Here is a 50,826-nt window from a genome sequence, read left to right on the forward strand (position 1 = left end):
TTAAAAAGTAGTTTTTTCTGTAATTGAGTCTTAGGTTTTTTAATATTAGCCACCATTATAGACAACTAATGTACTTAGAAGCAAAAATAAAACATTTATATACTTAGATTAAAGTTTAAAAATGGGTGTTTAAAAAAAACTTGCTGGGGAGGATTAGGATCGCATGTCTGCCCTCTATGCCATCTTGCCACGCCCCAAACTCCTCGAAGTTATGTGTTTAATGTGAGGAGGGAGAAGGGGAGAAATTTAGAGAAGATATGTAGGGCAACATTTTTTTTTACACAGAGTGCCAGGAACAGGCTGCTGGGGAAAATGGTGGAAACAGATACAATAGTAGAATTTAACTGCCTTTTCTGGAGATAGCAGCTCAGGAGGATAGTGCGGTCAAGCATGGATATGGACATGTACCTCAATTCCCTTTAATCCTTCACACTTCTAAGTATCCTACCATATATAACATCTTCCTTTGTTTAGTTTAGCCTCCTCAAAAATATAACCTCACACTTCTCCAGACTGAATGTGATGTTTATTGCCATATATAATGTAAAGATGCACCAAAATTCTTATTTGCTGCAATGTTTGACTTTTCTGACTAGCTGTCGAATCTTCTTTCAACCTGCAGCACTCTTTCTCGTGATCAACTTGGTTCCCGATATTTTTACTCCCTGCAAACGGTTGAATCAAGGCACCAAATGGCCAGGAATGAGTTGAACAGAACCCCACTTCAATCACCCATTGAGTCACTACAAAATCCATCAGTCAACACATTGTTTCCTGCCACTGAGCCCTTTCAGGTTTGATTTCACAGATAGTTCTAAAATTAGATGGAGCTTTATACTAAATGTCTGATTGTGTGCACAAATTCACTTTGACAATCTTGTTCACAATTAACATTTCTAATTCTGTAATTTATTCTCTAATAGTGAGCCAGGTTTTACATTTTTCAGTTTTGTTATCTGTGCCTCCTTTTACACAAAATCTTGCTTGTGTATTTTAAGGCAGAGATTGACAGGTATTTGATTAGTCAAGGCATCAAGGGTAATGGGGAAAAAGATGGGGGAGTGGGGCTGAGAGGAAGGATGGATCAGCTCATGATTAGAATGGTGGAGCAGATCGATGGGCCTACTTCTGCTCTTAGATCTTGTGATAACAGCAGAGTATGAGGCAATCAAGTCTGTCAAATTCATGACAGTTCCCACGGGAGAAATCCTATTAAACTCTCTCTCTCTCTCTCTCTCTCTCTCTCCCTCTTTCCTTACTACCCTGTAACATCCCTTTTCAAACATGCCCATCAACTCCTCTTCGATCCTTTGTAGTCAATAACCAGCACGAAGGCATAATTTACTGTAGCAAATTAACCTCTGTTGGCCAATGTGAATTTCCCCTCAGTGGAGGTTTAATGGTATTTTGGGATTTGGGAGGAAACCTACACATTTACAGAGAGAACATACAGTCCATACTGATAGCAGATGAGGTCAGAATAAAACCTGGGTCTCTGGAGCAATGAGGCAACAGCATTTACTGCTGCAGCTCCATGTATCACAAACACAAAGTAACATTATATTCCTGTAAATTCATGATAAGATGCTTTATAAATTTGACCTTTACTTGTTTCCAATGAATCCATGGGTTCTGAGACTGAAGGAACAATGGTAGTTCCTCACAGCTGTTAATTGAACCTACTTCCTTTAGAGACCGAGAAAATTATTTTTTAACACGAAGGGCTGGAAGCAGCAGGGGCAACTTTGTATTCAGCAAATGAAAGCACCAACTTTGAAATGAGTCTGGAAATAAGAAAAGTACATTGTGCCTAACTGAGACTTCACTCTGAGTATTAGAACATAAAACATCACAGCACAGTACAGACCCTTCAGTCCACTATGTAAACCTTCTCCACAACAATCTAATTTTTCCCCACCACACAGGCATGACCCTCTATTTTTCTTACATCTATGTACTTATCTTAGAGGTTTTTTTTTAAATGTCTTTATTGTACTTGCCTTCCACCACCAACTCTGTCCAGGCACTACTACTTACCTCTGATATCTCCCCTAAATTTTCCTCCACTCAACTTAAACAGATGTCCTCTGGTATTTTCTATTGTCACCCCAGGAAAAAGGTACTGGCTATCCACCCTATCTAAGCTCTTCATAATCTTATATATCTCAATTAAGTCACCTCTCAATTCTTTGTCACAACGAGACCTTGCACATAGCATTTTGATCTCCTTTTCCAGGGAAGGATAGAGTTCCTGTAGAACAAGTGGAATAAATGTTCACCACTGATTCCTACATGATGGGTCTGTCATATGAGGTGTAGGCTAGAACTCTGTTCTTTAGAGTTTAGAGGAATGAGGGGTGGCTTCAAAAGTCTTAATGGTGGAAGAGTGAAGATGCTAATCCCAGCTGAAGATTCTAGAATATGTTCAGGATCTAAAAAAAAGGGTCACAATTTCAAAATAACTCATAGGTTTTAATTGCATTTAAAGCAAAGATCAATAGATATCAAAGCATCTGGGAATAGGTGTTGAAGTGAAAGATCGGCTATGGATTTTGTTGATTGCTCAAGGAGGTCTGATGGTTTTAGGAGCTCTCTTCCTGCTCCTTTTTCTTACTTTCTCTAACAGATGGTTTCAGTAAAAGGAATCAGGAAGTTATTAGACTGTCAGAACAACCCACCCGGCCCACAAATGTTCTTCACAAAACAAAGCCTAACCCAATCTAATGTATGAATGACTCTGATTTACATGCATTTTGAAAACACCTCATTAGCCATTCATTTGCATCAACCTGCTTCAAAGACCTGATCTTTCTCTAAGCCCTTCCAGGTGGACCTTCCGCCTTGAGGCTGGCGACAGGAGTGGATTTAAAACTGCGAACACACCTTGCATACTTAAATAATAGAAAGTGCAGTAATGATGAAATTTGGCAGGCCCTAGAATGAGCAATAATATGGTAGAAGTTATTGCAATTAATATCTTAACTAAAACACCTTTCTGGGTTGTATTACTAAGGCTATAACATTGCAGATGATCCCAGCATTGCAAGGAAAAGGGAATAGGACCGGTGATCTTAGAAATCAGTCTATGGGGCCATTTTCCACAATATGAAGCTGTGTCACCTACACACGCTTCAAGAAATGTGAGTTGAAAAAGAAATTGTTTGTCTTTTGTTTTCTATGAGGGTTAATTTTCTCATTATAGACCATAGAACATTACACCCCTTCAGCCCACGATATTGGCCTGACCTATATTTACCTCCCTGCCTCAAAGCTCTCTATTTTTCTTTCATCCATGTGTCTGTCAGAGTCCCTTAAATGCCTCTATTGTTCCAGCCTCCTCATTCACCTCTAGCAATGCATGCCAGGCCACCACAACTCTCTGTGTAAAAAAACTTATCTCTGATGTCTCCCCTAAACTCTCCTCCCTTCACTTTTTACCGATGTACTCTGGATGCTACCACCATCCTGGAAAAAAGGTCCTGGCAGTTTACCTTTTCTATGCCTCTCATAATTTTGTTGACCTCTATTAAGTCACCTCTCATCCTTCTTCACTCCAAAGAGAGAAGCCCTAGCTCTGGTAACCTTGCCTTATAAGACATATTTTCCAATCCAGGAAATATCTTTGTAAATCTTCTCTGCACCAGCTCCATATCTTTCACATTATTCCTACTAATGAGGTGACCAGAACTGAACACAATATTCTAAGTGTGGACTTACCAGAGTTTATAGAGCTGCAACATTATCTCATGGCTCTTGAACTCAGCCCCCTAACTAATGAAGCCTACCATACCATAGGCCTTCTGACTTATCCACCTGTGTGGCAGCCTTGAAAGATCTATGGATTTTTGACCCAAGGTCCCTCAGTCTTCCACACTGTTAAGTATCTTAGTATCCACGTACTCTGTCTTCAAGACTGACTTTCCAAAAAGCATCACCTCACACTTATTTGGCTCACCTTTCTGAGAAGAGACTGGTGAATTCTACAAAAGTGAATTTCTGCAATGAGAATGGTCGTAACGCACGAGTCATCTGTTTAAAAATACATGGTTGGTTCCACAATGCTTGACAGATTTTACTTGCATGTTGTTAATTTTTTTGTATCATTTTGTGAATGCTCCCTCATTCTCATGGCACTTTCCTCTGTGATAGAAAATCCAGCTGCTCATCTGAAAGTGTGTGACTCCGGATTTTATGCTCAGATTAAGCTCGACGTGCACTCTCTCTCTGAGAACAATGAAGTGCACAGCCACAGCAGCAGGTCACCAGCCAGACTGGTACTCAGGGACAGAAGGGGAAGGAGAGAGTTCTAAAAATACTATGAACATGACTTTTTCCCTGCTAATGAATACCTATATTATATGTATTAAAGGTATGTTTGAATCTGTTTGTTTGTACATGTGTGCTATTTACTCAACTTCTGTATTAACAATAAGTTGAAAAAAAAAGCTTGTGTTTTTCTATTTAGTTTTAGAGTGAGTTTTGTTGTGTATCTTACATTTTGGAGTGGTGATTTGTGAATTTTGTAACCCACATGTCTGTAACATGGAGTTCATTTGTGTGTGCTTTCCGTAATATGTTCACAGAGAGAGAAAGAGATGAAACTTCCCATTATAATCTCCAAATACAAAGCTTTCAGTTGCCACAATGCTTCCCATCTCCACAATATCCTGCCCTGTCATTCTGCCCACATTTAGAGAAGCAGATCCATGCATTTATTTCATGACTGTGTTGATCTGGTATACAGTGAACAGCTGTTATGACCTTAATGCATCACATTTATCACTTAGATCTGTATCAAGATCATCAATGACTAAGTCAGAGAGAGTGAGAAATCGAGAAGATAGGAAGACAATGATAGAAATAGAGGAAGAAAAGAAGGAATGAGAAGGGAGGAAAGAAAGAATGGAGGGAAGAAGAAATAGGGAGGGATGGAGAAATGAAAGCAAGAAGGGAAAAAAATGTCATCCTCTAACTCCACCCAAGTTTCAACTTGTCCTGTTCACACCCACTCTTGTTTACCATCCATTTCTCCACTTGGACGTGAAAATGTAAACTGTTGATCTTACATAACCTGCTTTAGCTGCCAATTGCCAAAAGCAGTGACGATGTCCAACTTCTTCTTCTCGGTCTGTTCAAACATTTTAAAGGAATTGTGAAATATTTTGGCTTGAAAATTGAAGTATTAATGGCATGTTTCAGTGATGAACTATCTGTGTTAAATAGCTTTTTTTTGTCATTGCCAATGTGAATGAATTTTGACGAACAAGAAAATTGTAATGGCATTACGAGCTGCTGGTCTCCAGGGTCGTGCAAAGCATCACATGTCAGATATCTTGTGATGTTTCTGTGTTTCAGAATAAAACAGCAACTGTTTTAAAAGTAGTATCTGAACCAATGTCCATCCCTCCAAAGCTAAATTATAATTCTATGTGCGGTTCATGTGTTATGAATAAGGTTTTGTGAAGTTACCACTTTGCCTTTTACCTGCAGGATTTGAGCTCTGAATTTAGCCAGACAAATGGAATGGGAGTTTTCTCAGTCCAGCTGTTATTAATGAGGATGCTCTCTGGTGTTGAACTCCAAAGTATAAATTGACTGTAATTTTACTATCTTCACAGAAACATGGAATAATACAGCAATGAAGGAGATCATTTTGTTTGAATTTGTTCCAGCTATTCAAAAGAGCTTTCCAATTGGTCCCATATCTCTGCTTTTTTTTCCTCCAGCCATGAAACTGTTTCTTTTCAAAATTGCATCCAATTTCTTTTACAGTTATTATTGATTCTGTTTCTATTGACTTTTTTTGTAGTGCTTTCTATATCATAGCAATTCACTGTGTAAAAAGAGTGTTTCTCAAATTCCTTCTGGTTCTTAACCCATACCACCCAATAACAAGCAGTGAAATTTCTCCCTACCTACTCTATCAAAACCTTTAATTACCCTAACCACCTTTATTATATTTCCTATTAGCCTTTCAATTACAGAGAGAAGGAGCCTAGTTTTACTATTTACTCCAAAGCTTTTCATCCAACAGTACCTTGGCATCCTCTCCCATCCGCACCCTTACATTGACATCTTCCCTGAAGTATGAACTTATAAAACTCCATGTGGAGCCTCAAAAATGTATTTTCTTTCTTTTATTCCTGTTGCCTTTATCTACAAAGCTGAGAATGCATCTTTTTCATCACTTTGAACTGTCATCTTCAGTGGCATTTAGATTCACCTCTGATTTATTCTTTCATAATCTTTTGGTATTTCATTTATATTGCCTTTCCTAATTATTCCTACCAATGAATAACAACAGTTCCTTACAATAAATGAAAAGAGAAACAGCTGACATGTCAGGTCTGAGATCCTTTCTTCACCAGTTCTGTTTTAGCATTAACTTTTTTTGGTTCCCATTGATGTTCAGTTTTTCCAACATTTTTTTTTTCAGATTTTTCCACATCTGTAGTTTTTTTAAAGTTTTAATTAGATCTCTTAAAGTACTTGAAAGTAAGATGATTGAACAGGAGAATATTTATCAATATAACTTTGTCCAAATACAAAATTTATTCAGCATACATTTCAAAAAGTAAATACCTTGAGGAGAGGCTTGCTGTGTGTGATTCATACACCAGAAATGTGAACATTTTCCTTATAAACAAAGATGTGATTTCACAGCATTGGCACTCAAGGAAAGCCTCTCCCGTGGTGACTTCACGCCACCTAGGATTTTCAACTTCCAACTCTCAATTATAATTTGTCGTTTCTCTTCTGGAGGGCACTTCTCATCACTACCATCACCCAATGACCACAAAGAAGAAGATTTTTGTTTCTTCGTCAACACAAAAGCCCTTCAATTAAATAAATAAAATTATTTTTAGATTATTTGAATACATTCACACAAATTCAAGCACTTAAATATTATTTAGCTGCATTTACTTTTCCTTTTTTTTTAATTTAGAGATACAGCATGGTAACAGGCCCTTCTGCCCCACAACCCCATGCTGCCCACATACACCAATCAACCTACAAACCTCATTTGTTCTTTGAGGGTGGGAGCACCCAGAAGAAACTCTCTCAGACAAGGGCAGAACATAGAAACTCCTTAAATACAGCGTCAGATTTGAGCCCGGGTCACAAGCGCTGTAACCGTAACAATACTAGGTCTCATGGGGTACTTATTTATATTCTTAAAATTAAAATGGGCAAATATGAGTGTATATGTTGCACATCCTCCTGGACACAAAATTCATCCACATAATAGTTAACATAAAACTACATTTAACTTAAAATATCATATTGGGAAATTTGCCCTTTGTTCCACATAAAGTAGAATCTAAATATCTTTATAATTACAGTTTTGACTTCAAACAGTGTCTCTCCCCAATCCTCATTGACACAACTTAAGATCTACAACATTATTAGAAATTAGAATTAATTGGCATTGCTAGTACAGAAATGGCAATATCCCTCTATTGCTAATGGCCTATTAATTAACATAATTATAACAATATAATTTTAAAAGCTAATTTGTTTCATTTGTAATACTACCCTGCTCCTAATTTGAGTAATTAGTTTGTGTGAGAGGAGCAACTGATTCCATTTATGTGTAGTCATTTTCCATTTCCCAGACAGCAAAGGCCTCATAGCAGATGTAATTGGCTTATTGGCTATTATTAGCACATGAACCAAGATACAGATGCTCCTCAACTCTTTCCCGAAGGTGCTGCATCAGTCCCTGCAAGCCTTCTGACTGAACTAAAAGAAGTGATTGACCAAAGAGGCTGCAAAGAATTCGCCTTAAGAGGAATTATCAACATTTATTGGAAAAATCAGTGATTACCTTACTTTAACACCCAAAGTGAAAATGCAAAGGCCATGATGAGATAGGTTTCTGAGATCAAGAAAACATCCTTAACTTTTGAGAGGTCTGTTCAAACTTTGATAATAGCGGGGAAAATGTTGTCCTTGCATCTAGCATTGGGTGTTTTCAAACTCTTCCATTTTCTGCCCAAAGGGAGAGAGGGGAAGAGATAATGATTGGGATGAAATTATGATTGCTGCTTTCCCGATGCAACGGGAGATGTGGTCTGGGCTACATTCACCACTCACTGCAATTTCCTTTGGTCTTAAGCTGAGCAGTCCCCATACCAAACCATGAGCCATCCAGGCAAGGTGTTTTCTATTTTCATCTATAAAATTTAGTAAGAATCATTGGGAACATGCTGGACATGAGATAGTCAAGACATTAGTGTTCTTTTCTTCTGTAGCACCAATATGGTTAGATCAGGATAAATTGTTGGTGATATTTATGCATAGGAACTTAAACCACTCAACCATCTCCACTGCAGCTCCACCAATACAGACAGTGTGTATTCCACCTTCCTTCCTGAACATGATCACCAACTGTCATTAGAGGGAGAGGCATTGTCCTGGATCCATACCAATAAGATCTCTACCTACTTCTTGTTTCTCCTTGGCTCTCATTGTGAATTCATTTGGAGCAGAATCAGAAAACACTGGACTTATGCAGTGCCAGAGGGAAAGAAAAACATGAGGATGTTTCTACTGTATTTTCAGCATTAAAAAACCTTCTTCCAATAGTTAATCCTACATATCACTTACATTTTATGTCCCCATTCAGGACTCAATGGTAAAAGGAACACTTTAACGATCCAATATTTCTTCACTCCCTTCAACCCCACAAAAACATACAGAAAAACGTTTTCTCCACTCTGCCATTTCAATAAGATCATGGCTGAGCTAAACTTGACCTCTGACCAACTTTCCTGACCTATCTGACACACCTCTTGTCTCCTTTGAAGTTCAAGATTGCCTTGGGGTAGAAATATTCAAGAGAGAATCAATTCTTCATCTAATGCGCACACCTTTAATGTGAAGCTAGGCAATCTAGTTCCAGATATCCCCACTTAGATGCCCCCAAAATCTTGTGTTTCAATAAGATTACCTTCCTTCTAACTCTTATAATTTTTAACCTACTCAATTTTCTCTCAACTCTCAACCCAGAAATCAACATGGTGAACTTTTTCTCCAATGCCTGCGATGCAAAGGTATCATTCTTTAAAAACTGTCTATAGCTCTCTAGATGCAATTCTCACCATCAACCTGCAAAACAGCATCAAAACTCTGCACTGTTTCATTTGGGAGGTGCTCCAGTCCTTGGCCGAAACACAGCTCTCACCACATAGAAGGCAAGTTTATGAACAGCTAAAGGCTACTCATTGGCAGTCCAGCATCAACCATTGAAGTTAAAGAGGACATGGCAAACAAAGAAGTTCTCTTGGAAAACAAAGTTTATTTGAAGTGATTTTTTTTCAACCTGTGAAAGCAGGAACATTTCTTCAAAAAGAAACTGCAGTCAATAGAGAATAGTCCCAAATAAATGTTGTTTATAAATCTCATGATAACAATGTTGTTGGGTAAAAACCAATTTCTCCACTCTGGCTGACAACAGAATGAACATTATGCCATTGTGGGCACATCTCCTCCACTCTCTTTGATCAGTGGAAGAGGCTTTAAGGAATTAGAACATAGAACACTACAGCACAGTACAGGCCTTTCAGCCCTCAATCAGCCAACCCATCAGAAAACACTGGGCTTATGCAGTGCCAGAATGAAAAAAAACATGAGGATGTTTCTACTGTATTTTCAGGACAATGCCTCTCCCTCTGGCACTGCATAAGCCCAGTATTTTCTAATACCCCTAATATTTCAGCCTCCACCGCCATTCCTGGCACGGCATTCCAGGCACCCACAACTCTCTGCGTAGAAAATGTCCCTGATGTCTCCCTAAACTTCCCTTCCTTAACTTTGTACAGATGTCGGCTGGTGTTTATTGAAAGGTTTTTTTTAATTCCTCCTTGGTCATAGGTTTCCTTTTTTTGCCTGTCTTTGGAGATTATCAATTTAGAATGGATAAAGGCAGAACCGTCCACTTGGTGAACCAGGCATCATTAATGGGGAGAGGGGGCAAGCAAGCCAGCAAATCATTTATTTGTGTTCCCATCCTGCCTTCCTTGTTTTTCTCTTGCATTTTCTGCCAGATTTCCATGAGGAAATAACCCCATTACTAAACCTTTAAAGGAGTTCAATTGGCTTTCTATTATCTTTATATTTATACAACTCACATCCCAAAGGCCTGTCTGGAGTAATTTAACTCGATCATTAACCCATTAAAAAATGCAAAACTGAATCCACATACTAAAAAGAAATCAGAGCAGATGGCCAATGGCATGGCTCAATTTCACTGAAGAAAGAATAGAGATCCATTTTCTCATTTTCTGAGATGCAAGACATTTTAGACCTTTAAGTACAAGATATATGAACCGAGTTCTGAAGCGACCTTGGGTTCTTCAGCTGTGGTAAACCCAGTTCAATATGTTCATCCATGAAAAGGGAAGTAAGGCTGTTGGCAATATAATATGCAAATTGGTGCTTAGATTATCTTCTCTCCAATGGAAGAGTAATTCTAATTAGTTTGAGCATTCCCAGTCTCCATCAGTATGTTGTCTTTAAAATATCAACAGTGCTCTGGTCTCAAGGAAAAAGGTTAATTAAGAATCTTGTATGTTTTAAAAAGCTGTAATTATCCACCCACACAAGAGGATTTCTTTCAAATATCCCAAAAGAAAGAGTGAAATACATTTGTCTTTTACATTACCACTCTGGGAGGACTGAAAGAGCACACAGGGTAGTGTGTTTAAACTTAACATCAATGTTGCCATTTGTTAACTTGGGAAGAAAGATACCTCATCTCACTCCAAATAAGTGCTTCTCGAAAATGAAAATAACACACAAGATTTATGTTTAAAATTTTTTTTTTATTTTCCACAAAACACTTCAGCAGAATAATTAACTTATCTGTGATGGTACTTGGTATTGTATTTGAATAATTTTCCAGTAAAATTGCAAAAATAAATTAACCTGGAAAATGAGTCAGAACTATATTACAATCTTTTCAGTTTTGCACAACAATTCTAAAGGAATTCAGTCCATGTGTGGAGGCAGTTTATTTGATTGGGGCTGGGCTTGGCTTGGCTTGGGGTGGGAATGAATGAGAGGAGAAAGAACATGGAACACAGAACACAGCACAGTACTGACCCTTCGGCTCTCGTTGTTGTACCTACCAAAAAAAACTAAACCCTTCCTACCTTGTAACCTTCCACTTTTCTTCCATCCATGTGCCTGTCTAAGAGTTTCTTAAATGCCCCTAATGTTTCAGCCTCCACCATCATCTTCAGCAAGGCATTCTAGGCATCCACAACTCTCTGTGTAAAAATCCTAAATTTCCCCTAAATGTTTTCCCCTTCACTTTATACCAATTTCCCTGGAAAAAGGCACTGCCCATCTACCTTAACTATGCCTCTTAGAATCTTGTAGGCATCTATTAAGTAACCTCTCATCCCTTCATGCTCCAACAAGAAAAGTCTTAACTCTGCTAACCTTGTCTCATAAGATTTATTTTCCAATCCAGGCAGCATCCTAGTAAACCTCCTTTCCTATTCATAGTTTCCACATTCTTCCTATGATCGGGTGACCAGAACTGAACATTTCAGCTAGGTCATTTATAAAAATTACAGACCAGGTATCCCAGAACACATCCGAGTGGAACTCCACTCCAAATATAGTTATGTGGCAGCTCACCACAAGGCAGGCGAACCGGCCCCACTTGTAAGCCACGCGGCAGGGCAGCCGGCCAAAATGGCACTGTCGGGGGTTTCAGCTCAGGGCTCAGAAACCCGCTCTTGGGGACCACGTGACGCCCAGGTGACGTCAGCACCCTCCAGCGCGGTTCTCAGCCAGGTCCAGGCTGGGAGTATAAGTGCAGCCCAGCAACCTGCAATAAACTAGTCTGCTCACTGAGCTCCACCCGTCTGGTTGCGTGTGTTATTGCAGGAGCAGTGTAGCTGCCGCTACAATTGGTGACCCCGACTGGTTCAAATGCCTTTGAACCCATCATGAGTGAGCCTGGGATCAGCGCTATAGCTGTGAAACTGCCTGAATTCTGGGTTCAGGAGCTGGAGACCTGGTTCGGCCACGCGGAGGCCCAGTTTCACCTCTGCCAGATTTAATCCAACACGACCAAATTCTACCACGTGGTCACTGCCCTGGACCAGGCCACCGCCAGACACGTGTTGCACCTTGTTCTGCACCCACCCGCCGAGGACAAGTACGAGACCATCAAGCAAATGCTTACCGGGTCCCTTGGACTATCCAGACACCAGCGTGGTGCTCGGGTGCTGCATCTCGACACCCTGGGGGACATGTCCCCAAAGGAACTGATAGACGAGATGCTCGTGCTCATGGGTGAGCACACCAACTGCTCACTTTTCGACCGGATCTTCCTCGAACATGTGCCCGGGGACATCCGCCCGCTGCTGTTTCAGGAGAGCTTCACTGACCCGAGGAAGGTCACCCAGAAGGCCCAAGAGCGATGGCTCGCACGATTCTCGGAAGGCTCAGTGGTCCAGCAGGTCACGAGGCACGGGCATGACCTCACCAAGTCCACCCCTAGTGCTGTGGTAGAGCACCTGGCCCCTGCAGGGGCCCCCAAGAGCATAACCAAGACCACAGCATCCACTTCAGGCCTCTGCTTCTACCACCAGCGCTGGGGAGCCAAGGCTCGGAAGTGTTGTCAGCCCTACTCGTTCCAGGGAAACGACCAGGCTGGCTGCTATTAATGGCTGTGGCGGCTGGCCAAGGACACAGCCTTCTCCCGGCTGGCCGACTTTGGCCTTACCATCAACCCGGCCATGTGCCAGTTCGGGAAAGAGTCCATGCAGTTCCTAGGCCATACCATCACGGCCGAAGGAGCCACACCCGCCGCTGCGAAGGTTGCCGCTATCAGGGAGTTCCCACGCCCAAACAGCCTCAAGGGGCTGCAGGAGTTCGTGGGTATGATCAACTTTTACAACTGCTTCATCCCGGGAGCTGCGAGCATCATGCAGCCGCTGTTCACCCTCATCGCAGCCAAGCACAAGACGCTCGCTTGGAACCCAGAAGCCTGCACCGCATTTGAGGCCACCAAGGACGACCTCGTGAAGGCCGCCATGCTCGCCCACCCGCACACGGACCTGTATATGGCACTCTCTGCTTCGTGACCTGCTGGACCACTGAGCCTTCCGAGAATCGTGCGAGCCATCGCTCTTGGGCGTCAGTGCCGTCCTGGAGCAGCAGGTGAATGGGCATTGGAAGCCACTGGCATTCTTCAGCTGCCTGCTCCGCCTGCCGGAACGCAAGTATCGTGCCTTCGACCGCGTGTTACTGGGCATATACCTGGCGGTGTGGCATTTCCGCTATTTTTTGGAGGGGAGGACTTTTACCATCTTCACCGACCACAAACCCCTCACCCGGGCGCTCGCGATGGCAAAGGATCCCTGGTCGGCCCCGCCAGCAGCATTACCTCTCCTTCGTATCAGAGTTTACCACCGACATTCGGCACAAGGCGGGGAAGGACAATATGGTTGCCGATGCACTCTCGCGACCAGCCATCTGCGCACTGATGCCCGGCCCTGTTTCATGGTTGGGTCACCCGGTTCGGCATCCCGGCTCACCTCACCAGCGATCGGGGTGCCCAGTTCACATTCGCACTCTGGGCACAGCTTGCCAAGAGGTTGGGGATACAGCTACACCACACCATGGCCTACCACCCACAGGCCAATGGACTGGTCGAACGTCTGCACCGCCACCTTAAGTCCGCGCACATGGCCCACCTCACCAGTCCTGACTGGACGGACGAATTGCCTTGGGTGCTCCTGGGCATCCGCTCCACTCCAAAGGAAGATCTGCAGTCATCATCAGCTGAGCTGGTCTACGGTGCACCGGTGGCACTACCTGGTGAACTCATCACTGCACCTCACAATCCCTAGCATTTGCCACACAAACTACTTCCTCACCTCAGGGCACACTTGGACTCCTTCAAACCCCCACCACCACCCAGACATGGTACCCGCCCGTCTCACGTTCCTGGTGAGCTGCTTTCCACGGAGTTTGTTTTCATTCGGTGGGGCCTGATCACGGCACCTCTGCAGCGACCGTACGAGGGGCCGTACAGGGTTATACAGCGTTCTGGCTCGACATTCACGCTGGACTTGGGCGCCAGGCATGAGCTGTTTACCATGGACAGGCTGAAACCAGTGCCCCTGAATCCCACCAAGCCTGTGGTCGTTGCCCAGCCCAAGAAGCGAGGCCGCCTGGCAAAAAAAGACATTGGTGCCAGTTCTGGGGGGGTGGGGGGGAGGCTGTGTGGCGGCTCACCACAAGGCAGGCGAACCGGCCCTGCTTGTAAGCCACGCAGTGGGGCAGCCGGCCAAAATGGCGCCATTGGAGGGGGGGGGTTTCCCTTTCTTCCAGCTCGGGGCTCAGAAGCCCGCGCTGGGGGAACCACGTGACGCCTGGGTGACGTCAGCACCTCCAGCACAGTTCTCATCCAGGTCCGGGCTTAGAGTATAAGTGCAGCCCAGCAGCCTGCAATAAGCCAGCCTGCTCACTGAGCTCAACCCGTCTGGTTGTGTGTGTGTTATTGCAGGAGCAGTGTAGCCGCCGCTACAGCTACAACTTTCATTATCAGAGTGTGGACGAGACAGTTGCTCATGACCAGCATCATGTCATAATGCTGCAGCAGAATGTTCTACTGAGTTGGATCTCGCTACACCAACTTTCTCTTACAAAAATAGTTCAATTACCTCACCTAAAGAGTCATTGCAAAGGTGGCTATGAGCTGCCTTCTTGGGCCTCTACAGTGATTCTGAGGGAGGTATTCACATAGTGCTTTTGGGATGGGAGTTGCCTGATTTACACCCAGTAATGGTGAGGGATAGAGAATACACTTCCCAGTCAGGATGATATGTAAATTAAAAGGAACCTGAAAGTTGTTTCCATACACCTTCTAATGCCCTTGTCCTGAAGGAGATTATGAGTTTGACTGCTGATGTATCAAGTAAGTGCTATGATTTTCCTGCAATCCTAGAGACCAGGTATGTTCTCCCTGTGTCTGCATGGTTTTCCTCCAGGAGCTCTGGTTTCCTCCCACCCTTCAAAACATATGGGGGGGGTGTAGGTCAATTGGGTACAATTGGGCGGCAATGGCTCGTGGAACAAAAGCGCCTGTTACCGTGTTGTATGTCTAAATTTAGACTGTACGCACCACAGCTAATATGTAAAACAATTGGGGTAATTAATATTTATGGCACCAAAATGTGGCTTCATTAGTCTCTAAGGTGCAAGACACCAAGAAATATCTTGAGTTCTCTCCCTGGGCAATATTTTTTCCTCGAGTGGAACACAGAAGTCTGGAGATGCTGTGATGGTAGTAAAAACACAGAAACGCTTAAATAACTCAGCAGGTCTCACAGTGTCCAGAGGAGGTAAAGATATATGACCAACATTTCAGACCTGAGCCCTTCCACAAGGTATGAGTCACCAATGTTTCGCACCTCAGCCCTTCTTCAAGAGGCCTCAGTCCCAAAATGTCATTTATATATCTTTACCTCCTCTAGATGCTGTGAGACCTGCTGAGTTCTTCCAGCATTTCTTAATATTTAGTTCTTGACTAACGTCATTAAAATAGCTTTATCTGGCCTTGAACACCTGGTTGTTGGTGGGACCTTCCAAGGGATAACTTTTGTCAATAGCTATATTACAAGCATTACTACTTTTTTAAATTATATTTTATTTAATTTTTAAGAAAAACATAGATATATATGCATACACACACATACAAAAAGGACTCAATGAATGTATATATGAATATATATAAATATACAAAACAAATTACATCCTTAAAATACACATTAAGCGAGAAAAATCCCCTCCATACCTAAAGAGAAAGGAAAAGAAACAGTGAACAGATGGGGAGAAGAAGAAAAGGGAAAAGTGTTGTCATCAACATTAATACGATCAAAAAGAAATAAAAATACAAATATTAAATTATTAATAAGGGATGTGTAGCGGTACGCTTGGAGGGAGTGGGCAGAACCATTGTGACACAATAAACACAATAGCCTCCTATCTACTGGCAACTAGCCACTAAAGCCGCGAGGCAATAGTAACTCAGCAACACCCGTAGGTCTACTGAAAAGCCCTGGCCTACTCAACATAGCTATGTCGTGAGGTTGTTAGCACTTCAGATGTCATGACACCAAGTCACATGTTGTGTGTCATATTAAGCCTGATAACACCTTCAGGTGTGATCTCGTTATTGTCCCTGACCCGTAAATTGTATCAGTTCAGATGAAAACACTATTCCCATTTTCCATTCAGTGCAAGCCAGACAATTACACTGACATTTATAGATCTTTTAAATCAAATTTATTTTCAATATGTCTTATTCTGCATCTTCATCCCTTTGTTAATAAACTGTACTCTCTATTTTGCACCTTTTCCTTCATTTCTGAAGCACCACCTCTGCTCCCATCTTGCTCCATTTTTGTACTTGCTTAGGAACAATTATGTCACCAACACATCCCAGTTCCAACAAAAGTTTGCTGACCTGTTCATTTGTTCTTCTCTTCACAAAATCTGTCTGCCCCAGGGAATATTTCCAAAATTTTCTGCTTTTATTTCTGTAATTTAAAAAATATGCTGTATGTCTAGCTGAAAGTAATAGTAATTTGAAAAATGTATTCATTGCATAAAGTATCACCAGTGGATAATGATTTAAAAAGGACAGTCCATGAAGTCAACAGCAAGTACTATCACAGTTTCACTGCTTTCAAGCAAGACAACACAATAAATGAGTGCATATTGAAGAGTATTCACTTCTCAAATGAACAAAGGATGGCCTTTCCTTGCCTTCTACTTTGTTCTTATATACCCATTTGGTTAATAAATCATTTTAAACCTCTACCAATCTGTTGTGATACAGATACTATAATCTGCAAAGTAAATGAAGTTTTATGATCCCAGCTTGTTTCTCCCATTCCACAATATTCAACCCAACATGAGGAGAGACATCACGTGCTGTGGTAGAGCCAGGAAGTGGAAATCTGACTCACCCTATAATTAGTTTAAAAAGTGCAAAATAAGCAAAGCATATTTAACCAAACTTGTCAAAACTGCTTAAGAATTGCTTTACAATGATCTAACTGTGGAGATATGTAATTACACCACTCGGTCACCAGGGGTCATCCTGCTGACCTTGTATATAAAGCAGTCCAGAGCTACTGTCTAGCCTTCCAGGTTCATCTTGCAGAGAGACAAGACCTCTTAGTGTACATATTGGTTTATTAAAGCTGACTTATACTCGCACTGCTAGTGTGGTTATTGTCAGTACAATTTAATAAACTAATATGATAGCTACTAGGATCGAAGCTGCTTCTACTCCAATGCACATTCCCGACCACCTGGAGACTCTTCCTGAAGAATGGAATCCGGGGACGACTAGCACGCGCATGCATCCGAGGACAGGGACACTGAGGGATCACTGTACTGGAATCGTGGTGGAATGTGGGGAAGACTACAGAAGTACAATAGGGCAGGTAAGAAAAAGGCAAGAGCCCTGCCTACCCGTGGGTTCGCCGGTACAGGCACCGCTGACCCTAAACCCCGGTCCAATCAGAAAAGGGCCACAAGCGCGGGTGGAAGGATCTCCACATGTTGTGCTCCCGATCGCCACTTTTGTGCAGAAATCCCGAACACTCCAGAGCCAAGGAAAGCAGACACCACTACCGTCACTCCCCCAGCACCAGTTTCCCCAGTACCATGGAGACCTGTCGCTACCACTGGGATCCCTCTAAGCCCACTGCAAATGTCCCAAAGCCAGAGACTCAGTCAACAGCCCCAAGCACCAGATTGCTCCTCCAGCAGAAACAAGCCCCACAGAGGCTCTACCAGCAGCTCCCAGTACCCCAGGGTCCACCCTTGCTACACCTAAGGGACCAGAGACTGCAGCTTAGCCATGTGCTGCAACCAGACAGGCTGGAGCTCGACTCCAGAAATCCCGGAGCCGGCACGCACTTCGGCCGTTGGTAGAGATGCTTTCTGAATTACGTGGAGAGTGCTGAGGCATCAGATAAAGAGCTATTAATGCTCCTGTTAGCACAGCTGGGAGACCACCCTTATACAGGATGCCAGGTCCTACCAAGAGGCAATGAGCATTTTATAGAGGCATTACAGTAAGGGGCATAGTACAGACTCATGACCAGGTCACAACAAACAGGGGAGTCTGCCAGAGACTTTATACATTCTTTTCTTTGGCTTGGCTTCGCGGACGAAGATTTATGGAGGGGGTAAATGTCCACATCAGCTGCAGGCTCGTTTGTGGCCTGGTGAGAGGCTGCAGCTTTAAAGCAGTGTCAGCTCAGGAGTATGCGGAGGACTTTATTAGGGACAGAATTGTTGCAGGCATACGGTCCACTGAGACGAGACATCGATTGCTGGAGAAAGGAATGGTGGGGCTAGATTCGGCAGAGACTATTGCAGAAGCTTTAGAAAGCACCAGGAAAGAATTGGAGGAGTACTCACAGGACCTTGGGGCTAGGACAAACGTCACACTGCTGGACTCTCTAGCCCCACGAAAAGAAAAGTTTGCTGCCTCACAGGAATTCACAGCAGCAGCAGCACCTTGAGGGTCCCAAATGCTTTTCTGTGGACAAAGAAAGCACCCAGAGCCCTCTGCCCTGCCAGAGAAAATGTCTGTTCCAACGGTGGAAAACACGGGTATTATGCAAATCTCTGCAGAAGCCCCAAGGCCCATTTTCATGCTAATGAGAGGTGGGAAAGCTCTTCTTTCTCCACATACAAACAGAAGAAGAAGAAGAATGCCATGTGCAGCCAGCCATCTTGGACAAATGCTACGGAGCAGAGGACACAGTCTTCAGGAGATGAATTTGACACCGAGTACTATCGGATGGAAGGACACGAAGGACACACCAGACTTGCTTCCCTACGCATGAATCAGGCGAGTCCACACAATTTATCTGATGCCACTGTGTGCATCAAAATTAATGACGTGAGGGTAAATTGCTTAATTGATAGTGGAAGCACTTGAAGTTTTATTGCCCAGGGGTTAGTCAACCACTTTGCCCTCCCCACAAACCCGAGTGAGCACCAGATCCCGTTAGCAGCCAGCAACCTTGTGGCTGAGGTAAAACAGTTTTACAGGATTACTCTAGAAATCCAGGGCACAAAATACGAAGGGTTCAAATTACTAGTATTCCCTCACCTCTGTGCCCCGGTACTATTGGGATTAGATTTTCAGTGCCAGTTAGAAAGCATTACAATAGTGCACAATGGGCCTCACCCCTCACTACGCCTTACAAAGAAACAACACTGCAGCCTGTCTGTCCTGAATATAGAACCCCCTCCACTGTTCACACACCTGACCCCAGAATGCACACCAATAGCCACAAAGAGCAGGAGGTACAGCCCGAGGGACAGAGCATTCATTAGGACAGAGGTCCGCAGGCTACTACAGGAGGGCATCATAGAGCTGAGCACCAGCCCCTGGAGAGCCCAGGTGGTTGTAGTAAAGTCAGGAGAAAAACTGCGCATGGTAGTAGATTACAGCCAGACAATCAACAAATTTACACAACTAGATGCCTACCCCCTGCCACGCAAAGCAGACATGGTCAGCAATGTTGTGCAGTATAAGATATAAGTTGTTATCCACCATAGATCTGAAGGCAGCATAACACCAACTACCCATTAGAAACAGCGATCGCATTTGAGGCAGACAGGCTGTATCAATTTCTGTGACTCCCCTTCGGTGTCACCAATAGAGTGTCCCTGTTTCAGAGAGAAATGGACCAAATAGTAGATGAGTTCCAACTGAAAGCGGTGTTTCCCTACTTAGACAACGTGACAATCTGCAGCCACACTCAGGAATCTTTCAGGCAGCCGAGGAAAGGAACCTAACATACAACAGGGACAAATGCGTCTTTAGCGCCAGGAAGTTGCCAATCCTGGGCTACATAGTGCAGAACGGGGACATCAGCCCAGACTCAGCCCATATGTGCCCACTCCTAGACCTCCCAGTGACACACACGCTGAAAGCACTAAAAAGGTGTTTGGGACTGTTCACTTACTAAGCCCAATGGCTCCCCAACTACGCCGACAGGGCCTGCCCACTTATAAAAGCTTCAGTTTTTCCACAGTGCCCAGCAGCCACCAGAGCATTCAGGGACATTAGGGACCATATCGCTAAAGCTACCATGCGGTCCATAGATGAGTCAATCCGGTTTCAAGTACAAACAGATGCATCCAATGTGGCTCTGACAGCCACCCTAAACCAAGACGGGTGACCGGTGGCCTTTTTCTCATGAACCCTACAGGGGTCAGAGGTAAGACACTCAGCAGTAGAGAAGGAGGCCCTAGCCATTGTGAAAGCAGTAAGGCACTGGCAACATTATCTGGCGTGCAAACACTTCACCCTCGTCATGCACCAATGGTCTGTTCTGTGGCTTTTATGTTCGATAACCAGAACAGGGGGAGAAATAAAAACGACAAAATCCTGCCTGGCGAGGAGTCACGCGATGGAGTAGTGGCCGGACGGTGAACTCCAGCCCTCTCCAGAAAAGTCGGGAAAAACAAGAGAAAACACAAAGGCACAGAAATAAAAGTTACAGAAAAGTGAGTATAAAGGTGGAAAGAGGATGGCGACAAAAAAAGAAAAGTCGAAAGCAACGGTAAGAAGAGAGGAAGAGAAGACAAAGGAGGAAAAAGGTGAAGGCCTTACCTGTCCGAAGAGGCCCGCTGCGGAGAGAGAAACCCGCTCCCTCAGGTCGGTAAATAATGGACTACAAAAATGGCTCGCAGAGCCGAGTAAAAGTGCGCAACCGCGCATGCGCGACGTTTCGCGCATGCGCGATGCGAATGAAAAAAAACACACCGACGGGAGGGGGGACCAGCTGGGGAGTCGATCTCCACAGCCGGCAACGACAGCTGCAGAACACCTGCAGCAAGAAGAGACCACAGAAGACAATAGAAACAAGATAGAAGAGGAGGAAAGGGCAACAAAGAAACAACAGATGGTCAACCCAGAGGAAGAAGAAGAGGAAGAGTATGGTGAAATAGAAGAAGAAAAGAGAGGCAAGGTAAAGGATATACTTGCTCTTATTAGAGGATACATGGAATCATTTAAAGAATGGCAAACACAGGAATTTAAGGATTTAAGAAAAAGAATAAACAACACAGAGGAGAAAATAATTAAAATGGAGATGACCTTAACAGAAATGGGAAAGAAAATGGACAAGATGGAAGAGCGGGCAGTAGCAGCAGAAATGGAGGTAGAAGACTTAAAAAAGAAATTGGAGAAATCTAATAAAAAAACTAAAGAGACACAAGAACTACTAGCTCAAAAAATAGATACAATGGAAAACCATAACAGAAGAAATAACATAAAGATAGTGGGCCTTAAGGAAGATGAAGAAGGCAAGAATATGAGGGAGTTTATAAAAGAGTGGATCCCTAAGACCCTAGGATGTCCAGAACTACAGCAAGAATTGGAAATAGAAAGGGCACATAGAGTATTGGCCTCTAAACCACAACCACAACAAAAACCAAGATCTATTGTAGTAAAATTCCTAAGATATACTACAAGAGAAAAGGTACTGGAGAAGACAATGGAAAAAGTAAGAGAGGGCAACAAACCACTGGAGTATAAAGGGCAAAAAATCTTCATTTATCCAGATATAAGTTTTGAACTCCTAAAGAAGAGAAAAGAGTTCAATACAGCAAAGGCGATTTTATGGAAGAAAGGGTATAAATTTATACTAAAGCATCCAGCGGTATTGAAAATATTTATTCCAGGACAACAAAACAGACTATTCTCAGATCCAGAAGAAGCACGAAAATTTGCAGAACAATTACAAAAATAGACTGAGGGAGGAAGACGGGTAATGAGAGTTAAGATGATCACAATTGATATGTATGTGGGTAAAGACAAAAATAGACTGAGGAATGAAGACGGGTAATGAGAGTAAAAATGATCACGATTGATATGTATGCGGGTAAAGAGGTATAAGAGTGAATAGAGACAAGGAGCATACGTGAATGTATCTGTACTTAGAGGAAAATATAGATAGTATAGACAAGAATTAATAAGGGAAGGTAATGGAATAGAGAGAATAAGGAGGGAATTAAAAGAGTGACCTTTGTGACATATGAAAAGTGAAATCTTTTCTGGGGGAGGCGGGGTGGGGGGAAATAGCGGTCACTGCAAAATCAGTTGACGCTTGCGAGTGGATTCGCAAATCCAAATGGAGAGGGGAGATGTGGTTGTCCGACAAGGGATAAAGGACAACTCAGGAGGTGAATGGGAGATTGGGAATAAATAAGATAGAAATAGGAGAATAAGGAAAATGTTGGATGTTGTAGGAATGTTGTCTTATAAAGAGTTGAAAATAAGAAAACAGAAATGGAAAAGGAGGAAAGGTAATGATGGAAAAACGGAAAGAGAAGATAAACAAAATATAAAAGGGCTACGCTGAACTATATGTCTTTAAATATTAATGGAATACATAACCAAATTAAAAGGAAGAAACTACCAAATTTAAATGAATAAATGTATTCCATTAGAAAAAATAACATATTGGTCAAGAAATAATATTGAAATATTCGAACAAGTATAGGAGCCTTACATTAAATACAATAGCGAAAACCTACCGGGGACAAACATTACCTAAGTTGATGGAAGGAGAAGGAAAGAAAAGAATGGACTCAGTAGAATTTCTGGTGTAATTTTGTTGAATGACAACATTGTCTGACTGGATTAATGCAACCTAGATTGTATACCTAAAATGGATGAGAGGGGGGGTGGGGGGGTGGTTTGGGAGGAAAGGGGGGGGGGAGAAAAAGTCACTGTATATGTGTGAAAAAGAAATTGTGTATATCATGGCTAATGTGATTTATGGTGTGAAAAATAAAAAAATTAAAAAAAAAAAAAAAAAAAAAAAAAAAAAAATCCTGCCTGGCAGTTAGAATTGTCTATATTTAACTATGACATTCTATACTGCCCCGGGAGACTCAACGAGCCCCCGGATGCGCTGTCCAGAGGCACTTGTGCCATCCTTAACCACACGTCCCAGCTGCATAATGAGCTGGGCCACCCAGGGATCGCTAGACTGTTTCCTTTCATTAAAATCCAAAACCTCCCATTTTCGGTAGAGGAAGTGAGGTCAGTGAACAAGAGCTACCCCATCTGTGCAGAATGCAAACCGCAGTTTTACCGGCCAGGCAAAGCCACCCTGATAAAAGCTACCAAACCTTTTGAGCGCCTCAGCCTTGATTTTAAAGGCCCGCTCCCGTCCAATAATAGAAATGTCTATTTTCTAAACGTAATAGATGAATATTCCCATTTCCCCTTCGCAATCCCGTGTTCTGATGTATCAGCAGCCACTGTTATAAAATGCCTCCAACCCATCTTCAGCATATTTGGGTACCCAAACTACATACACACAGACAGGTGTGTTGCATTATTCATGTCACCTAAAAGAGGGAAGACCATTGCTGGCCTGTCGCGAACACAGACAGAACAATGACAAGACAAAGAAACAAGGCCTACCATCTTTATGGATCCAGGAGATGAGATGAGAGCCCCCTATGGGGGCCATCCGAGATGGACCACAGTGCCATCACAGTCGATTCTCCAGGGTGATGGCATCAAAGACGAAGATGCCGAACTGCGCATGTGTGAGAAGATGTGAATTTGCAGACCAGAAGAGCTCCAAGATGTTGCTGGAGCCAGCAGCATTTTTGCTGGCTCAGATACATACCAAGTGTTATTTCGAGAACAAGAAGAAATTTCTTTATTTGACTCATAGGCCAGCGATGAAGAGAAAGAAGAGGAAGAAGGTCAAGGAGGAAGTAACAAAGCAGATAAAAGTTTCTAAATATAGAGGTAGGAAACTTAAAATGCTACTTAAAATGCTACAGATTGTACAAATTCTGAGCTATTAAAGTAATTGAGGGAAATGAGAACATATATGAAAAAATTCAGATAAACAGATGAAGAAATACTTTCCTATTGTACATAAATTGCAAATTAAATTGGATAATGTAGATGAAAGAGTTAAAACTGTGGAGGCCGGTATGGAGGAGGGACAGGATAGATGGTGAGAATGGAAAATGAGACTGATACATAGGCCATTAAAAAGAAGCAACTTTGGGGAATAATTGATTTACTAGATAACTTTAGTGGAAGAAATAATATTAAAATTGTTGGTCTTGAAAAAGGTGATGATTGATGATTTTTTTCAATGATGGATTCCAGAGATCCTGGGACCAGATAAATTTGAAAATATTATTGCAATTGAAAGGGCGAATAGAACTTCGAGACCCCGGCCTCCATCAGATCAGACACCAATGTCTCTACTGATAAAATGTCTTCGTTATCAAAACAGAAAATATCGGCTCTGGCAGCACAAGATGTCAAAGACAAACAAAGTCCATTGGAATTTCATGGAACAACAATATTTTTCTAACCTGATACAAGCTTGGAATTGCTGAAGAGAAGGAAAGAATTTAATATGGTGAAGCCCGTTTTATGGCAAAAAAGGCTACAGATTTGTTTTGCACCATCTTGCCACCTTGAAAATTTTCTTGCATGGAGGACAGAACAAGTTCTTTACCGATCATGTTTGTGCAGAAGACTTTGTTGAAACACTGCCAGCTAATCAGCAAAAGGGAGTTTGAAAATGCTTTGATTAATACAGTGATTTTTTTTAATGTTTACTTTCTGCATAGACAAAATTGATACATGGTGAACATCCAGGATGATAGGAGGAGTTATGGACTGACTACTAATGCCTCATGTGTGTATCTGTGGCAGATACCACAACCTGCAAACTGGAGAGGAGTAATGTTATGTATTATTTAAACAACATTAAATGGGAGGATCTTTGCTGTTTTTATTTTCATTTTTGAATATTATAATTATTATAAAGTTAAACTGATCATATATAATTCTTCTTTATTTTTCCTACCTGGATTGCCGAAGAGGACGTCCCTTAACATGATAAACAATGAATTCTTGGACAGCTGAGGAGGTTCAGGGGGAGAGGTGAAGTGGAAATGTCATTGGATTTGGACTAAATTAAATGTCAATGAGTAATATACTGAGCTTTCTAAGTTTTAATGTTAATGGACTAAACAAACATGTGAAGAGGAAGAGAATATTGACATTAAAAAAATGAAAGTAGATGTAACCTTTTTTTTACAAGAGACACATTTAATTGAAACAGAACATCAAAATTAAAAAGAGACTGGGTGGGATATGTCACAGCTTTTTCATTTAATTCAAAAGCAAGGGGAGTGGCAATCTTGATAAAGAGACTCTTCCAGTCACAATACAAAATATAGTGATTGACCCTCCAGGAAGATATGTTATAGTACATTGTCACTTTTTTTTCCAGAATTCTGGACCATTTTGAAAATATATATGTGCCAAATGTGGATGATGAAAAATTTATACAAGAAACATTTCTTAATCTGGCAGGAGCACATCAGAATATTTTAATAGCTCAGATTTCAATTTTTATCTAGATCCAGTTTTAGATAGATCAATAGATCATTAACAAGGGCAAAGGCAGTGAAAGCCACTTTGACATTAATGAAGGAATTGAATTTAATAGACATATGGAGAAGAATTCACCCAAGAATGAGAGATTATTCTTTTTATTCAAACAGACATGATTCATATTCAAGGATAGATTTACTTTTAATATCGACTCATCTCCAAGATAAAATTAATCAAGTTGACTATAAAGAAAGAACTTTATCTGATCATTCATCTTTATTAATTACATTTACAATATTAGATGAAGAAGAATCAATTTATAGATGGATATTTAACTCAAAGTTATTAAAACTCCTGTTCGGCTCCGAATCATGGGTCCTCTACCGGCACCACCTACGGCTCCTAGAACGCTTCCACCAGCGTTGTCTCCGCTCCATCCTCAACATCCATTGGAGCGCTCACACCCCTAACGTCGAGGTACTCGAGATGGCAGAGGTCGACAGCATCGAGTCCACGCTGCTGAAGATCCAGCTGCGCTGGATGGGTCACGTCTCCAGAATGGAGGACCATCGCCTTCCCAAGATCGTATTATATGGCGAGCTCTCCACTGGCCACCGTGACAGAGGTGCACCAAAGAAAAGGTACAAGGACTGCCTAAAGAAATCTCTTGGTGCCTGCCACATTGACCACCGCCAGTGGGCTGATAACGCCTCAAACCGTGCATCTTGGCGCCTCACAGTTTGGCGGGCAGCAGCCTCCTTTGAAGAAGACCGCAGAGCCCACCTCTCTGACAAAAGGCAAAGGTGGAAAAACCCAACACCCAACCCCAACCAACCAATTTTCCCTTGCAACCGCTGCAATCGTGTCTGCCTGTCCCGCATCGGACTGGTCAGCCACAAACGAGCCTGCAGCTGACGTGGACTTTTTACCCCCTCCATAAATCTTCGTTCGCGAAGCCAAGCCAAAGAAAGAAGATTAAAAATACCATATTTTTGTGATTTGTTAGAAGACAAATTCAAATTTTTCTTGAGACTAATTCTAATTCAGTTAATAATAAATTTATTTTATGGGATGCGATGAGTACACTTAAGAGGACAAATTATAAGTTACACCTGAACTTGTAAAATTAAGAAGGACTATATGAAAATATTAGCTCAATTGCAAAAAAGAGAACATTTTTAGAAATAGTTCTGCATAAATGGACCTTCAGGGAAAAATGTAGAAGGCTTGTAAATAAGAAACTTCAGTATAATACATTACAAACATATAGAACAGAGAAAGCAATAATGAGAGCTAAGCAAAGATATTATGAATTAGGTGAAAGAGCCCATAAGGTCTTCGCTTGACAGATGAAAACAGAACAAGTTTCAAGAACAATTAATGCAATTAAATTAGAATTGAATGCAACTACCTAAAAAACCTCAAGAAATCAATGTAGCTTTTAAACAATTTTATTCTCGGTTATATAAATTGGAGTCACAGAGAGATGATAATTAAATAGAAGAGTTTTGTCACAAATAAGGTTACCGATGTTAACTTTACAAGAGCAGATGGAGTTGGATGCCCCTTTCACCCTAAAGGAGTGGGGGAAGCATTGAGCTCATTACAAAGTAATGAATCTCTGGGAGAACATTGTTTCCCATCTGAATTTTATAAAGAATTTAAAGATTTGATGACTCCTCCTTTTATGGAAATATTAGGTCAGACAACAATAACACACACTCTCCCAGAATCTTTTTCTACTGTGATAATAACAGTAATACAAAAAAAAGAGATCCTTTAAAACCATCATCATAGAGACCTATTTCAATATTAAAAGTAGATTATAAGATAATTGCAAAAATTTTAGCTAATAGATTGATGAAATGTTTGCCAAAATTGATAAATATGAATATCAATCAGATTTGTAAAAAATTTAATCTGTGGATAATGTAACTAGATTACTGAATATAATACATCTAGCACAAAATAGAGGAGACCTAAGTGTGGCAGTGACTTTGGATGCAGAAAAAAGCATTTGATAAATTAGAATGGGACTATTGTTTAAGGTGTTTGAAAGATTTGAGATCAGACAGGTATTTGCAAATTGGGTTAAAGCTTTATATAATGAACCTAAGCAAATGGGCAGGTTTCGGCACCATTTCCATTAACTAGAACAAGGATGTCCATTAGCACCTGCTCTATTTATTTTAGTTTTTTTTTCACAAAGATAAGCGTATACAGAGCCGTTGTCATACCCACACTCCTGTTCGGCTCCGAATCATGGGTCCTCTACCGGCACCACCTACGGCTCCTAGAACGCTTCCACCAGCGTTGTCTCCGCTCCATCCTCAACATCCATTGGAGCGCTCACACCCCTAACGTCGAGGTACTCGAGATGGCAGAGGTCGACAGCATCGAGTCCACGCTGCTGAAGATCCAGCTGCGCTGGATGGGTCACGTCTCCAGAATGGAGGACCATCGCCTTCCCAAGATCGTATTATATGGCGAGCTCTCCACTGGCCACCGTGACAGAGGTGCACCAAAGAAAAGGTACAAGGACTGCCTAAAGAAATCTCTTGGTGCCTGCCACATTGACCACCGCCAGTGGGCTGATAACGCCTCAAACCGTGCATCTTGGCGCCTCACAGTTTGGCGGGCAGCAGCCTCCTTTGAAGAAGACCGCAGAGCCCACCTCACTGACAAAAGGCAAAGGAGGAAAAACCCAACACCCAACCCCAACCAACCAATTTTCCCTTGCAACCGCTGCAATCGTGTCTGCCTGTCCCGCATCGGACTGGTCAGCCACAAACGAGCCTGCAGCTGACGTGGACTTTTTACCCCCTCCATAAATCTTCGTCCGCGAAGCCAAGCCAAAGAAAGAAAGATTTATTTTAGTGATTGAACTACTTGCAGAATTTATTTGATACGATTCTGATACTAAAGTATTTAAAGTTAATCAAGAAGAATCTAAAATTAATTTATTTGCTGACATTTTGATCTACATAACAGGACCAATAAGTTCACTACATAAATTACATTTAAGACAGGAGGAATATGGGAAAGTATTGAATTATAACATAAATTGGGATAAAAGTGAAATTATGCCCCTTACTATAGGGGATTACACTCAGTGCCAACAAGATGCCCAATTTAAATGGTCAACAAATGGAATAAACTATTTAATGATATGGGTGGATAATAAATTAGATTATGTACCTTTACTTTAGAAAATTGGAGAAGATTTGAACAAATGGAAAATACTGCCAATTACACTACTGGGTAGGATTAATTATGTTAAAATGAATATATTTCATGGAATACAATATTTATTTCAAATACTTGTTATGGGGATTATTAGAATGGTTATGGATAAATATGTCTTTAAAAGAGATAGATTGTGGGTTACTTCACAAACAGAATAACCCTTCACAAAAGACATCTCATTTAAAATGCAAGAGCTTTGGTGAAGCTAGACATTGAGGCTCCGGTTGATTTTGCAGAAATAATGGAACTGCTTTGAAAAGAACTTTAAAAGGTGGTGCAAATAGAACCAAGTCCAGGCTCAAGTACTGATAAGATTTTTCAAAGATTAGGTTTTTGGAGCCTTGGGAGAGGTAATTTGGTGTTTAGAAGCAGAGAGAGGAAAAAAAACAAACAGGATTCTTCTGAGAGAGAGAGAGAGAGAGAGAGAGAGAGAGAGAGAGAAAGAGAAGTCAGTTCTACAGTAGCAGTTGAGGCTGCAAAGTGGCAAGCTGGCAGCTTGTTGAAAACCACCATTTTGAAAATGGGTTGCGAGTTCTGAGTTCACCATGTTCAAAACCCTTATAGTCCTTACAAGAGGAAATGGCTGGTTAGAGTATTTCTCCTGCAATAATGGAAATAAGAAGAACTCTGTGGTGACCTGGAAGAAGAGGTTATCATTTGGAAAACCCATGATGGGGCATGTTTCTTCGGCAAGACACTGAAGTGACTGATTGTGTGTGACCAATGAGCAATAAATATTTCTTTGAAACCAACAACTTTTCTGAGCAGTAATCATTTAACTTTAAGCCCAGAGCCTGGTGAAGATTCATAAATGTAAAATTCTGTGAACAGTATAAGAATTGCTTGATATCGGTGAACTTGGAGAAGTGAAAAGTGAATGATTGGACTGTGAAACAAAGAACTTCCCTGAACATATACACATTACATACATGTGCACTTAGAATTAGAAGGGAGTTAAGTTAATAGTAAGAAGCTAAAATTTAATGTTGTTATTATGATTAAAGAAAATTAAAAGCAACTTCTGTTTAAGTAACCATTGTCTTGATGAATTTCTATTGCTGCTGGGTTTTGGGTCCTCTGGGCTCATAACACACTACCAATAATGATACCACAAAAGTTTTTTCAAGAATTAAATACATATATATATTGAGAAGGGTTGTGGCTGTCTCATGACAGCCATGCTTCCTTCCTAGTCAGAGGATGTACAAGCTAGCAATCAAGGTTTGGTTCCACCCCACCCATTAGTGTACACCTTGCCATTTGTTCCATGTAAATTACCTGGACTGGACTCTCCAGCCTACCTGTACTTGGCCTTTGGCCAATGGCTGTTGTAATTGGATTATCCCTTCTGGCACTGAGTCATTTGTCGCTGCTAACCACCTGGGCTGGACCCTTCAGCACTATAAAGGTGCCATGTGCTCTTTGTTCTCCCTCTTTGTCAGCTTTGGACCTCCCTGCTTCACTCCAGGCCTAGAAATGTGGAAAGGCACTGGAGAAACTCTTGGCAAGATGTGTACTGTTAAAAGGAATGAAAGTGTTTAATTAGTGTCCTTTGCAGCATAGAGCAGTGCCTACACTGAGTCAAGGGGTGGTGGGGCATCGTAGTGATTTTTCCTTGATCATAGTATGTATCAGTTCAGTGTGTGTGCGTGTGCGTGTGCGTGTGTGTGTGCGTGTGGGTGTGGGTGTGTGTGTGTGTGTGTGTGTGTGTGTGCGTGTGGGTGTGGGTGTGTGTGTGTGTTGCATCTGTTACCATTTCCCACACTTGCCTTCTGGTTTGTCCGCTGTCCTTGCCTTTGAGACCTACCACTCACCACAATATATAAGAAATTTTCTTTGAAAGGGTAAGATGTCAAAAGTTTCTTTAGACAAACTGACATGGAAGTTTGAGTTAGGAGGTTTACAGTTACCAAATTTTAAAAATTAGTATAAGGCAGCTCAAATGAGATTTTTGGCTTCTTTTTTTAATGAGGGAGAAAAGCCAGCATGGATTAAAATAGAAATTGATAAAATAGGAGAGAGAATATAGGAAGACTTTATATATAAATGGGAATATAAATTAATATCTGGGGAGATGGAAGCAGCTTGTTGAAACATTTGATTAATATTTGGAATAAGGTAAACCACAAAATTGGAATGGGGGGGGGAGGTTGTCTTGCCTAAAATACCTTTAATACAGAATCAACTTATTCCATTTTCAATGGATAATCAATTTTTAAACATTTGATCTCAGAAAGGAATTAGATATATAGAAGATTGTTACAGAAGAAGAAATTCAATGTCATTTGAACAATTAAAAAATAAATATGAGATACAAAATAATACTTTTTTGTTATTATCAATTAAGGGCTTATTTCAGAGATATATTAGGTCCAACAATGTTATTAACAAAATGTGGTGATATGGAAATGTTGGTAAGTGATAGATATATAAAGAAATTTATCTCAGCTATATACACTTTATTGTGGATGGGGACTTCCAAACGGGGAATACATAGGTCCAGACAGTTATGGGAGATGGATTTAAATATTAACATTGATGAACAAAATTGGTCAGAGTTTTGTTTAGATAATATAAAAAACACTATACAGATAAATTCAATATAATTTTTTACATTAATTATACCTCACACCACAGAAGTTAAATAGATTAAATCAGATTTATCAGACCAGTGTTTTAAATGTGGTCAGGAGATTGGTACTTTTTTTACATTCTATTTGGTCCTGTCCTAAAGTGAGATCTTTTTGGATAAATTTGGCAATTTTTTAGAACAGGTTACAGGAATTAAATTCCCACAGTTATTTTTATTAGGTAATATTGAAAGGATAAGACCAAAATTGAAATTATCTCAATATCATAAAAAATTTGTGAAGATTGTATTGGAAGTAGTAAAAAAATGTGAACCGTGGAAATTGGGCACACATCTAGGTATGGAGCGATGGAGCACAGAAATCCATAGCTGCATTCCTCTTGAGAAGATTACTTACAATCTGAGAAATAAATGTGATGCACTTTTGAAAATTTGGGGCCTGTATTTACAAATTGAGGGAATTAATTTATAGATGTTTTCCCTAAGCTTCGAACCTTGTCAACTTCCTTGGAAATATCAAAAGTGTGACAGAATATACAGAGGTGTTTGGAAGATAAATTGGGAAAGGCTTGTTCAAGCAGGTTACACACAAACATTTTTAAAACACAAAATATTTGCAGGAGCTTTTGCAAGAGTGCTCAGACTCATGTTGGACTGTCATTTTCAAAAATGTAACAACATGCAGGTCAGCTTTGTCTGAAAACAGAACTTACTGTCTGGAAGGTCATGTGATCTTTGCGGGCAGAGAGGAGAAAAAAGCAGGAACTCTGTGGTGACCTGAAACAAGAAAAACAATCTCTTCTCTGAAAACCCCCCCATAAAATGTTACATGTCCAGAGGACCCCAAAACCCAGCAGCAATAGATGTGCACCATGACAAAGGGTTACTTAAACAAAAGTTGCTTTTAATTATCTTTGAACATGAAAATAGAATCAAACTTTAACTTATCTCTATTGACTAACTCAACTTACTTAACCCCCCTCTAATGCTAAGCGCACGTGTGTGTAATGTGCGTGCAAGTTCAGCAAAGTTCTTTAGTCACAATCCAATCTCACTGGTTTGTAGGCAATTCTCGTACTGTGCACAGAAGTTAGCATTAACAAAGTTAACCAGGTTTTGGTGCTTAACTGGTAAATGGTTACCACTCAGAAGGGTTCTTGTTGGTTTTCATAGAGACAGTAAGTTCTGTTTCCAGACAAAGCTGCCCTGCCTGTTGTTACATTTGTTGCCTTTTGCAAATAACCGTCCATTATAAGTCTGAGCATCTTGCAAAAGCTCCTGCAAAAATTCTGTGCTTTAAAGTGTTTGTGTGTGACCTGCTCTAACAACCCGTTCCAAATTTATCTCCCAAACACCTCTATATACTCTGTCACAAAAGATACAAATGGTCAGCGCTGTGTGGTGAAGGATGTCCTTCACCAACCAGGTATCTATTATTGTTTTCTTGTTTTATCTTTCTTTTCTATGCTTTTTCTTATTTTCATTTCTTTTCTTGGTGTTTTGTTTAGTGAGAGGGTGTTGGGAGGTTGGGGTTTTACACCATCATGCATAATGGATTTGATACAAATAGTTGACTACTCTATTTTGCATATGGCTATGATTATAAGTATGGAAAAAAATTAAATAAAATTTTCAAAAAGAAAACTCAACATGAAATCTATTATGAATCCATTTTTTCTCACCCTTAGGCATTTGGACCTTTACAGATGCTTTGAAAGAAACAGTATTATTTTGTGCTTTAAAGATTACCCTCAGGACGTGTATACTGGTAGCAAGAATGAAATTTATTGTCCATCCTCAGTCAGGTTTAACCCTGACTTAGAATTACTGCATTATGCATGATTCATGTTTTTCCATGTTTTTCAGTGGGGAGTTCCAGGATTCTGAAAGGATGGTGATATATGTACAGATGTAATTAGCAAAATGTGGTGATATGGAAATGTTGGTATGTGATAGACATATAAAGAAATTTATCTCAGCTATGTACACATTATTGTGGATGGGAAACGAGTTCCAAGGTACTGTCAACGAATCCTTGCTAAGCTTATAAAATGTAGGTAAGGGAGCGAGTTTTAGAATAAAATTTCCTATTTACACCCATGAGCTGCTGAATTTATCTTTAAAACCTCTCCAGCTGTTTACTTTACCCCTCCATAAATCTTCATCCCCGAAGCCAAAGAAGAAGAAGAAAGAAGAAGGTCAGCATGTGCAGTAATTCTATTAATGTCAAACAAGAAATTGCAAACAAGGACCAGAAATATCACAACAGGGGTAACCCTGGGATGGACTATTACAGATCAAAGGATATGAACAGGCATCTTGATAAAAGGTGAAAATCTCATGAAATCAAGGTATACTACATTCAGGAATTCTGACGCAGAATCCAAATTTGAAACCTTGACCACTTCTTTGCCTTCACAGATACAATTTGACTTGCTGAGTTTCCCCAACAGTTTTTTTTTACTTCAAGTACAGGAATCCATTTAGCCCCTTTCCATAAAACTAGCTCTTTGAAATAATAGTCCAATTTAAATCTACACCCAAGATGTTCATCCCAATTCTGAAAATCTGTCCCCTTTAAAAACAGGTCCTTTCACAACATCCCAAAATACACTTTATTCTGATCAATGAGGTGATTACTTTTGTTATATAGAAAAGGCAGCAGCCAATTTTCATTCAGCAGGTCCCCCATAAATTGTTACAAAAGTAGGGTCGAAAAGAGGGAGTTCATAAATCAAGATATAAATGGGAGGTATATTTATATATTTAAATAAGCAAATAGATGAAGGTAGATGGATTCAGATATGTAGAGAGAATATGAAAGTACAATAAATGTGAGTTATTGGTTAGTTCAATACAAAATCTATCAATTAGATTTAACACCACAAAGGTTGCATAAAATGATTTATATTTATTCATATTTATGTTTTAGATGTTGACAAGAAGTTGGTACCTTTTATGTCTTCAACTTGGCAGTGTTCCACAATTAAACCTTTTTGGTTTGATTTGGGTAATCTATTAGAACGAATTACTGGAGTTAGATCCCCACAGGATCCAATGTTATTTTTACTGGGAGCTATCAGAGGAATTAAACCTAAATTAAAACTGAATATATATCAAGTAAAATTTGTTCTAATTGCTTTGGCAATAGTTAGAAAATGTATTGCTATAACTTGGAAATTGGATATTGATTTGGGAATGGATAGATGGCATGCAGAAGTTCGGAATTGCATTCCACTTACGATAATTATTTACAATTTAAGAGATAAATATCATACTTTTTGGAAAATATGGAGCCCATATTTACAAACTGTTGGTATTAAAATTTAAATGAATCTCGAACATTCCCTTTCTCCTATTGGTCTCTATAAATACATTTAAAAGTATTAGAATGTGAAAACCTCCAGGTGTGGTTTTCTTTTCCCTTTTCTTTTTCTTTTTCTCCTTTTTTTAGTTTGTAGAGGGTTGGGGGAAGGGTGTGGGGGGATTTACAGGAGGTTTTTCTTTTTTTTCACATATATTTGGATTAACTGAAATATTGTGATATGTTGAGTGGTTTTATATTAAATCAAATAATATAAAGCAAGTCCCACCAAGAGTAATAATGGCTAAATCTATTTTTGAAATTTTGACTGAGGGAGAAGCATTGTTGAGACCACAGATCGCTGCCCAGCTCTTCTTCCAAGAAACAACCTCCATATTAGTTTGAAATCTCATCTGAATACAGCACAAGCATATAGGCTTAAGTGGAGTGAGTTTATGTTCAATCACATCATCAACAAATTTAATAACTATATTTCAGGGTTTTCTTTCCGCAGATCTTGCCTTTTCTGATGCACTTTTACAGCATCAGGGAGTCCAAGTGAATGGAGATATCAATGATCTTCTCTCTCTATTAAACATTCTAGCCTATGCCATAAGACCATAAGAGATAAGAGTGGTATTGAGTCATTTAGTCCATCGATTCTGACTGATTTAATATCCTTTTCAACTCTATTCTCCAGCCTCTCCTCATTACCATTGATTCCCTTCCTAATCAGGAATACATACATCTACCTCTGCCTTAAGCATCCCCAATGACTTGGCCTCCATTGTCATCCATGGCAACAAATTCCACAAATTTGCCACCCTATGTGCAAAGAAATTCCTCCTCTCACTTCTAAAGGGACATTTTTGTGTTCTAAGGTTGTGACCCTCTGGTCCCAAACTCCCCCACCATAGGAAACATCCTCTCCACATCCTCTCAGTCTAGACCTTTCAATATTTGATAGATTTCAATGAAAATCCTCCCTCATTCTTCTAAACTCCAGCAAGTACAGCCCCAGAACCTTCAGATACCCAAATTTGTCCTGGCTTCAAAATTTAAACTGTGTTGTTATTATTTCACTGAACCAAATTGACCACTAAAGCTTTTCGTCCATCGAGCAGCTAGAGGTCGTAAAATACTTCACACCTCATTAACTCAAATTTATGTGCAGTTGTTAAACTAAATGAAGAAACATTTGATAAAAAATGTTAACAGTATTATATGGGAACAGAATTTCACACTATTAAATTTACTGTTTAGTTAAGTAGAATGCTGGTTCTCAGTGATATGCCTTGGTTTAACACTTTCATTTCAACTTAAAATGATTTTCTCTCAGCCCATTTACATTTAATTTTGAATCTAGTCCATAGCCTTGGGTACAGACATAAGCAGTTCTCAGTTACACAGCCATTGGCAGAAGTGGGCAAACAGTGTTGGTCACAGAATAGTGCTTTCTTTACAAAAAAATAAGGTTTTTTCCTACACTTTTAAAATTGCTAGTTAACCCTTGGTTGGAATAATGTATCAATTTATAGCAAACACATTGGGACAGTTGTCAATAACTTGGGAGGGGATAATGAGAAGTTTTATTGGAATGATAACAGGCATAAGGGATTTTAGTGCGATGAGAAAGTTTATTGTCATCAGGCAGACAAAACAGTGTTTCACTAGACCATGGTGCACACACATATACAGCACATAATAATTATATATAATTTAAATATTAAACATTTTGGGAAGATTACTCAGTTGCTGGATACTGTTCTTCAATCTCAGAGCCTGTAGGAAGAAACTATTTCTGTGTGATGAATGGAAAGGACCCTCAATTATTCTCAGAATCAGATCAGAATTTATCATCATGAACAAGTGATGAAATTCAGTGTTTTGCACAGCATCATAGTAAAAACATTCATATTATAAACCATTTTCAACAATAAAATATAAAAAAAAATAAAAACTAACAATAATAATGCAGAAAAGTAAGGTAGTGTCTTTTGCTTGTTAATTATTCAGGAATCTGATGGCAGTGGGGAAGAAGCTCTCCTTGTGCCGCTGAGTGCTCGTCTTTAGGCTTCTGACCTTTTTCCCAACGGTAGAGTGAAGAAGGCATGGCCTGGGTGATGGGGGTCTTTGAAGATAGAAGCTGCTCTTTTAAGACACCGCCTCTTGTAAATGTCCTCGATGGAGTGAAGTCTGTGCCTGTGATGTCGCAGGCTGAGTTAACAACGCTCTGGAGTTTATTCTTGTCCTGAGAGTTGGTGGCTCCATACCAGGCAGTGATGCAACCAGCCAGAATGCTCTACACAGTACACCTGTAGAAGTTTACAAGAGTCTTAGGTGACATAATGAATCTCCTCAAAAACCTCACAAAGTATAGCTGCTGGTGAGCCTTCTTTGTTATTTCATCAACAAGGAGGCTCCAGGACAGATCCTCAGTGATGTTGACACCCATGAATTTGAAGTTCTTGACTCTCTCCACTATGGAGCCCTCGATGAGGACTGGGTCAGGTTCCCCTGACTTCCTCCTGAGGTTCACAATCATCTCCTTGGTTTTGAGTTGTATTTAAGCAATGGTCCTGGTAAATGTTGTCAATAGAGGGACCTTCTTGGCCTTTTTGATGATCCTCTGTATTGACTTCCAATGGAATGCTTTGCAGCCACCATACCACAAAATGATGCAGCCAGACACTCTCAATTGTACTTCTGTAAAATGTTTTCATGATGGGGGCCAGTTGCCTTGCCCTCCTCAACCTCCTAAGAAAGTGAATGTGCTGCTGCACCTTGCTGGCTAATGAGGTGCTGTGGGTCCAGGATAGGTCATCCTTTATATGCATAACAAGGAACTTCGTGTTCTCCATGACAGAACCAGTAATATTCAATAGCGAGTCATCAATCTTTGTCCTACTGAGGTAATGGACCCAATTGAGCTTTTCCTTGAAAAAAATGATTGAGTACATTTGGCAAAATGTCTCACCAAAAATGTTTTTCAAATGCCAGGCACTGCTCTGGCTGGTGCTGAGAAAGACAGCCCCTGACTGCCCTTCCTGTGCTGTCAAAACCTCAGCACCACGACAAACTGCCCTTGATGCTACAGTACGGAGATGGTCAACCTAAACCCTATAGGAATGGCTCTTTGCAAGAAAGGCATGGGGAGAGATCCATTGGTATCTGTTCTATTTTATCCATACAGTCTTCTGCTTCTAATTCCTATTTTCTTATGTTGGTTTGTAAATATATTTTTTTTTAATGCAGGGCAATAAGGAAAGAGGAGTACAATTTGTAAGACCTATGCTTGTGCCACACCCTTCACAATGTTCCAAAGCATTTTATAGCTCATTTATGCAGTTTAGCCTCTATTATAATATTGGAACCACAGTGGCCTGGGTAGCCAGACTGTCCCTGGGATGTTCCCTATGCTATTCTGTGAATGCCCACAGGAGGGCATGAGATTCTTGGATTAACCAAATCTTGTGTCTTCCCCCAGAGATCAATTTTTGTGTGGCAGAATTTTGATATTTTCACTGGAATGGTTATCCAGAAAATCACTATGGCTGCCAAAATTAATATTCTTATAAATAAAATACAGAACTATAAAGATGATAACAACTGGTTTATGCATCTCCTGCAAGAAATGAATCCTGCTTTAAGAAAAGACACTGTTTTTTTGTGATTTTATTTAATGCCTGTTTTAGATCTTCCCAAAACTTTTCCACTTTCTCACATGCCCAAAATGCATGTACTGTTGTTCCCATTTCCTTCTCACAGCAAAAACATCTATCTGATACTGTTGGGTCCCATTTATTTAACTTTTGGCGCGTGATATATAGCCTGTGTAACCAATTATACTGTATCATGCGTAACCTCATGTTTATTGTATTTCTCATAGTTCCAGAGCATAGCTTTTCCCATATTTCATTTTTTATCTTTATGTTTAGATCTTGTTCCCTCTTTTGTTTGGGTTTACAGCTTATTTCATAATTTTCTTTCTCTTACCAAAAAATCCAGAGATCTTTCTTCTAAGTAATATAAGAAGTAAAGAATTAGGCCTCAAACTGGATGAAGCACAAAAAAGATTTATTATGATAGCCTTCGCTGCAGCAAAAAATGTATAATGTCAACCTGGAAATCAGAAGAGAGACCGAGAGTACAGCAATGGTACATAGAAATGAATAAATGTATTCCATTGGAAAAAATAACATATAATTTACAAAATAAAGTCACATTATTCAAACAAATTTGGGAACCGTACATGGAACACAACAGAGAGGGCCTACCGTGGACCTTCACCCCCTAAAATGATAGAATGCGAAGAAGACGAAATGAACTGACCCAGTGTGTAAAAGTAGATGACACAATTTTCCTGTTTATTTTCATTTGTGTGATGACATTGTTTAATGGGTTTATTGTATTGTATATGTTGAATGTTTAATGGGTTTGGAGGGGGATGGGAAGGGAGGGAAGGGAGGGGGGAAAAAGGGGAGAAAATGACACTGTGTATATTCAAGAGGGAAATGTTTGTGTGTATTTTGGTTAATATGGTTCGTAGTGGGAAAAAAATTAAAAAAAGACACTTCAATGTGTTTACATGGTTACTGATGCAATTATTTTACCTTTAGCAGTGGTGCAAAACAAAACCACCACTAACTTCTCAATGCAATTTAGCTGAGCAAACAAAACACTTGCTTTGTTATTGACATCTAATCTTGAGAATGCAAAAAAAATTATCTAAATAGTTTAAAGTATGTATAAATCAACCAATTACAATGAAATGAAACAGAAAGTCTGCAGGTGCTGTGGTTGTAGTTAATACACAAAATTGCTGAAGTGTTCAGCTCACTATAATAACAGGAATCTCCCAGTGGCACCTATTTCAATTCCCCACCCCAGTTCCATGCCAACATCTGTCCATGCACTGCCAGACTGAGACCATCTGCAAATTGGATGAACTGAAACAGCACTAATTTACCCAGTTTACTCACTTCTTGATGAAGGGTTCAGGCTCAACTTCCTGGTTGTATATCTGTGTCTCCTGTGGACTCTGTGGGACCTGCTGAGTTTCTCCAGCACTTTTTTGTTTTAGTTTCAATTAAATAACCTATTTGAAAGACATTTAGTATTAAATTAATGGCAGCCCTCTTCCATCTTAGCTATAATGCATCAAGCATTTAAATTTGTAAACGAAAGTTTAAAATTGATTTCCTGCAATATTTCTTCATAGAGTGATCATGGTTAGTGCAATACTCTTACAGCACGAGCAACCCAGGTTCAAATCCACCGCTGTCTCGAGGGAGTTTGTATATACTCCCATAACCTATAGATGAACTTTCCTTATTCTAATATATCCTAATTTCAAAGAATATCTTCCAGAAGCGTGAGCTATGATATTCCAAATTTCGATCTCTTTAATCCAATAAATCCAACTCTGTGAATGCTACTTTATATAGTTTTAATTCATTGATAAAACAGATAAATATTTCATTAAGACTTTCATAATGATAAATAAAGCATTTACTGTATAATGATACAAAAGCTTAGCTTAAAGAAATAAACAAACTTTAAAGAGATGCAAAAAATTCAAAGAAAAATTTCTTGCGTTCACACCTTGTGAATCATGAGCAAGCCATTACTTTGGGTGGATATTACAACATATTACATGATAGTCACTATGGTAACACTCAAACTGGATGAAGCACAAAAAAAGATTTATTATGATAGCCTTCGCTGCAGCAAAGATATAGGCACAAAATTAACTAAGAGTTAAAAAACACAAGGTTTTAACCTTTACATAACCTGCGCGGGTTTTCTCCAGGTGCTCTGGTTTCCTCCATATTCCAAAGACGTACAGAGTCTGGTGGGTAATTGGTCATATGGGTGTTCTTGGGCTGCACAGGCTTGTGAGCCAGAAGAGTGTATCTCTAAATTATAAATTAAAATAAATCAATGTGTGGAACAAATTTCCAGCAAAATAATAAAATATTTCAGAGACAGTTTGCTGCTACAGTGGGAAATGTTCTTTCTGGACAGACAAAATATGCGGGCATACAAGAGAAAATACCTTACAGGGAAGTCAGAGAGATGAGACTGATAGAAATGGTCCGAGATCTAGCATTGATTCAATGGGCTGGATGGCTTCCTTCAAAGTTGTAATGACAAATATGAAAATGGGTATTTTCACATTTTTTTGTCATTATAGTCCATATGCTTTATATTTGTCCATGATCTAAACATATCTATCCCATTGCAGCCTCTTTATGTCCTCTTCACAATTTAACTTGCTAGCCTACTTTGTGCCATCAGCAAATGTGGCATAATCCACATCACTGATGTAAACTGTAAAAAATAACTGAGATCTCTGTGGTACTACCATGTGGCAAACCATGAGACCCACTGATCTACTTGGTTTCCTTTTAGCCAGGCATTTTTATATCTGTAACAATATGCCACCTTTCACCAATAATTTTTATTTCTGCAATAACCTTTGATGTGGCTCTGCACCAAATGCCTTCAGGAAACCTTTGGACATCCAAAGTATTGACAGCTTATGCTACTTCTTCAAAGAAGTCCAATAAATTGATTAAACATGGTCTTCCTTTCTCAAAATCTCATTGACGGTGCCATTACCTTGAAGCTTCCCAAGTGCCCCGCTTTAACACGAATAACTTTTTTTCCCAACCCCATATGTTAAGCTAATTGGCTGTAAAGTCCTGCTTTGCCTACATGCTGATTTAATAATAAAGTTACTTGTATAATTTTCCAATCTCAAGGAACAATTTGCTCCCCACACCACCAGCCCAATCAAGGGAAATTTGAAAAATTACACCCATCAGGTATCTCACTGGCCATTTAAGACCCTAGGACAAGGAGATCCATCATTCTGCAGCTCTAAGAATTTGCTGGTGCCACTTTCCTGGAAATTGTAATATTCCAAAGTTCCTCCCAACCTTCCAATTCCCATTCACAGCTATTTCAGGAATACAAATTTCTCTGATTGTGAAAATCAAGCATTATACCTTTATTGCATCTACTTATTTTCCATTCCTGGATTTGTATTCTACAGAATCTATGCATACTTTATTAATTCTTTTACTGCAAATTTCCCAATATGTTCATATATTTCTGCCCCCGCTGTTGTTTTTCCTTCCTCATTTTTTTTTTCATCATTCTTTACTGTTTTTTGGACTGTTGAGTTTTCTGACTTGCCACCTTATAGGCCTGTCACTTCCTCAGAAAGAACAAAGCAGTAGCTGCAGCTGAATCTAACAGCACTGCTGAGCTCAATGGATTTCCTAAAAACAGTAAAAGTCCTAAAATCCGGACAGCTCAGAGATTCAGTTGGTCTGGATTTTTGGATTTTCCGAATTCTTGGGCAGTACTTTTAAAATTCAAATGTAATGAAGAGTAAAGAAGAGATGAACAAGTAAATTTTGATATTATTCATTAGCAAATACAGCATGCTTCATTTATCAGAACAAGCATTTCAAGAGAAATAAAGTCAACACTTGACAAAAATGTAATCATACATTTTTTCACGACAAAAAGTGTGTGATACTTGAAAATATGTTTATAAATTATCATTGTAAAATGAAAATACAGTTTCCAAATGAATTTTTTTGCGATAAGATTATCTGTACTAAGTGTGATCGCTTGTTGCCACTGTGCATCCATGACTCTTACACATGCACACAGAAGCCCACGAAATTTAAAATGTTTGAGAGTCTGTATTCTTGGGTGGTCCAGATTACTGGCATCTGGATTTTTGGACTTTTACTGTATCATTTTAAACTGCATATATGGGTCAAAAGAGGTTGAAGTTTTGTCCTGCTCATATTGCAGTGTTGGTATACACACAAGAGTCAAACCTGTAGTACGATTCATTAATGCAAATAAATCATTGCAGGTATACAAGACTTTCAGAATAAAACGTTGGTGTTTTTGAGAGCTTCTGCTGTTTATTGTCATATCCATACATACAACTCCAACATTCCTATGTGCTGCAGCCACACAGGTTCGCAAAACATACCACCTCCAGTAGTAATAAATTCCATTGCCACTAATTACCCAAACAGAAAAAAAAAATATATGTAATAAAACAGATAACTAAATATTCACCGTTGCAGCATTTAGTGCAAGAAAAAAATGTTTCAATTGTGCACAGATCTTTTGGTGGTCCTGGAGCAGTTTATGATTAGGGTAGTACACAGATGTTCAAAAGTCCAATGGCTGCTGGAAAAGAATTTAATGGAAATGTTGGAAATACCATTGATGGAGTAAAATTCAGACTTTGATGGTGACAGACGAGGAGATTTTCTGGACTATTGGATGTGACTCTTATACAATACATCTTTACACATAGTTTACATATTTCCCAGTGAACCTGAAGAGATTTAAATGAGCACAGGAAACAGAACCGTGTGAAATTTAGGTTGTAGATTTCAGCTTGTGGTACATTTGGATCCAAGGATTACAAGAACTTAAAATAATAATGAGAGAGCCAGATGCCATACCATTTAGTATTTTTAAACAATCAGATCATGGATTCTTGGAGTTTCACTGCAGTTACACTGAACACTATAGATGGCTGTGATGCTTCACTGCCCAATGAGCTGGACACCTTCTATGCCTGCTTAGAGAAGAAGAAGCAAACAATGCCTACTAGAATCCATGAAAAGTCTGAGGACCCTGTGATATCTGTCTCTGAGGGCGGCTTCGAGCCCTGACGGCATACCTGACAGGGTACTGAAAATCTACACCATCCAACAAGCCGGAGTGTTCATTGACATTTTCAACCTCTCATTGCGGTGGTCAGACATTCCCACTGGCTTCAAAAGGGCATCAATCATGTGGGATACTGAAGAAGAGTACCATGAGCTGCCTCAACAACTACCAAGCAATAGCTCTTAACTCTTACTGTGATTAACTGCTTCCATAGGCTGGTCATGGCCAGAATTAACAAATACCTAAGCAAAGATCTGGACTCGCTGCAATTCACCAATCGTCACAATCGCTTCACAGCAGATCCAATATCGCCGGCTCTCCACTCAGCTTTGGATCACCTTGAAAACAGCAATTCAAACATACAGCTGCTCTTCATAGTCTACAGCTCAGCCTTCAATACCATTATTCCCTCAGTGCTACTCAAGAAACTACAAACTCTAGGCTCTGTACCCCCCCCCCCCCACCCCCAGAACTGGATCCTTGACTTTCTCATCGGAAGACCACAGTCAGTATGAATTGGAAACATCTCCTCCTCACTTATTATCAACAAAGGCGTACCCCCAAGGATGCGTGCTTAGCCCACTGCTCCACTCATTATACACCCACGACTGTTTAGCCAAGTACAATTACAATGCCATCTACAAGTTTGCCGATGACACCACAGTTGTTGGCAGAATCACAAACGACAATGAGGAAGAGTACAGGAGGGAGATGGATCAGCTCGTTGAATGGTGTAATGACAACAACTCTGCACTCAATGTCAACAAAACCAAGGAGATTAATGTGAACTTCAGGAGGAAGTTAGGAGTCATGACCCAGTCCTCATTGAGGGCTCAGTAGTGGAGAGGGTCAAGAACTTCAAATTCCTGGGTGTTTACATTTCCGAGGATCTGTCCTGCAGCCTCCACATTGATGCAATCACAAAGAAGGCTCACCAGCAGCTTTACTTTGTGAGGTGACTGAGGAGATACAGTATGTCACCGAAGACTCTCATAAACTACTACAGGTGTACTATGGAGAGCATTCTGGCTGATTGCATCACTGCCTGGTAGGGGGCCATCAACTCTCAGGACAAGAATAAACTCCAGAGGGTTGTTAACTCGGCCTGCAACATCACAGGCACCAGACTTCACTCCATCGAGATCATCTACATGAGGCGGTGTCTTAAAAGAGCAGCCTCTATCCTCAAAGACCCCCACCATCCAGGCCATGCCCCCTTCACTCTGCTGCCATCAGAGAAAAGGTACAGGAGCCTAAAGACAAGAACTCAGCGGCACAAGGATAGCTTCTTCCCTGCTGCCATCAGATACCTGAATAACCAATGAACCAAAGACACTGCCTTATTTTTCATGCATTATTATTTTCTTTATCATTTTATTTTTCATAGCAATGTCATAAGATGGTTATAATATGAATGTTACACTGTGACGCTGCTGTAAAACACTGAATTTAATGACTTGTTCATAATAAATCCTGATTCTGATCAAGTGTACCCTCTGCTGGCAGTTTCTGATGTAACAAGTGTACATTGCAGCAACTGACCCCACAGCAGATATCATAAAACTCCAAATAGTCTGACACTTTAGGATTTTTATGGTGCTGAGTTAACAAATTTTCCAGACTATTGGGTGTTATTATACCAATATGACAACATAATGTGGAGACACACAAGCAACTGAGGAAACCAAACACAATCCGCTGGAGGAACTCCGCAACTAGAGGAGCATCATTGAGAGAACTGTAAACACATTGCACTCACTAAGTGTTGCACAGGTCTCATGAATTTAACGGCTTGGGAAAACTGAGTCCTGGTGAATTTAAAGGGAGTGGGAAATAGATCCTGGTAAATTTCAGTACTCCAGACCTACACATGGTCCTGATCCATGTTGTACCTAACACTAATCCTGGCTCTGGTCATGGACTCAGACACTGGTCATGGCAGTAGATACAACATGCAGGCTGGACCCCAAATTGCACTCCACACACAACCCCCCCCCCACCCACCCCCCCCACCCCCCGATCACTTTCTGGACTAATGAGACCATCAGAATTTCAAAACAATCAGGCTTTTGGAGTTTTACATATTCCCTGTTCTGATGGAACTATGCAAGTTATTTGATACAGGAACCCAGGCTCACCCTATGCAGACTCTGCCTGACCTGTTGATTATTTTCAGCATATTCTATTTTTTTTCCCCCAGAATCCAGAATGTATTTTTGCTTTAGTCTAAGAATATAGGGATTCCAAAGTGTTTCATCTTTTGCACTCCCTCAGGACTGAGGATGACTTGCTCCACTCTAGTCTTGTGGGTTCTGAAATGACGAATAAGCCAATAGGGGAACTGCAAAGTCCCCCACAAACAGGGTGAGAGAGCACAGGTAGGCAGCTAGTTTACGAGGTAGTGCCCTCCCTTTGCCACCTTCACAGGGCTTCTGTGTCCTCCTGATACCATTCTGATTACTCCTTCTCAACTTTGAGCAGCTGAAGGCCAGGTGTTCCCAGGACTCCGAGGGGATGCTGCATTTCTTGAAAGAAGCTTTGAGCATATCCTAGAAACCATTTTGTCCATGGTAATCTCATACCATAATACACTTCAGAATAAGCTGCTTGCTTTGTGAGTTATCATGTAATCCATATCAATATAGTTACTGTGAGTCTGTTGTCTATCTCATTGTCGATCCTTGCATCTGATGAAATGGTGCAGCCGAGATAGGTAAACTGGTTGACCGTTTTGAGTTTTGTGTGCCCGATGGAGATGTGGGGGGGCTGGTAGTCATGGTGGGGAGCTGGCTGATGGAGGACCTCAGTTTTCTTCAGGCTGACTTCCAGGCCAAACATTTTGGCAGTTTCCGCAAAGCAGGACGTCAAGCGCTGAAGAGCTGGCTCTGAATGGGCAACTAAAGCGGCATCATCTGCAAAGAGTAGTTCACGGACAAGTTTCTCTTGTGTCTTGGTGTGAGCTTGCAGGCGCCTCAGATTGAAGAGACTGCCATCCGTGCGGTACCGGATGTAAACAGCGTCTTCATTGTTGGGGTCTTTCATGGCTTGGTTCAGCATCATGCTGAAGAAGATTGAAAAGAGGGTTGGTGCGAGAACACATCCTTACTTCACGCCATTGTTAATGGAGAAGGGTTCAGAGAGCTCATTGCTGTATCTGACCCGACCTTGTTGGTTTTCGTGCAGTTGGATAATCATGTTGAGGAACTCAACATTTGCCAAGGCAAATAACGCCTTTGGAAGACTACACAAAAGAGTCTGGAAAAACAACCAACTGAAAAACCTCACAAAGATAAGCGTATACAGAGCCGTTGTCATACCCACACTCCTGTTCGGCTCCGAATCATGGGTCCTCTACCGGCACCACCTACGGCTCCTAGAACGCTTCCACCAGCGTTGTCTCCGCTCCATCCTCAACATCCATTGGAGCGCTTACACCCCTAACGTCGAAGTACTCGAGATGGCAGAGGTCGACAGCATCGAGTCCACGCTGCTGAAGATCCAGCTGCGCTGGATGGGTCACGTCTCCAGAATGGAGGACCATCGCCTTCCCAAGATCCTGTTATATGGCAAGCTCTCCACTGGCCACCGTGACAGAGGTGCACCAAAGAAAAGGTACAAGGACTGCCTAAAGAAATCTCTTGGTGCCTGCCACATTGACCACCGCCAGTGGGCTGATAACGCCTCAAACCGTGCATCTTGGCGCCTCACAGTTTGGCGGGCAGCAACCTCCTTTGAAGAAGACCGCAGAGCCCACCTCACTGACAAAAGGCAAAGGAGGAAAAACCCAACACCCAACCCCAACCAACCAATTTTCCCTTGCAACCGCTGCAATCGTGTCTGCCTGTCCCGCATCGGACTTGTCAGCCACAAACGAGCCTGCAGCTGACGTGGACTTTTACCCCCTCCATAAATCTTCGTCCGCGAAGCCAAGCCAAAGAAGTTACTGTGAGTAACCAGTGCCTTTCTGCTAGAGATGATGACCTGGGAGAAGATGCTAATATTGGTTCACTTATCCTTCCAGTGAATTTGCAGCATTTTACAGAGACAGGGTTGATGGTATTTATGTCTGGAACATATTGTCTAAGTCTCAGATTAGAGATCAAGAATTTCATGCCAAATTTAATCTTCCCTTTCCTCAATCAGCCAAAGAAATTGCAGGCACTTTGAAGGAGGGGGTGAATTTCATCACTATTGTCTGTCTTCGCCAAAAGGAATAGATTGGCAGAGGACCTCGGCCTTGCAGATCAGAAATACAAGGCATATTGTCTCATATGTTTCAATGACTTGTTTGACCTCAGCCTTTGACTCCGTGGAAATGTACATCTTCAACATACTTAAGTACAGATGACCTGGGTTCTAAAGGACAGTTAAACAATTTTCCACTAGCTCTGAGCATTATGTCCAATCCCTCAGCATGTCTGTGTTGGATATGGTGCAACTTTACAGCTGGAAAGATTGGGATAAAAATATTGAGCTATGACACAGCCTTGTTTGACCCTAATCCTCAATGACATTTGTCCTTCTGGTAGACTGACTAGTTAGTATTGTGCTTTGCATACCAGTGAAGCAAATGCACGATGAAGATGAATCTGAGGAAGGTGTTTCATAGTCCATCAAAGCCTATTAGAATAAAAAGGCTTTCATGAGGTCAAGGGTCTGAAGACTTCCTCCTGAACCGCAATTCCAATCTTGATAAGGTTACGCTCAACTCCACAGCACTAAAATCTATTCGGGCCAACCTTGCTGTCACTCCTGATTGAGAGGATGAGAAGGCCAGTCACAAACCCACAATTGTATGGTTCACATCGAGAAAAAGCAGGATTCACCAGGAGCATCGTAGATGCTACAATTGGGACCAACCTCAAGAAAGGAGCCAAATCAGTCTGAGGAAACAATAGAGAAATTTCTGTCTTCCACAGGAAAATGCATCTCCTGGGTATTCCTCCACCGACTGAGGAGCTGCTTCCTAAATCAACGTGGATTCCGTCCATGGAGAGGCACAATAGACATGATTTCATTGTCTGACAACTTCGAGAATATTGCAGAGAGCAATACCAGCCACTATACATTCTAAAGTAGAATTTAAATAGCACCTACCACAATCTCAAGATTTCACAAAATTTTACAATTATTCAACTGGTTGACCGTTTTGAGTTTTGTGTGCCCGATGGAGATGTGGGGGGGCTGATAGTCATGGTGGGGAGCTGGCTTATGGAGGACCTCAGTTTTCTTCAGGCTGACTTCCAGGCCAAACACTTTGGCAGTTTCCGCAAAGCAGGACGTCAAGCGCTGAAGAGCTGGCTCTGAATGGGCAACTAAAGCGGCATCGTCTGCAAAGAGTAGTTCACGGACAAGTTTCTCTTGTGTCTTGGTGTGAGCTTGCAGGCGCCTCAGATTGAAGAGACTGCCATCCGTGCGGTACCGGATGTAAACAGTGTCTTCATTGTTGGGGTCTTTCATGGCTTGGTTCAGCATCATGCTGAAGAAGATTGAAAAGAGGGTTGGTGCGAGAACACAGCCATTCAATGTCTCAACCATTTCCAATATTAATTCCCACTTCTCATTTTCTAGTCCTATGTTTATTCTAGCTAGCATATTCCTTATTATATAAAAAAGCTTTATCTATACTGGACTTTCATTTGGATTATAATTACCATTGTCATGTAGGAAATACAGCAGCCAATATGACCATATCTTTTTCTCCCACAGATGCTGCTCAACCTGCTGAGTTGCTCCAGCATGTGCAGTCTTGTGGCTCCTACCTCACATAAGAACATATAAACTAGGAGCAATAGGCCATTCTGCTCTTCGAGTCTGACTGATCTGGCCAAGCATTCAACTTCCATACTTGCCTTTTCCCCATAATCTCTACTTTGCAAACATTTATCCTTCTTCAATTCAAATTGTAACCTCTACTTCAAAGCATTTCTTCCTCATCTCTGTCCTAAACCAACTCCCTCAAATTTTTAAGCCATGTCCCCTAGTTCTCACCTCACCAACCAGTGGAAACAATTTCCAGCCTTTATCTTGTTTATCCCTTACATAATTTTATATATGATTATAAAATCCCCTTACTGGAATTCCAAAGAATGATTTTGAATTCTAGTGAGTACAGTTCCAGGTTACAATCTCTCCTCAGAAGCTAACTATCTCATTTCTGGAATGAAGCTGGTGAACCAGTTCTGCATTGCCTAACCCAAAATATCTCTCCTCAAAAAAAGACCAGAGCTGCACACAGTACTCCAGCTGTAGCCTCACCAGTACCTGCCTGCTCTTAAATTCTATCTCTCCAACAATAAAAGCCAACATTCCATTTTCCTATTTGATAGTACGTTGCACCTGCAAACCAACCTTTCACAATTCATGCACAAACACTCCCAAATCCCTCTGCACAACAGCATGCTGCAATCTTTCACCTTTAAGTAATAATCTTATCTTCTGTTTTTCATTCTAAAGTGGATGGCCTCACATTTATCAATACTCCAGCTGATAGACCTTTGCCCACTCACTATATCTCTCTGTCAGCTCTCTGCATCCTCTGCACAATTTGCTTTACCACTCATTTTAGTGTCATTAGCAAACTTAGGTTCATTACACTCGGTCCCCTTCTGAATCAATGTATACGTGTCCAACACTTGTGGCACTCTGCTCAACACTAATAGCCTACCAGAGATACACAATTTATCCAATTCTCTACCCTCTGTCAGTTAACTATCCACTATCCACGTGAATACATACCCTCCAAGCATCCTTATCAATCAGTCTTTTATGCAGGACCTTGGGAATACCTTCTGGAAATCCAAGTACACAATATTCATCTTCCCCTCTATCCACTGAACTCATTATATTCCAAGGAATTTGAGTAAAACAGGACCTGCCCTTTCTGAATCCATGCTGTGTCTGCATGATGGAACAATTTTTATCAGTTTTCTTCCTTAACAATAACTTCCAGCATTTTCTCAACTAGACATTAAACTAACTAGCTGAGAGTTGCCTGCCTTTTGTCTACATCCTTTTCAAAATAGTGGTGTGACATTGGTTGCCTTCGAATCTGCAAGGACCATTTAGATCCAAAGTATTTTGGTAAATGTATCATCCACTATAACTTGTAACATTGCTTTCAGTACTTGAGATGCATTTCATCAGAATCAGGGGACTTATCTACCTTTAGGCCCAGTAGTTTGTTCAGCACTACCTCTCTAAGTGATAGCAACTGTATCAAGGTCGCCACCGTGCTTCACATCCATAGCATGTCATTTGTATGTTAGTAGTGTCCAGCACCATGAAGTCCAATATGAAAAATCATTCAATGTCTCAGCTATTTCCAATATTAATTCCCACTTCTCATTTTCTAGTCCTATGTTTATTCTAGCTAGCATATTCCTTATTATATAAAAAAGCTTTATCTATACTGGACTTTCAAAATTTATCTTCCCTTCCTTTATTGCTTGCTTAATGGTTGTTACTTTTTAGATTTTTTTTAATCTTTGAGTGTCCACTATTCTCGGT

The 50,826-nt window shown here is 40.7% G+C and overlaps 2 long non-coding RNA genes across 3 annotated transcripts; one reads left to right on the forward strand and one right to left on the reverse strand.

The window, feature by feature from the left end:
- Window positions 1–626: 626 nt before the first annotated feature.
- Window positions 627–5,382, forward strand: LOC138756291 (uncharacterized). Of its 2 annotated transcripts, XR_011352954.1 has the most exons (3): window positions 627–794; window positions 3,014–3,140; window positions 4,150–5,382. It is a non-coding gene; the product is annotated as an uncharacterized lncRNA (long non-coding RNA). The 2 variants fall into 2 exon arrangements; XR_011352955.1 differs by lacking the exon at window positions 3,014–3,140.
- Window positions 5,383–6,592: 1,210 nt separating this feature from the next.
- Window positions 6,593–48,810, reverse strand: LOC138756292 (uncharacterized). The gene is made up of 4 exons (XR_011352956.1): window positions 48,415–48,810; window positions 40,382–40,517; window positions 39,582–39,697; window positions 6,593–6,836 (listed from the first exon to the last, which is right to left on the reverse strand). It is a non-coding gene; the product is annotated as an uncharacterized lncRNA (long non-coding RNA).
- Window positions 48,811–50,826: the final 2,016 nt, after the last annotated feature.

The sequence above is a fragment of the Narcine bancroftii genome, chromosome 3 (assembly GCF_036971445.1).
Source record: "Narcine bancroftii isolate sNarBan1 chromosome 3, sNarBan1.hap1, whole genome shotgun sequence".
Taxonomy (NCBI): domain Eukaryota; kingdom Metazoa; phylum Chordata; class Chondrichthyes; order Torpediniformes; family Narcinidae; genus Narcine; species Narcine bancroftii.